Source organism: Diospyros lotus, chromosome 4, assembly GCF_014633365.1.
Source record: "Diospyros lotus cultivar Yz01 chromosome 4, ASM1463336v1, whole genome shotgun sequence".
NCBI lineage: Eukaryota > Viridiplantae > Streptophyta > Magnoliopsida > Ericales > Ebenaceae > Diospyros > Diospyros lotus.
The window spans coordinates 33,450,686-33,522,774 of record NC_068341.1 but is presented as its reverse complement, the minus strand read 5'-3'; the positions used below and the strand labels follow the sequence as shown (position 1 = coordinate 33,522,774).

At 36.5% G+C, this 72,089-nt stretch overlaps 2 protein-coding genes across 2 annotated transcripts; both read left to right on the top strand.

Moving 5' to 3' along the window:
- The first annotated feature begins 5,734 nt into the window (after positions 1–5,734).
- Positions 5,735–7,182, top strand: LOC127800140 (germin-like protein subfamily 1 member 16). The gene is made up of 2 exons (XM_052334588.1): positions 5,735–5,935; positions 6,487–7,182. Exons 1-2 carry the CDS (start codon positions 5,776–5,778, stop codon positions 7,041–7,043), a joined length of 717 nt encoding a protein of 238 aa, XP_052190548.1. The 5' UTR covers positions 5,735–5,775; the 3' UTR covers positions 7,044–7,182.
- Positions 7,183–46,930: 39,748 nt separating this feature from the next.
- On the top strand, positions 46,931–47,572 carry LOC127799785 (uncharacterized). Its single transcript, XM_052334010.1, has one exon. The coding sequence runs from the start codon at positions 46,931–46,933 to the stop codon at positions 47,570–47,572; it is 642 nt and encodes a 213-aa protein (XP_052189970.1).
- Positions 47,573–72,089: the final 24,517 nt, after the last annotated feature.

Sequence of the window (72,089 nt, the reverse complement as noted above, 5' to 3'; positions counted from 1 at the left end):
TTTAATCATAAGTGAAAGCAATATCAGAACCTGCATGAAACCTTGAAAACATAACCTGGGTTCATCAACATCATTTACCCAACACATTTATTTAAAATCTAAATAATATAGTTGAATGAAACATATGGTCTAGCCCCATATGGGACCTACAAAATTTTTGTCGCGATCAAGCCTCGATCACCTCCTTACCCTTCCAGTCGCTTGCCTCGCTTGGAATGTGGAATATTTCAGGGACATAGTCCAATATTAAAAGATGAAATCTTCTAAATGAGGGTTAGACAAGTATGAATGAATGAGTGATGCATGGATATTTATAAGTAGATACCCTTAGTGTAACTTCCCTGGCCTACCAGTCCAGCACGAAACTCTAGGCAAAATCCCGAACCTCTGTAGGATAACCCTAATGTTGTTCTATCAGTTGCCCTCGAGGAATTACGGCTACACTCTTAGGGTGACATCCCAACCCCATGCACGAGTTTCAATATGATGATAATATCATGCCGTACGAGTATCACAACTTTCCATGAAATAGTATATGAACAAATATGGCGAAATTGATCATAATATATGTAATTATCATGCATAGAAAGGTAATCATATCAAATATGGATTATGGGGGTAAAACCACTCACCTTTCACAATTATCGCGATACCTGGAAAAACGTGCAAATTGCCTCGATTTGCGTGCCAACTTTGAAATTTGCACCAAATGTTTTACCTCAAGTCCAAAAACACTCTAGGCAAGATATTTATTCAAATAATCAATAAACACTATTTTCGTCTTTTTTCTTGCATTTTTCTCTATTTTTCTTCAATTTTTCCTTACTAATATTCCAAAATAAATACCTACGTAACTTATTTTGCAAATATTTTTTCATGAAAAATCATAAAATAATTTTCCAAGATTTTTAAAAAAAATTACAAAAATTTCCAAGCCCGCACGCGTTTGGGCACGTGGTAGGGCGTGTGAGACTAACGCACAGAGCCCACGCGCCGATCGTCTTCTCCGGCCATGACTTGTCGGAAAATTGGATGTTTACACCACCAGAAAGCCTATGCCAAGTCAATCATGAGGGTACCTGAATTAGCTCGAAAGGAGGCTTGAAAGCCGGTCAACTAGAAGCTCGAAGTCTCGGCCGAACCGTCCGCCTTGCTTCTCCGATGAGCTTCAAAACATACTCGATTCGACTCCTTTACTCACCAAACTCTCCAGAATACTTCTACTACTCTCAAGGATCAAAAGCCCTCTATCCTTGCCCTTTGATTTGACCTAAAAAGCCTTCGATTTCAAGCTCAAAGTTTTAAAATTTCTGGCTAGAACATGCTCTATTTATAGGCGATGTTGAAGCCCGATTTGCCTTTAGCCGCTTTGCCCATTGCCTTTGGAGTCTCCCCTTCCCCTGGATGGACATGGAAGCACCCTCCCCTGATTGAAAAAAATGAGTTGCAAGTTGCCATTTTTGGCCAACTTTCTTGGCTAAATTTTTCAAAATTCAGTCCACTCTGGTGGCCATTGTCAGCTCATCATCATCCCTTGGCCCTCCCTGACCATTTCCCATACAACCCCAGAAGCTTTCAACACCCCTCGTGGCCTGGTCGGTTTCCCATTGTTGCCATCTTTGAGTTTTTTGTATTTTGGCCCCTCAAACTTTTGGCCTTTACCTTTTTGCCCCTTTTTACTTGGCACCTAAACTTTCCAATATTGCATTTAGAACCCTCAAGTCCTAAAACATCTGTTTGACCCCGAAGATTTTGAAAAAAAATCGATTTGACCTCCCTTTATCAAATTTAGGGAACTGTACTTAAACCCGAATCTTCGTTTTGGCCCTAAACCTCTTCGTTTCTTCCTAAAACTACAAATAGGCACCTTAAAATAACCCGTCACAGTTTTGCGACGGGACTGACACCCCGTCACAGTTCTGTGACGGGGACTGACGTCCCGTCACAATCGTTCCTTTAAAATAACCCCCGCCCCCCTTTCCCTCCCACTCTTCCTCCACACCTTTGAACGGCCCCCCCTCCATTTCTCTCACTGTCTCGATTTTTCTTCTTCTTCACAGTTTCCTTGGTTCTTCTTCTTCTTCACAGTCTCTTTGTCTCCTTGGTTCTTCACAGTCTTCTTGGTTCTTCTTCTTCTTCTTCAGTTATCTTCGGTGCTCTCAAGCTAAGTATTTTATGTTTTTTATTTTGTTTTAGTTTTAATTATATTCTGTTAGTTTAATTATAATTTATTTGTGTTAGTTTAGTTGTAGTTATTTTATTTTTGTGTTAGTTTATTTCTAGTTATTATTTTTGTGTTAGTTTAGCAGTTTATTTTTATATTAATTAGTTTAGTTTTAGTTTAATTATTTATATTATTTGTAATGCTTAATTAAATAATTAAACTACAACTAATTAATTATTTAGTTATTTTGATATGTAATAATTGGACTAGGAAACTCGTGCATGTGTAAATAATGTTTATTTTTTTATTTTTAAGTTTAGATATATTTTTAATGAAAAATATTGTAATTTTAAATAAAATACGTAAAAAATTATATACTAAAAATAAACTTACTATTTAAGAAAGCATATATTTTAAGAAACTTAATATTTTCTAAAAATATTAAGTTTATATACTAAAAATATTTTCTTAATATTTTAAGTTTATATACTAAAAATATATACTAAAAATAAACTTAATAAAATATTTTAAGTTTATATACTAAAAATAAACTTAACATTTTCTTATTGTCATAAGAAAATATTTATGTGTATACATTAAAAAATTAAAAAAATTCTATTAAAAATATAAAAGAATTCTATTTAAAATATAAAAAATAATAAATAATAAATAAAATTTTAATTAAAAATTTTAAAACTAACATATGAAATAAATTAGATAATTCTATTTAAAAAATTAATGTTAAATTTGTTTTATTTTTAATGTGAATGTGGGTAATATTAATTTTATTTAATGTTATTTTTAATATTTTATTTAAAATTTAAAATAAATTCTTGTTATTTTAAATTTTTTTATTCTTATAAAAGAAAATATTAATTTTAATAAATATAAATTTTAATTTTATAAATTTAAAAATTAAAAATATATTTTTTGAAATTAAAAATATATTTTTTGAAATTAAAAATATATTAATTTCATAAAAATATATTATTGATTTAAAATATTAATATTAATTTAATATTTTTTTCAGAATTATTATTTTTTATTTAAAAAATATCTGCGATGGCTGTCCCGTCGCAGATTGATCATATTAATTTTATTATTTTTAAATAAAATTTTTTATTTAATATTATTTTTTTTATATTTAAGAATATTTGTGACGGGTACTCCCGTCGCAGATCTGTGACAGGGGTACTACCCGTCACAGATTGTTTGTTTTTATTATTTTTTTTATTTTAAGAGTGTTTGTGACGGGTAGCGCCCGTCACAAATCTGTGACGGGGCAGTACTTCCCGTCACAGATCTGTGACGGCTTGTCATATCCGTCACAGATTTGTGACGGACATTTCCTCGTCACAGATTTGTGACGGGAATCCCCGTCACAAATCTGTGACGGGCACTATTTTCCCGTCACAGATTTGTGACGGGCAGCACTTCCCCCGTCACAGATCTGTGACGGGTGGAACTGCCCCGTCACAGATCTGTGACAGGTACTACTGCCCCGTCACAGATCTGTGACGGGTGTCCCGTCACAAATCTGTGACGGAATTGCTATCCCGTCACAGATCTGCGACGGGTAGCACTCACCCCGTCACTAAAATTCTGTCACGCCCCCTTTAGTGACGGATTTTACCCCGTCACTAAACCCGTCACAGAAAAATTTAGTGACGGATTTTATGTTTTTAGTGACGGATTTTTCCGTCACTAAAACTGATTTTTTTTGTAGTGTACTGAAGGGTTGTTCTTTATGAAAAATTGAAGCCCCCTCAAGTTTTCATTGACTTCTAGGAAGTCTCCTTTAAAGATTCAGTTTTTTATAGCCTAAATGACAGTTGCATTTTTGCTGTACCGAAAATCATTCTTGATTCGATTTCTTTTGGTCTTAAAAATCCTGTCTCGATATGCTCGGTAAAGGAATTCCTTTTTCCTTAGTCATTTAAGCTTCAGAGTTCTTCATTCGATTGATTCGATAAATTTTTTGGGTTTTTCAGATACCTATTTTCTCTGAATTTTCATTTTTCCTTTAAATAACAACCCAAAGTTCTTGGGTATTACAGCAGGGGGCATACACCCTTCAAAACTACAGTTACTAGGGGGAGGGGCACAACCACATATAAGGCGCCTATTTGTAGGTTGAACAGTCAATGTGGGATGATTCTCGTTTAACATCAAATTCTGTTGTCAAGTTGACAGCTTTCTGGGTAGGGGTGTCTGATGTTAGACGAGAATCATCCCACATTGACTGTTTAGCCTACAAATAGGCACCTTATATGTGGGTGTGCCCCTCCCTTTGGTAACTGTAGTTTTTAGGGGTGCATGCTCCTACATCACACATAAAGGTTGACTCATCATTGGACTGAGATGGGAAAAAATGCTTAGCTATAGGCGGGTCCAGAGGGGTTAGGGATGCTTATGGAAGGGATATCTTGATCCTCTTCCATGAGAGAACCGAAGCAATTTGCGACCTCAATAGGAGGAAGATGGATAGGGGCAGAACAAAGAGGAATACCCAGGGGGAAGGGGGAATTCCAGAGTCATGATGGGAATTCCATGAGTCCTCTGGTTGTCTGGAGGAGTAGACTGAGAAGGAGGAGAGGGGGACCGAAGCCTTCCGAGGGCAAGTACTATCTTGACGACCAAAAACTTTACATTGAGAACAAGTCGTAAGCACCCATTGATACTCCACTTGGATACGATCAATTTTTGGTTCACCGGTAACAACATCAATGCCCTAATATAACTCAATATAAGGAGGAAAAGAATAAGAGGCATGCATCTCAATGCAGATTCTTGCAAAACCTAGCCTCTTACGTTCTTTAGTCATAGCATCTGCATGAATGGGCTTACCCAATGAGCTCAGTAGCTCCAAGAATCCCTTTGAGGACCAGTACTCCAACAGCGCATCGAAAAACTTCACCCACATAGGAATAGAGGAATGAGCGTCTTTAGCAAGAACCATACCGAGTTCACAGGATCTAAGGAATAAAGGCCTTTGAGCAAAGTGCCAAGGACCTCCTTTAAAAACATGCATCATTGATCATGAGTATTAAAATGAAAAAAAAAAAAACCTGAATTTTATTGTCTAATGTTATGTTAATGTAATTACGATAACCGATTTTAGTTATCTATCCTTAATGAGTTAATTTATTATCTTATTTTTAATAAATTACTATGGTGAAAGTCTCAAGCCATGTAGCATACAAGATGCCCACGAATTAAAATGTTCTAATTTGAAAGTCTATTGCTATTATTAGTACATTTAAAGTTGAAGAGCATAAAAAAAACGTACTTATACTGTGGTGAGATTATATAATTATGTGGATATATTGTTACAAACACACGCAAACATATATACATATATATAAAAGAAGGGAAAAGGTGAAGTTGGGAAGTGAGCTGTTCCAGTTTTTGAACAATATTTCGTCCATGATATCTATATGCGTGTGAAGCAACTTAATTAATCATTGGACAATCAGTGATTAATTAATTAATTAATGAATAGTTAGAGAACTCAGTCCATATAAATTGACAACTCAAGATGCCCATACTCTCAGTTGAAACAAAGCGTAGTGTTGTGTAATTCCAATTTGATTCTACGTTCATTAATATTGATGATGACGACGACGACGATAACGAGGTCTCTTAATTTCCAGGTGGCTGTCGCTGCCATGGCCATCTTCATGGCCTTGGTTTCCAACCTAGCCTATGCTGCTGATCCCGGCCCTCTTCAGGACTTCTGTGTTGCCATCAATGACTCTGCACCTGCCGCCGGTATTAACCCCCCCCCCCCCCCCCCCCCCCTCCCCTTCTCTCTTTACACACACACACACACACACACATATATATATATGCATATTATAGTTGCTAAAATTGGACAAATTATTGAACTGGCATGAGTACTGGTTGAGTGGTTCATTGGTTCGATTCTCCGTCATTACAGGCGGTTTAGAAATTTATATGTAAAATAGTATTATGGAAGATATGAAAAGAACTAACTAAAGATTCAGGATATTTAAATCCTTTCTTGGTTTTCTATGATTTTTCCCACAAAAGACAAATTATCCTTCCTGTTAAAGAAAAGTGATCTTTAAAAATTATCATCAGAGGACTTGTTTTAATTTGATAAAATCAAATAAACTCTTAAAATCAACCTATTTTGATTTGTTTGATCTTTCTCGAATTGGACAAATTTGGCGACCAATCTCCGGTCCAACCGACTAGTTCAATCTTATTTTAGTAACAACGATGTATAAATTTTATGTTATATGAATGGACTGTAGAACATGCATGGCATTCTCATTATTTTGTTCCATTTCACGCAGTGTTTGTGAATGGGAAGTTCTGCAAGAACCCCGAGGTTGCCGAACCCGAGGATTTCTTCCTCTCTGGGCTGCTAACTCCAAGAAACACATCGAACCCACTTGGGGCAACTGTCACTGTTGTAAACGTCGACAAGATACCAGGCCTCAACACTCAGGGCATCTCCTTAGTTCGCGTCGACTACGCTCCTGATGGCGGCCTTAACCCGCCGCACGTGCACCCTCGCGCCAGCGAGATCTTTATCGTCTTAGAAGGCACTCTTTACGTAGGCTTTGTCACATCCAATCCCGACTTTCGTCTCTTCAGCAAGATTCTACGGCCGGGAGATGCGTTTGTGTTTCCAGTGGGTCTCATTCACTTCCAAATGAACGTAGGAAAGAGCAGCGCAGTGGCTATCGCCGCTCTCACCAGCCAGAATCCTGGGGTGGTCACCATTGCAAATGAGTTGTTTGGCTCAAATCCGAAGATTTATCCGAGTGTTCTTAGTAGGGCTTTCCAATTGGATAAGGAGGTGATTGACTATCTTCAAACTCGGACTTGGTACAACCACTTGATGTAATAGAGAGGATCATGGGACACTTCTTTAAGTGTTTTGCTTGTCGCCATGGGTGTTAGGCAGACATGTTGGTCTCATTTTCTGCTGCTATTTCTTTAAATAAATGGATTTTGCTTTGTGCGATCTCCTCCTCAAAAGCTAAGATATGTTCTTTAATTAACGTACCCGTTAATAATAACAGTTGTTTAAAAACAATGGTTACAAGGAATTCTTAATTGGGAATATTACAATAATGGAAATTATGAAGAAAAAGTAGAAAAATTAAAATGAAACAACATCAATAATAAATAAGAAAATTCTACAAGAAATCTCAACTCCCATTGGTATTTGGGTGGTTCGTAGTAAAGGCAAATCTAAGGTTTTAACATACAAGACAATTGTGTTGTCTCCAATCTAAATATTTGTAACTCAATTAAAGCTAATGACAAATCATAAATCCTCCTAGCCATATAATTTATCACTTGTGTCATATTTGGTAGATGTTCAAACTAACATCCACTCACATGTTTACTATTTTCATCTTATGGATTGTGACATGTGACTCATTATCTTTTATGATTAGTATATCATATTAATCAAAAGTAGTAACCCACGTGTCAGTTTGTAATTAATTAATTATAACTGTAACACCCCGTTTTTTTCAAGCGTGGCATTAACCCAGAATTTCAAGAATATTTTTTTCAACATACACTTAACATAAATTATTATCCAATAATTCCGACCTATCTTCTCACCATATCAAACTTAATAATCAATAAGCTAAGACATGTAATATCATCACATATGTGGAAGAAAGATCGAAAACTGAAATGATACATAACAACAAATCTTTTAGTCATAATATAGAAGTCATTCCATTGTTTGACATGATATCTTCAAAATAAAATGCATAGAGATTCATCTCTCAACAATAACGTTGTCCCAAATTAATATTATTATAATTTAGTAAACATTATAAGAAATCCTTAAAAATTTATTAAACATTCACCGAATTCAACCATTCATTAATGTCCCAAATCCTTAAAAAATTATTTTAAGAAATTAAGAATATGGGAAGCGAGAGAGAGAGAGACGGGGGAGAGGATCTTTGTTGGCTTGGCTTTTCTTTACCATTATTTTATGCTTACTTTTATTGGGCGATGAAAAGTGAGTTTTTCTTTATTGATTCCATGCACCACTTTCCCTGCCACGCGTCTGATGAAGGGTTAATATTTTCAAAATCTTAATGAATTATATCTCTATTTTGGTTTTATATTTATGCTTAAAATGAATAATTATTCACATTACATATTATTTTCAGGATGAAACAAAGAAGTTGACTTCTACAATTAATTAGGGGCATAAATTGAAGACGTTAGATGACCTATTATTGCTGCTCGAATTCAAGGGCCAGTTATGGAGTTTAGATAATGTTTCAAGTGCACTTGGGTCAACTATTAAATGGAGTTCAACACAAAGAAGGCCCAAGTATTTTAAATATAAGGAAGGCCCAAGCATTTTTCACATAGAAGGCCCAAAACCAACCAAAGGCCCAATAAAATTCAATTTGTAGAAGACTTTTTTTTGTTTTATATTTTTATGAGTGATTTACCACCTAAAGTCTTTTGTATTCTTATGAGTGTTCTACCACCTAAAATCTTTTGTATTCTTATGAGTGTTCCATCACCTAAAGTCTTTTGTATTTTGTATCTTTCCACTAGTAAAAGTCTTTTGTATTTTTTTTGGTAAATGCCCCATTAGCTTAGTTATGATTATGTTTTGTGATAATGGGGTAATTTTATTTGTGTGGTCCTTATTGCATTTTGTGGGCTATAAATAGCTCACTTGGGTGCATTTGTGAAGAGGTTATTATTGTTTGAATCAAAGTTTAGTTGTGTTATTAGAGTTTCTCTTACAGAATTGCTATTGTTATCTCTTCTTTTCTCTCTTGTATTCTCTTGTGATCTTACTTCTTTTCTTTCTTCTCTTGAATTCTCATGTCATTTATTGTTACTTTATTATCCATCGCTTGAATGGCCGGTTAATTTCTGCAATTAAATCTATATAATTTTAATTCACGTCTTTTTATTATCCACCGCCTAAATGGCGGGTTAATTTCTGTTGTTTTAATTCCTGTCATTTAAATTACGCCATTTAAATTTCTATCAATTAATTTTCAAATGAAGATGAGTAGCTAAATCCAATCTTGGGTTAAAGCAAAGACAGTGTCTAACGCCAATGATTCCCAAAAGAAGCTGCGTTTTAAATGAGTGACATTAATTTAAATTTTAGTATAAGTGTGTATTAATTATTAAGAAATCACTAGGTTTTGATTGGAGTGTAAGCCTAACTTAGAGCTTTCATGCCACGTATGAGAGTTACTAGAATTGGAAACGCTATCATACCCAAACTCAGATGATTAATTTAGTTATTTTGTGTATTAATTGTAATCAGATTTATGGTAATTGCTTAAACTAGAATCCTGCATATCATGTATGGGGATTGCTTAAACTAGAACTATTATCATCTCTAATTGCATTTAATAGAAGACCTTCATATCTGAAGTTAAATTAATGTTGCTAATTTTTTCTGCTAAAAATTAGAGATCAGCGGGTTGGTGTTGAATTTGTCTTAATTCAATTCTTATCTAATTCTATATTCTCAAATTCAGTGTCTATTTTAATTTTTGCCTTGTTTTATTTCCTAGCATCTGTTATCTAAAAATTCATAAAAAAAGGTCGTGTTGCCAATTCATCCAGATGCGTGTGTTTGTGTGTGACATTTTTTTTCTTTTACTATAAATAAATCTCTCAGTGGACGACCTGAACTCATCCAAAAAATATAAATTTAAATTTGGACTACAACTGTACTTGTACACTGGCGAGTATAAACCTCTCATCAAAATAAAAGAAAAAAAAATCTAATATAAATTTTGTTGTGTTTTAATTGCAATGTGAGAGTGCAGCCAGCGTCTCCCTTCCTTGCCATGCCACGCCAAAATCCCCCCTCCCCCACAAAAATTTCAATTCCCCGCCCACCTCCCCCCCAATGTGTCCCTTCCTTCCCCCCGCACGAAATTAAAATCCCCCCCCCCCCAAATTTCAATTCCCCGCCCACCTCCCCTTATTTAAATCCCCACCTCCCTTTCCCCTCCCCCTTATCTGCACTCCCTTTTTACGTCTCTCCATCCATTCTTTGCAATTGTTAGATAAATTTATATTTTGCAGTTTAGTTGAGCATCACTGCTTCTTATAAGGTATTTTTTTTTCTTTTGTCTATATATTTTATTTTTATCATTTTAATTGTTAGATATATTTTGGATGTTTTTAAAATAAAAAATATTTATGTTAGTTAGATTGTTTTCCTTTAATTGATATGTCAATTTCATTTTAATATCTATGTTATTTATATTTTTTGCATGTATGTTATTGTTTATTTTTTGTTTATATAGTTGTATAATTTATATATATTATTGTGTATTGTGTATATATTATTCATGATTTGTATGAAAAATTATAAAAAAATGTGTAAAAAAAATTATTATATCAATCAACATTAGTAAATGAAATATTAAGTAGTTATAAAAAATAAAATGAATATATATATTTTTTTAAAACAGTGTTGTACACAGTTATTTATTGAATATATTATAATAATTTTTTTATAAAATTTAATAAATATTTTTTTTTTGTAAAATAAAGATTAATTATATATAAAAACTAGTTAATTTATGGATTTGAATTTTGTGTCTATATTTGTCATCTCACATTTTTTTCTATTCAATTAATTAATTAAATTTTAATTATCAAATTTTGTATTTATATATATAAATATAAATATTAAAATTTTAATTTATATTTTTTATTAAAATATATCTTAACATAATTATAAAAATATAAAAATTAAAAATTTTAACCGTTAACATTCATAAATAGTAATATTTATGAAAATATTTATTTTTATTTAAAAATTAATTAATTTAATTTTATTTATATTTTCATTTGTATTTAATTAAATTTAATTAATGAAATTATATTTTTTAATTTTTACATTCTTACATGATTTAAAATAATTTAATTTAAATTTCATATATAATTTTAATTTTTTTATTATTATTTTTTAATTTTTAACTTCTTACTTGATTTAAAATAATTTAATTTTAATTAAATTATAATATATATTTTTAATTTTTTAAAAAAATTAGTGATAGGAAGCTTCGTCACTAATTTGTGACGCTGTCGTCGTTGCTAATTAGCGATGGGAGCCCCCATTATAGATTAGGGATTAAAATAATTTAATTTTAATTAAATTTTAATATATATTTTTTATTTTTTTATTTTTAAAAATAATTTAGTGACAGGAAGTCCCATTGCAGTTCTACGACGATTCTTGTCGCTAATTTGTGACGGGGTCCCATTGCTAATCAGCGATGGAAGCCCATGTCACAGATTAGGTATTAAAATAAATAAATTTTATTTAAATTTTAATATATATTTTATTTTTTTATTTTAAAAAATAATAATTTTATCACAAAAATATAGCATTTGTGAAGGCTAGACTTGTCACTAAAATCTACACTTTTAGTGACGGCCAAATATTTTGTCACAAAAATATAGCATTTGTGAACGTCAGAATTATCACTAAAATCTACACTTTTAGTGACAGGTGGATCATGTATCACAAATAATTTCATTTATGATAACCATTGTCATCACTAAGAGAAAGACTTTAGTGATGGCCAAGATTGGTTGTCACTAAAATAAAAGTTTTAGTGACAATAATTTAATGAGGGTCATCTTGTGTTGTCATTGATAATTTAAAATAATAGTGAGGACCTTATTGTGCTTGTAACTAAAAGTGGCATTTTTAGTGACGACCACCTTTAATCATCACTAATATGAATACTTTAATGATAACTAGAAACGCTACAAAAAAATCTTCTTTAGTGATGGCCACCTATGGCAGTCACTAATGGGTTAACTTTAGTGACGACCAACTTTATCATCACTAATTACATTAGTGATGAGGGCATTAGTGTCGACTTGTGACGGTCTGTTTGGCCATCACTAATACTTTTAGTGATGACTTTTTGGGCTTTTAGTAACGACCCTGGCCTTCACTAAAAATCTTGTTTCTTGTAGTGAACAACTAAACACCTCAAATATAATCAAAATATATGCTAAAGATCATCAGTGTAAATAATGACTACATCTCGATAACCTCTTTTCCTTGGTGCCGCTGCTTTTATCTAGAACGTTTGGATATTTTAGAGACATAGTCCAAATTAGATGTTGAATCATGTAAGTGAGAGTTCAAAATTTTTTCATGAATAAATGCAAGACCACGAACAAACTGATATATCCCAACATGTCCCACCCTAAGAGAATCTCATACCGCGCTTAACCCATACCACAGGGAAAAAGTAGTCTCTCTAAAGGCAACACAACCACATTTGACACATTAATATAACATAATCCTGCTTATGAGGGGCAACATCAACTCATAAACTCGGGTATCACCCTACTATCATGTCAGTCATTATGTTTTCACTTAAAAGCATTCCAGATCTCAACACAACCCTGGGCACAACAGGATCACATCAGTACTATCCCCAGAATCAACGTTCACCTCGACAATAATGCTATTTCTCAAAGGAATAACTACGGTGGTGTCCACTCTCAGTCCCGCCACTTGAGCTAACATCTGGGGTGGTGTCCACTCTCAGCCCTGCCACTTGAGTACCATAGGGTAAGTGTCTACCTCAGTCGCGTCACAAGTGGGTCACATAGCATTAATCCTTGGCACACGTCTCGAGTGCTATCACTCAAGGCTATACCCCAGGTTGACACCCCACATCCCACATGGACAACACATAAGCATGCCAATGCCACAACACATATCATGCACCATATAAAATCAACATTTCAATGCATGTATTTTAACGCACAAAATTCAATGCACATGTATAAATCATTTTGGGACAAACCTCCCACATGAAAACAACCATTTGTATAACACAATTCAAGTTTTGATAGTAAAATCACTCACAATAAACCAAGTTTTAGGTAAGAACACTCACCTTGAACGAAACTCAGAACACCTCGAATCTCGTGCCCAACCTTGATTCTCATGCCTAACCTTGATTCTCATGCTAAGCTACTAACAGTTCTCAAATTAAAGTCTTAACGAACCCTAGCCATCGTATATATTCAATCTTTCCCCTTTCTCCATTTCTTATCCCATTTCTCTAAATGGTGCCTCCTATTTATAGGCCTTGAAACTTGGCCACCAAGTATGTTATATTATGTTATAACATTTTGAATCTTTTCCAAATCTATTAAGATGTTCCAATCATTCCAAATATTCTAAAATCCTTTTTAATCATTTCAAATCTTTTAAGATTTTCTACAATCATTTCAAATCTTCTCAAGTGGATCTCAATTTAATCCAAAGCTATAATAAAATGCTTGAGTTCAAATCCACCCATGTCCTATTTATAAGTTTTTCTGGCCAATCACGTGTCGCCATCTCAGGGGGTCATTATAAAGCCTTATTTGCCACCCTAAGGGGTCATCATGAAGCCTTATCCTTATCTTCAAGTGGCCAATGGTTGCTTGGCACATGTCCTTAAAGATAAGATTTGAAATCCAAAGTGATCCAAAGTTAAAATGGAATGTTATTTGAAATCCAAAATGATCTAAAGTTGTATTGGAATGTAAACTAACATCTGCAACCTTATCTTGACTTCCAATGGTTAGTTGGTTCAGTTTGCTGCTCAGATGGTCTAGTTACGGGATTTCAAGAATTATACCTTGGCCCAAACTCTTTGGGTAATTACACTTAGATCCCTTGTGACTTGGTCCCCAGAACCATCCTAAAATTGACTTTATGCCCTTAGAGAAAGGGTTTATTACACTAATACCCCAAGAAGTTTTGTAAATTATACTTTTACCTGAACTTCAAAAATTATAATTTTACCCCTAGTTCAGAAACTTAACTTCTCCATCAAGACCATGATAACCCTATGAAATGTCATACTTCATCAAATATTTGAATCTAAAAATCTCGGGTATTATATCATATTTTAGTCTAAAAATCTCGAGTGTTACATTCTCCCCCCCTTAATTAAAATAATTTCGTCCTCGAAATTCTCACCTGACTGATCAAGTAACTAGAGGTGAACACAACCTATTACTTTATTTCAATTGATCCTGAATACCTTAATTACATACTATTTCAAATGTTTACACATGCACTGCTTACAAGGCTTGTCGTGCCTTTCACACAAATATGCACTTTCATACAAGAAGTAAGGTACTAACCAATCATAAGACCAGTCTCAATAACACACAAAGAAGGAAAAATACCTTGATTATCCGGACGCTTGACCTTTAAGCTTCGTAGGTGGTCAGGGCAGTTTAACTTCCAGTGCCCCTTCTTCTAGTAAAAGTAACAAGTACCTTTACCCATGACCTCTTTGCCCTTAGACTCTGTCTATCCTCCACCCTTTCTAGCCCCAAGAATATTTCTTTTCTTCTTCCTAGATGAAAGGTAAAGGCAAAGAATGAGTAAACCCTTGGAGGCGAGTATATGGTTATGGGCTCTCAATTCATGATCTTTCAAATTCTCCCAAGTGATTGTTTCATCCTCAGTCACACCCTTAAGGATATCCATACATGTAGTATAATATAGGACATCATCAATTTTTTTTCATACTGAGCACTATCTTAAGGTTACGGAACCAGTCAAAAACGTTTGTGCCAATACACCTATTGGTTTCTAGAATACGAGACAATAGATTTAAACTTGCCATTTTATTTGCAAAAAATAAATAGATATGTTAATATTATATCTTTGTAAAAACACCATTCAATTAAGGTTTTTAAATCAAAGGAGTACTCCCACTAAAATTTTTAAATCCTACACTTCCTAGGCAGAAAATGTGATCTTTCTGAAGGACCTAATAGTAGGTGGTAGAATTCTCTTTCATAAGAATACCCCTCATATTTTAGTTTTTAGAATACTTACATAATTGAGTAGGAAACACTTGTCACCAGATCATATGTGGAGCTCGACTTTTGGCTTCTAACTCACCATAAACCTCACATTTTAGTTTTTAGCCTGATGGACTAGTTAGATCCCACCCACTGTCTGGCTAAGTACAGTGAGTTGAACATTACCCTCCCTCACATTTTAGTTGTTGGCTAAATGAGACCAGTTGAAAATTGCCCCATCTTATGCTTTATAGGAGAATCAAATAATCTTTCATGAAATACACCCTCATATTTTAGTTATCGGATACACCCAATTAGACTAATGAACATCTACCACAATGGAAAGCCACAATATATCAAATTCACTACTTAAATCTAATATTGGTTTGCACATGGGAAGATTTTTAGAGCTTCAAATCTATAAGTCTCATTGTTAACATTCATTCCATCATACATCACATGCATAACAAAATGAACAACATACATAAGAATAAGCAATAAACAAACCAGAATGACCATGGGCTTGTGCACAAAATAAACCCAAGCCTCCAAGGTTTAAACCACGCCTAATATCATATCCAGCTTGATATGACAAACTCCTTAGCTTCACCACTTATTTCTTTAGAAAGCATAAACTCCTTGATGTCTTCATCATGACTCTTTTATATCGTCTTTATTTACAACAATTGCAAAACAAAGACTGAAAGTAGCTATTCGAGGCTTATGTCTCAGTACATTACTGAATGAATAAATAATTACATATTGACTAAATCAATACGAGGCTCTTGTAACTGTTCATTCATTCACATCAAGCCCATGTTCGTCTTGAAAATACATCCATTGCACTTTCACTACTTAAAAAACATTTAACTTTCATATGTTAAATAATAAATTAGGGCATTCATATACACATACTTAACACCCACATGTTGATGTGCAATGCGAGTTACCACACAACTATCAACATCTAGGCATGTAGAGCATGTTATTTAAATGTTACAATCAATGGGAGTCGACTGCACCATCATGAGAGTTGATTGTCGTTGGCTATATGCAAAGTTGACTTTGCTCTTGCTGGAGTTGACTCCTTTCACAGGGCAATCGACTCTCCTGCGACCCATAACCAAAATTAATTTTTCTATAGCCATGAAATGCCAACCAATTTGCTATTTTTGACACATACAACCATGTATATGCATTAAATACCAAGCTAAGACTTTGATACCACTGAAGGAATTCATGTATGGTGGTGTGGGTAAAAATTAAAAATTTTATGTGCATTAGATATACATAGCGAAAGTCATAAACACATACCATACACAACTTGGATATTTAAGCAACACGTAATTTCATCATATGAAATACAATAAATGATATACCTGGGGCCCAATGTAGGGATGGGGTACAGAAACTATTTATGTTTTGAGACCGAATCCACCTTAAGTTGTGATGGTCTTAATTCGTCCACACCTAGCCACCTAGCACTGTTTCGGTCACCTCTTCCCATGCTTGATCGAGGATTTCCTATCATCAGCATCCATGTGTCTCCCACATGACAGTCACACACTTGAAATTAATTAAAAGTAGAAACAAAAGAAAACAGGAAGTAGGAAAACGGAGAAGATAGAAGCAACCCAGAACTTCACAATTTCTTCTCCAATTTATTTGTTCAAATCTTCTGTCCAGCAACCCTCGCCACTTTCCCAATTTTGTTCCACGTGTAACAAACTCCAAATTGGCTGGGGTAGTCCAATTGTCGACTTTCAATTTTAGGAAAAGTCGACTCTAGTTTCAGGAGAGTTGATTTACAACTTTAGAAAGAGTCAACTCTCAATTTCAGGAGAGTCAACTTTCAGCTTCAAAGGGAGTCAACTCCTATAGCAATTAATAACTTGAACAAAATAGTCAAACCTGTGATATTTCGGCTCATTAACTATTAATGAACCGCCATCATTAACACTTAATGACACATCCAAAACCGTAATTAACTATTAATAATGCCTGAGACACAACAAATACACAATGCCAATACTAGGAACTGTACTATATGGTGTGTGATTTTCTAGGTTCACTACCCACTAGCAAATAAATAGAACCAAAACTCATTTGGCATTGGCCAACACCTTGACCCATCACGGGGATCTCTCCATATCCCAGAAATGATTTTAGAGTTCTGGAGAAGTACCTAACAGCTGTTCAAGATAGTATAGGTGATAGTGAAGTCTCACTTGAAGTGAACCTATTAAAATTGGTGATTATCATGTGCTATAGTCCTTCCATCACCTAAGGTCTTGACTAAGTAAGAGTCTTGGAATGATAAACTCACAAAATCAATAACTGTATGTTAGATCTTATCAAGGTGACTAGATGACACCTTAGGAAATACCTTTCCTGATAATCAATCTATCTTGGCCAGGGACTGTCCTATCACACTGACAATAGACCACATAGGATGTTCACCTCATCAATAAAGACAAAGTGATAGATCCTATCCCTAACACCTATTTCATATACAAGCAATACATAATCACAAAGATGAACCTTTTACCTCACAATTGGATGGTTTGGTTCATTAGCAAATCTCGCACACCAATACACAAGACAACTATGTTAGTTCATGTCTAAGGATCAACTACACTATTGCAACTTAGATAACATGACCATTATCCATAATGTCATGTGGTTAATCATCAGCGTCACATTCAGTGCGTTGTTCTCCAATAGCCACCCAAGAGTTTAATAGAGACATCCCCATATCATATGGCACGTGACACACCATCCTTTATCATTAGTAACTCATACTAATCAAGGGAAATAAGCTACATCAGAGTCCCCATTTGATTAATTGAAGGACCATGAATCATTTAAGAAGTTATGTCACTAAAGAACCTTGTCACATAGCCTTAACAACTTAAGAATAAGATTCTAAAAAAAAAGATCTAGGGACTCATTCATATAACAAACTTGAGAGTTTATGAATGATGATAAACTTGCCTTTAATTAATATATATTAAGATACAATAGTTATGTTACAAACATGCCCATTAGATGCCATCCATATCTAGCATTAAGGCATACCACACTAACAACAAGTAGGTAGCCCTTTGTCCTAAAATACACTCATGCCTGAATAAAGTGCGTATGTGAAATTGACAAGCCCGAGGTACTGTCCCTTGGTTCATAGTACCCTCCTACAAGCGTACCTCCATGGGGACTTTTACTTGGGGAAGAGGTCACTTTACTTTTACATGACCTTAGGGTGATGCTCTTCCCTAGGCCGACATGGGTGGGGAGAACTGCCTTCATCATCAAGTTCAAGCTCGGGAAGCGACAACCACTAGAACATGGTTTTTAGAGAATGTAACATGTGACATATTCTCCCAACCTTCCCACTTTCCTCAACTGGTTCTTCACTATGAATAATACTCATGAAACAAGATGGGAAGCTATTCTTTTCCCCCAAGGGTCGACATAATAGTGGGGGAAAAGCCTTGACATGCTCATAATAGTAGGAGAAAAGCCTCACAAAAGCTCCCTGGTGCCCCCTAGGAGGATTTTGAGATTGAGTCACTAGGAGGTGTTCCAGGCTAAGATGGGGGTGATAGAGTTGTAACCTGGGAACCAATAAAAAAAGTTGTAGGTTGTTTGCATCTATTATTAATCTCAGACATATTTTGATTAATAAATGTATTTTTTTTAATACTTGGTAATATGTTCATCTTTATGTTTTCATATTTAGATGAAGCCAAAAGAGTATAGCAATGTCAATCGGGGTTTTGATGAGATCATACTAATGTGTCTAGACCAGTACACAGTATGGATGATTGTAAAGAGGGTAGTTGATCTTATTGACTACTTGTGTGGTGACACTAATGTAAGTGTGTAGGTGCTCATTGGTGAATGAGATAACTGAATAACCTAACTTGAGAACATCCAAATGGTAACTCTCACTAAATGTCAATTGGGAGTTCTCTGTAGCAACAGGTGCTAGTAATCTCTATTCTTGAGGAATTATAGTTATCTTGTATGAAGAGCGTCATGCTTTGATGCTACTGTACGGGGTCCAGTAAGATAGGTCTTTAATAAGGTGGTTATTGAGTATGATCTGAATTATACGAAGGTAGATGAATATGGAAGATGGAATCTATTGACCTTACTAAGATTCTTAAAAGATATATACCTTATGTGAATGATGAAGTCACAACTCAAGATGTCGTTGGCCAATGCGGATAGTTAAGAATTAATGTAGCACTCGAGGTTTGTCATATTCAAGGAAATAGAATCATGGAAAGTCAAGGGCAATATTGTAAATTTAGAAGCTCGGGTAAAAGCACAATTTTTGAAAGTCCTCAGAATTGGTGGAATTCAAGAATAGCTTAGGGACCTAAATGTTATGGATTTAAAACTTCTATTAAATCTAGCTTTGGATTCCAAATTACGTTTCAATACAACTTTGGATTCCAAATACATTTCAATTTAGTTTTGGGACATGTGGCGCAAGGTGATTTGGCCACACATGAGGTCATGATGAAGCCTCATGATGATAAGGAAAGTGGCACAAAGTGATTAGCCACAATTTGGAAGGTAATTATGAGTCATGATGAGGGGATAAATGGCATAAAGTGATTAGCTGAAAGGTAATTATGAGTCATGATGAGGGGACGAGTGGCACAAAGTGATTAGTCACAATTTGGAAGGTAATTATGAGTCATAATGAGGGTGCTTGGGTGGTAAGATATGTGGTAAAGTATGACTGGCTGAAGGTGTTTATGAAATGAGACTTTGGGTTGTAGGATTGAATGTTCAAGAATTCAAGGGAAACTTTGGGAAACTTTTGGTTCATTTGAGAGGTAAGAGAGTGAGGATTTTTTTCTTTAGAAAGAGGGAGAAATTATGCAAAAAGAAAGAGAGGAATCAAAGAAGAAATGAGCTTCGCTAGAAAGTTTAAGGCTTTACTAGAATTTGAGCCAAACTACCAGTTAGGAAATAGCAAGGTAAGTTCTGATATAACTTGATATTCTTGTAGAGTAATGAAAGAGGAGTGTGTAGGAAAAAATAGGGGTTTAATCGAAGGTAAAACGAGAGAGTTATGGCCGAAAAACGAAAATTGTGCAAGGCTGGCCCAAAAATAAGGACGGCACGTGAACTTCACTAGCTAGGAAGGGACTATGCGTGAATGCACATGGGTCACACTCCCTTTTTACCTAAAATTTTTCATATCGATTCCCATTTTAATTCCCTACAATTATATATAAAAATAGTTGATGTTTGGTTTACAAGAACTAGTGTTTTCTGCAAAAAACCATCAAATCCACTATTAAGAGGCAAACTTCTACTCCTTTATTTCCTTTATGAAAGCTTCCATTTCTTTATTTCCTTTATGCAAGCTTGCACTCATTTATTTCCTTTGTGCAAGCTCCTAACCCTCTCTTTATGTTCTTCAATCTCTACACAAGTCTCCATGGGTTTTTCATATTTTATCCCCTCTCTTACCATGACTCGATTCCACGTAATAATAATGTAAATCTAGGTGGCAACCATCCTTTGATTTGTTCTTTATTGATGGGTTTATTGTTGATGGAATAATTCAAGCAAATGGTTCTTTGGTGTTGTTGCTTATGTCCATCACAGGGCTTTATATCGCTCCTCTTTCTTTGGGAATGATGTTGGACCTATTGGGGGTTAGATTCTTAAAAGAGCTAGCTATGATTTTATTGGGTTGTGTTAAGAGTCTTAATGAGAAAAGTGTAATGTTCAGTAATATGTATAACGGGACAGGTTCCTATGTTTGAGAATATACGAGAACAAGAACGATATGTTGATGTTATCAAGTGCACAAAGAGTCATGGGAAAAAGTTATGAGATGTTAAGTCTAAAGAATGAAAGTTTAATGTTGTCTATGTATGGCTAAGGGTATGGGGTACAAAGCCATTGATTGTCGATAGTGGGTTGTGGCAGCTGATGGCTGAATGTATAGGCGCTAGTTATCAATTGTTACGATAAGTAATAGACGAACCAGAAGAGCTGGTACTATCGAATTCCCACATTGACTTTGTGCATATCATGATATAGTGTAATGCATGGGGTTTGGGTTGCATTCATTGGGGGGGATATACTTTATGTGTGATGGGGTGTGTGAGCATTGGCATGACCCGATTGACTTAAGAGTCAGTTTGGGTGTTATAGGTGAGCATACGCATTTAGAGCATTTCGTATGGTGTGTTCCTATATGGGCATAGCATGGCCTGCTGCTTGGTTTATGGGGGCCTTGACATCATGTTTATGCTGCAGGTGTCCATTACATTTCTTATGTGTTGCATTACATGGTAACTAAGAATGGTTATGAGAGGTTGGTTAGGCACACTGCATAAGACCGTGGAATAAACCATGATAGTGATATGTTATAATATGCTATGTTAAGATGACATGTTATGTATGATGGCAAGATATGGTAGCCTATGTTGGGCTGCTAACAAGTTTGTATATGGGACTTGGGCGCCAATATGTGTATCCTATATGGGCCCCAAGGACCCTCTATGTGCAATTTACTTTATGTTTATGCATTTAGAGCTAAGGCACACATGGATCATGGCATGGTATGTTATTGTATTGACACGAATTTGCATGGGGTGCTGGGGAAGTTCTATCTTTAACTTATGGCCTTTCTTTCTTAAGCTTGCTAAGTCTTGTGACTCACCCTTGCTTTCCATTATTCTAGGCAAGGGATTCGCCTGAGTTGGCATGTACGTTTAGCGGGGTTTGGGTCTAGAAGTTGAGCCATGGTAGCAAGTGCAGAGTTCTCCCAAAACTAGGATCCTGGGTGTCATTTTGTTTGGTCATGCTTTTATGTATTTTAGGTCAATATATGTTATATAGTTTCGAAGGTCTCATGTTGTGTATGGTTATGTAAGAATGGTTGTGAATTGTCATGTGAATAGAAAGCTATTTTTTTTTTTTTTTAATAAAGAGAGTTTGGGCTGAGTGTTTGGTTTGCGTTATTATTCTATATCATACAAATAATGACCCTCTCATGGATCCTCTATGCTAATGAGGGCTCCGGGAGGTGGGCTATTGCAATTAATAAGAGTTATTAATTCAACTATAGGAGTTTTGGACTTAGAATTTGTGCACATAGTGTTAGTTATTAGAGGTTTGACATTTCACTATACTTCTAGATCATACTGGGGCATTATGAGAGAAGGATTGAATAGCACTGAAACTCATCACAAAAAGGTTCATCTAAAGTGCCATTTGCATTTCATTATAATATGGGGGCCATGATTGTTGCTAGGCGCTAATCTTAGTCTAAGGGTAAGATGATAATTTTTGTCATATGATGACATAAATTATGAATCTTAATCAAAGAATTTGATTATGAGCAGGATTCTTTAAATTTTCCTTTGACATCTTCATAGTGAACCTATAAGGTCACACACAAACAAAGAGAAGTTTTATGGAAAATTTAGTGTGACAGAAAAGTGTTTGGGCCCGGATGAATTGGTAGATTTTCGGGACGAGCTAGTACTCATGAAAAAGTCCACGTGATGTCAAAAGTTGAGCAAAAAATGAGAAACAAAGAGAAAAGTGGAAACGGACCTCGTTTGGCCTAGGCTGGCCATAGCCCCAGCACATTTAGAATGTGTTGGGATTTTTCAATAACCCTAGTTAGACTAAGGTTTGGCCTCTCCCCTATAAAAAGGCTCATATAGCCTTTACCTCTTCAGTAAAGAAAAAAATAACTTCTAAGAAAAGTTAGAGAAAAATGCCTGATTTTTATGAAAGATTGGGTTGGATCTTGCGTTCTTAGGTCCAAGAAGTTCAAAAAGTCTTGCTCGTTGACATTGATAAATCTTTTCTTTGGTATGGATCACTTGTAGAGGGTGGGTGAGACCTTGCGGCACAAAGATATAGGCTTTTACGAGTCAGGATAATCAAAAGGTTATTTTTTTACTTTTTTGTTCTTTATTCTTGAAAAGATTATATATATTTGCAAACGAGATCCGATCCTTTTGGGTTTTAATATTGGCCAAAGAGTTTGGTTGATCAAAAAATTTAAAATTTCCCTTGCATTTCTTTCATTGAAACCCAGCAGTGGTATCAAAGCCATGGTTTGCATCTGTATAATCTTTGATTGATTATGTGTTGTTATGGCTTGTTGATATATGATTTAAGTGTTAGATCATGCATGTATCAATCAGTTTTATTTTTGTTTTGAATGGCTGATTTGGTTCTTCAATCGAAAAGGAATTAAAATCTAAACAAAAATTGAAAGTCCAAATTCCAAGAAGAGTTCTTGATTTTTATGGATTTTAATTTTTCCGAATTTTTCTTGATTCTTCCAAGTTGAAAATTGTATTTTAAACTAGAATAGATGTTGGAATAAATTTATAGATGATTCAAACCATTCAAACCAATCAAATCTAGAGGTTAACTTTGTGAAAAGAGTTTTTTCGGAAAGCTGTTTTTCAGAAACAACAAAGTTTCGTCAACTTTGTTGATGTTTCTGGAAAAATATAGTCACATTTTTAAGGAATTGTTTTATGATTTGATTCCATATCAAGTAGTATTGGAAAAGGCCTCAATCCAAGCTATAATGAATTTTCTATGAATTTTTGAATGAACAATGTTACTTTTCAAAAATTGCACAGTTCCATCAACTTCATTGACGTTTCTGGAAAATTATTGTCATAGTTTTAAGGAATGGTTTTATCATTTGATTCCTTATCAAGTTAACATCAAAACGGTATATTGTATGCCTCAATTCAAGCTGTAATGAATTTTCTATGAATTTTTAAATGCACATTATGTGGTTTATGAAACTACATGTGCGGTTTTGATGTTTTCATCAATAAAAGTTGTTTTATGAAATTTCCAACTTTGAAATTTCCAACTTTTAGTGATGGGAACATCAAGATTGAATCATTTAAATTTCGGATGCCATAATTTGAACGATGATAATCTTTTAGCGCAATAGCAGTAAACATGAGATGTTTGTTTGTATTGATGTATGTCTTATGTGAGCATGCCTGATCCTAAACTTGGGCAACAAACGTTTTGCGATGTAATTAATTTTGGATAAAAGGGATATGTGAATCATACCTCATCCCTATTGATGTTGCACCTTTTTGTATATTAGTTTTGATGATGACAAACATATATTGGTTTAATCCCTAAGTCATGAGTCAAGCCTATGGTTTTCAACATATATCAATTTCAATATCAAATTCTATTTTTGTTCAAATGAAAACCAAAATAAGTTCATTCTTATACATATGGAGATTTGCAAAGTCATGTATTTAGTCTTAAAATAGTCTCCTAAAATGTTTTTCAAATTAGCTTTGAAGTTGTTGGTCAACATAGAGCTAAATTTGTTCTAAGGCAAAAGACCAACTAGAACATAAATGTGTTTGATGAAAAACCAATCTTAAGTATGAAAAATTATTTATGTTAATCTCATATTTCAAAATAAGCTTTTCATATTTTGAAGCATGCATGAAAGGTTCTGGCTTGAAATTTAAATGTATGAAAAAATCTTTTAGTTCATGCATCATGTTTTGAAACTCCTTTTGATAACGTTTCAATATTTTTCTAAGTCTGGAAGACTAGCACCTTATAAGGAGACATATAAGAAAATGATTTCATTTTGAAAAACTATCTCCCGGTATTTTGATATCTTCTATCCATTAGTGCTAAAATGATTTTTAACGAATTTTTCAAGAAATGGAAAGTGTATATCTTGGAGGTGGTAAAATCGCAAAATCCTAAGTTTATACTAAAACCCAAATTCTACTTTTTTATTCTTACGGATTTTGATTTTTTAGATATTTTTATTGAATCCAAATAGGGGATACTTTCTTATTTACATTTATGTATTAAAGTAAATGGAAGGTAAAATATAAATAAAACAAAATGAGGTGTATGTATATCCTGAAGGATGGCTTCATCTGTCAACAGATTTCTCTCCATCTGTCGACCGGCCTTATATTTTTTGTCCATTTGTCGACTGACAGAATGCCATTTCGTGGTGCTTCGATAGTGTGCACCATTTTTCGACCGATGCCTATGCATCCGTCGACCGACAGAATGCTTTCACAAGGAACTGTCGACCGGCTCATATGATATGTCGATCGATTTTTAAATATTTGCTAATCTGTCGACCGTTTGTGTCGCAAAAACCCCTAACGGCTAGTTTTTCCACTCACCCAAAGTGGCTTTCCCACTACCAACGGCAAGATTCGTGCATGGGCTTTCAAGAGACTATAAATACAAGTCAAATGGATGATTCAAGCAAACCAAGAGGATTGATTTCAAGCTTACAAAGGTTCATTCATTCAAGAGGTCAATTGTTTCAATTGTGCTTCATTTTTCTCTCTAAAGGCTTTGATTATTATTTATATTATCTTGTTCAAGCCTTGTATTTATATTAAGAGATCTTGTAACTAAGAGTGTTTACTCTTAGATCCTTTCTTTTGCATTATTCTTGGTTTTCCTAGCTTGTTGTGCTAGAGGACTTACTTATTAAAGCAAGGGGTTGAATATCTAGCTTGTTGTGCTAGAGGACTTGCTTGTTGAAGCAAGGGGTTGTATTTCTTAGCTTGTTGCTAGAGGGCCTATCCGGAGAGATAGAAGATTTTTAGTGGATTGATTGAAAAATCCTTAGTGAGGAGCTAAGGTAGTGGAGTAGTCTTGGTTTAAGCTGAACCACTATATATCGTTGTGTCTCTTATATGCTTGTGCTCTTTCTTTCATTTATTATTTTAAGCATTTCAATAATCCTCACTTGCTTTAAAATCTCGATTTTCATCAAAAGGATTTTCAAGTTCAATCAAACTTTTAAAACAACCCAATTCACCCCCCTCTTGGTGTTGGTGCCATTGCTATTCAAATCTAACACCTATTTCTTGTTGTACATTCTCTTCTCCTCTTTTATGTAATCCCCTTGTATTGGAAGAAAATGAAGAAGGATGCATGAGGACATGAATGAAGGTTCCATGAAGATTAGTTTACATAAATAGGTTTCAGTTTATGAGATAAGCTTGTAGTTGCACACCTAGGTGTGACCTAGGGAATTGCTAGGTAGGGCTCAACGATTCACAAGTCCATGATCGTGCATTCTCTTTGCTGCCTCTTATTGTTTTTATATATTCATGTGATGAATGTATGTCTGATAATATGCGATTTTCAAAATAAAAAGAAACCTAAAAGAAAATTGAGCTAAAGCAAGACCTACACACTAAATTAAGGTGTAAATCACTACAAGAATTTAAGGGATTTACCCACACACGTAAATGTTGATAAAAATTACCTTATGTGTTAACTATAATTTTTCTTCACACATAATGCAAATGTCAGTATGTGTGGGTAAAGGGGGTTAGAAAATAACTTCTACCAACACATATATTTATGTCTGGGTAAAGCTTAATATATTACCCATGCATATATGTGTAGGTAAATATTTCTGTATGTGTAAGTATTTTTGTGTCAGGAAGTTGTAATTATGACATGGCTGATGACGTGGCTGTTAATGTGATTGGTGATGTGGCTGATGACATGGCTTTAATTGGATGATGATATGGCATGACATGTGTATTTGTTTATGCGTAGGTAAAGTTAAGATTGTGTGTGGGTAATAATATAAAAAATAATTTTTATATGTGTGAAAAAAAACATTTTGTAGGTAAAAAAAATATTATGTGTGGGTAATAATATAAAAAGATTTTGAATATGTGTGGGTAAAAACAATATAATATGGGTAACAAACATATTATGTGTAGGCAATAATATAGAAAATAATTTTCGTATGAGAGGATAATTTCCATATATGGCTAAAAAACATATTATGTGTGGGCAAAACCAAAATTTTATATTTAAAATTTCAATTGTTACAACAGATATTACTGTAGAACTTTTGAATAAATTGTAAACGATATGTAAAATACTTAGATCGCAACTGAATAATCGAAACTGATTTGTCTAACGACCTCCGTGGAAGAAAACTATGAAAGTTTTCTTATACATCTACCCCTTGTCCGCCCAAGACTCGAATGGTGATGCCAGAGACAGTATATGAGCAATTAGAAACTAATTCTGATTGTTGTGTTTTCCATTGACTTCTATGTCTATTTATAGGTATCACACAAATATAGATAGGCATAGTTCTTTAAGGAATTTGAATCTAATTCAAATTCCAATTATTTATCCCATTATCTTGTTAAAATTCAAATACTAAGGAATTTGAAACAAATTCAAATTCATAATATTTATCTTATCATTAGGAAACTTATCCCAATGTAATCACAATTCTAACAATCTCCCACTCAGGTACATGGGATAATGCTCAACTCATTTTCTCATATAGGATGTCAAGGGGTTGCGACCTTGATGACAATGATAAGAGTATTATATCAAACAATCACCACTACCAACATAGTACTATTACAAAAAAAAAAATAAACGAGACCAATGTCATCTATGCCTTAGATAATAAATAACACATCTATCAAATACTTATAATCTCTCAAGAGTAACTCTGAACAACATTTGATCATCAATTGAAGTTCTTGCATTCAAAATCATCACAAAGATGATCATCCAGACTATGAGTTACAAAACTTACATGATGTGGTATAAATTATCTTTCCTAAAATTCGAATCAATCCATCTCTTGGTTCAACCACTTGCCCAGTCATGGCTAGCTTAGCTACTTTCTTGTTGGCCAATTGGGTGACATGCTAAAGTAATGTAATTGAACCTCAACTTCATGAAATAATTTTAGGTCAGAAGGCATATGTGAATAGGGTCCCACGAAGTGACAAAGAGAGAACAATCTTGTCACTTCCCTATAGCAGTCGTACAAGCGCATGCTATATGATGTGCATGCTACGGTGGAGCTCCCACTAAATAGGGATGTGACTCTCAAATCACCGTATAGATGTCAGCCTAGTCACCACATAGGCCCTAGCCTGAGTCACTCAACTCATGAGTGCTCACATCCTATTATTCTCAGGCTTAATATGGAATTCAGAATATATTCATATTTGACTTCTTCAAATAAGTCTCATCTTAGCAGTACTGAGGCGACGATAACAACCTTGAATACCCCTCATGTATCAAGGCACTTACACTGACCACATAAGTTCAACAGTAAGTTATCTCATCCTACACACCACACAGGTGTCAAGGGCGATTGTCCGCATGAGTGGATCGATCCAAGCCTGGTGACATTCACGAACATGTACAATTATTTTCATGTTTTCCATATCAACAATACAATGTCATATAATGAAAATAGAAATAAGATAACAAATATCCATCAAATAAGATAATAAATATCCATTAAATAAGATAACAAATATCCATCAATATGAATGTCATAAATAGTGATCAAATGTAGAACTCAAATTCTACATAATCCCATACGCCTCATATGGGATTGAAATACATTCCTGCTTAGTGGCTTTGTCAATGGGTCAGCCAACATTTCAGCATTAGGAATATAACTCAAAATCACTTCCTTGTCCTGATCAATCCTCGAATGTAGTGATATATTCTTCTTATGTTCTTTCCTTTATCGTGGAATTTGGAATCATGTGTAAACTACATCATAGCTGTGTTGTCGATATGAATTTCGACAAGTTCATCAGCCTGAGCTGTTACCCCAAGTTCTCGGAGGAAAACACTAAGCCAGGATGCATGTCTTCCAGTTTCTAAGCCAGCCACATACTCTGCTTCCATGGTCAACTAAACAACACAATCTTACTTCTTGCTTCGCCAAGAAATAAAGCCTCCACCAAGAGTGAAAACATATGCTGATGTGAAGACACTATCATCTATATCTCCACCAAAATCAGCATCAGTGTAACCACATACTTTCATATCTCCACCTTGGAAAGCTAGGGCATAATCATAAGTACCACGTAGATACCTCATGATTCTTTAGACAACTTTCCAATGTTTCTCACCAAGATTACTTTGGTATCTGCTTACTAACCCAACGACGAAACATATATCAGAACGAGTACACTTCATAAGGTACATGAGACTCCCAACAGCACTAACGTATGGTTTCTTTTCTATTAGTTTCCTTTCTTCCTCTATTTTAGGGCACTGACTAGTACTCAAGGTGCAATCCTTATCAATTGGAGTATCAACAGGCTTTGAGTTATCCATATTAAATTGTTCAAGGATCTTACATAGGTAAGTCTCTTGAGACAAACTCAAAAGTCTCCTTGAACGATTCATTGAGATCTTAACTATAAGGATATAAGTCGCTTCCCTAAACCCTTCATTTCAAAGACAGAGGATAGCCATTCCTTAATGGTGTTGATCATCTCCAAGTTGTTTCTAACCAATAAGATGTCATCTACATATAAGGACAAAATCAAGAACCCTTCTTTTGTCCATTGGACATACACACAATGGTCTTCCTCCATCATAGTCAAACCAATGGAGGTGACAACTTCATGAAACCATAGATACCATTATCTATACGACTGCTTGGGACCATATATGGATCGTTTGAGATGGCACACTTTGCCCACATGCCCTTTAGTAACAAAACAGATGGGTTGATCCGTATATATCTCCTCATTTAGTTCTCCATTGAGAAATGTTGTCTTGACATCCATCTAGTGTAGCTCAAGATTAAAATGAGCGATGATGGCTAGAATCACGCAAATAGAGTCAAATTTCACCATAGGAGAAAATGTCTCTAAGAAATCTACACCCTCTATTTGGGTGTAGCCCTTCGCAACCAATCGGGCTTTATACTTGTCGATTGATCCATCATCTTGTCTTTTGATTTTCAAGACCCACTTGTTACCAATTGATTTTCTATTTAGTGGAAGATCAACAAGTTTCCACACCTTATTCTTATCCATCGAGTCCATTTCCTTTTTCATAGCGATCAACCATTGATCTTGGTTTGGGGAGGTTAAAACTTTTTCATAAGAAGTTGGCTCAGTGTCATCCGACATGGCACACATAAGTACCCTTCCCTCAATATCATCGAAATGAAGACAAGGGGTAAGCCTACACTAGCAGCGTCGAATTGCTTAAGTCTCCAAAGTACTGTTTATGGGTTCACTCCCACTAATTGCAGGAATTCTCCCACGATGAAAGACACTTCCTTTTATAACTCATATAATTGGAAGTCCTTATATATCAACCTCACCAATTCTTGGCAACAAATCCTCAAGAAACTCTACATTCTAAGATTCTATCTCAGTCAAACCCCCACTAGGATGTTCACCATACATGACGTATCCTTTTGAACCCTTGGGATACCCAATGAACACCTTCTTGCTGGCTCTTGGTCCAAGTTTTCCATACTTGTGGGACGTGCTATGAACATATCCAACTGATCCCTAAGGCCGCAAGTGATCCAAGTTTGGACTTCTACCAGTCCATAACTCATAAGGGGTAGAAGGTATGGACTTACTTGGAACATGGTTAAGAATGTAGGTTGCAGTCAACAATGCATCTCCTTAAAAACTAATCAGGAGATTCGCCTACGCCAACATCAATCTAACCATTTCCAACAAAGTCCTATTTTGACATTCTGCAACACTATTTTGTTGAGAAGTGCTAGGAATTGTTAGGTGTCGAACTATACCTTTTTCCTCACATAGACTTCTAAACTGATCAGAAAGGTATTCACGGCCTTTATCGATCGAAGAGTTTTTAAGCTCTTATCCATCTGATTTTCAACCTTATGCACAAAGCGTTTGCAGCAATCTAAAGCTTCTGACTTGTGAGAAATCAGATACACGTAACCGAAATGTGAATAATCGTCTATGAAGGTAATAAAGTATGATGCACTATGAGGTGCCCTCACATTCATAGGACCGCATATGTCGGAGTATACTAACTCCAAAGGACAAGATGCACGAGAAGCCTTACTGAAAGGTCTCCTCTTGGCCTTACCGGCTAAGCAAGGCTCACACACAGTGAGTCTCACTTTATTGAGAGATCCCAATAGACCTTCTCTCGCCAGCCTTGCCAGCCTTTTGTGACCCACATTTATGATAAATCACAATCAACATTTATGGCCAAGTCTTTTGTGCCATAAATCACAATCAACATTTACGATAGAAGAAGTAGAAGAAACTAAAGCAATAGAATGGTTATCATAAACATGATCCAGATTAAGTTTGAAAAAATCATCCACTAAGAAACCACCACCAAAGAATATACCATCTAAATAGATGTTTACGCCAGTATCACGGAAAAGAAAAGAATAATCTTGTCCTAATAAACATGCTACTGATAATAACCTTGCCATCCTTTCTTGACCCACATGGCCAAGTCTTTTGTGCCATAAATCACAATCAACATTTAGGATAGAAGAAGTTGAAGAAACTAAAGCAATAGAATGGTTATCATAAACATGATCCAAATTAAGTTTGAAAAAACCATCCACTAAGAAACCATCACCAAAGAATGTATCATCCAAATAGATGTTCACACCGGTATCACAGAAAAGAAAAGAATAACCTTGTCCTAATAAACATGCTACTTATAATAGATTACACTGGACTCCAGCAGCATACATATCATCCTTCAGGAGTAGAATCTTGCCATTCTTCAACTTGAGCAAGAACGAACCAACTCCAAGAACTTCTTCTTGTGTGTCATTCCCAAGCATGACGTACTGAGTTCTTGCTGGCACCCAGTGGTAATCCATAAACCTCTTTTTCTCAAAACTTATGTGTTGTGTTGCTCTTGTATCCACAATCCACTTAGGATGTGAGTATGCAACTAATGCATGAGAGAAAACATGAATCAAAGGGGTATAAGAAGATAAATATACCTTCTTACAATTGTAGCATTTCAGTTTGGACAAGTCTTTCTTTCCACGTGCCCCTCTTTTGGCCTTTTTAATCTTGCCAATCTTAGGTGTAGGCCATGATGTCTTTGATCCTTATTTGTTGCGTTTGGGCCCGAAGCCTTCACGTCTGTCGACCTTGGCTACAAAAGCTAGCACACAGTTCGCTTCAATGCACTCCGCCTCAAGCTCCAAGTGATATGAAATATCATTAGAAGTTTTGATATTTTCATTGTGTGTCATAAGGAGCTTCATCTAAGACCACTCAGGGTTGGGCAAGGATTTGATCACCCTTAGGAGTTGCTGCTCATCAGTAAGCACTACTCTCGCACTCTAAAGATCTCTGATCAGTGAACCCATCAATCTCAAATGCTCATCCATGTTGTGCCTTAGGTCTTTAACATACTGTTGAAATTTTAATTGTAAAGCACGAAGCTTTGTTACAAATGTCTGATCAAAAGTGATCTTCAACTTTTGTCACATTTTCATGGCAGTCTGGTAAGACTCAAACTGGCCCATGAGATCAGCCCACATGCTAACAAGCATCGCAAGATGAGCATAATAGTCCCTCTCAAGCCATTTGTCATAGGCCCGCTGTGTCGCCAAGGAAACATTTTCCCCTTGCGGCATAAGATGTGAAGTCTCCAAAACGTCTGCTGTGTCGCCAAGGACCCATCCAACTTATCTATCCTGGTCATGCTTTCAGCAATTGAGCCATTGATCACTGAATCAGGGACAACAAAAAGACATTCAATGCAGATGTTTAAGACAAACAATTAAATCAAACATTTAACTATACACTTTGGGATCAACAGATCGCCAGGCTTCAAAGTCATCACCCTTAATGCACAACTAAAATGTTATGACTCAATTGTTTATGTGGAACTCATTCACAATATCCAACAATATATTAGGCCCAAGCTCGGTACTAAACAAAAATTAATAATTACTTATGAGCAAATAAAACTAAATATTTGCAAACAATACATAATTAATCAAGTTAACTTCTATTGAGAAAAAATATACCACATCACATCTATTTATAATTTTAGACTCAAAATTAAACTTATTAATTTATGGTCTAAAAGAATAATCAAAACAATTATCATAACAAAATTAAAATACATAATAAAAGTCATGAAAACAATATTACTAATTACAAAAATTAGTAATTCTAGAATTACATATTCCAAAAATAATTCTGATTTTTTTATTAATCTGACAATAGATTTATTATTTAATTTATAATTGTAGGCACAAAATTAAACTAATTAATTAATGGCCTAAAAGTATAATTTAAGTAATTAAATAAAAACCCAACAACATGCCCAATGCAAAATCAAGCCCAAATGATTTTAAATCAAAACTGATCTAATTTTTAAAACAAGTAGTCCGAGCCCAAGCCCAATTCAATAGAAACAAATCCAATTAACCAGATCTTATATTGGATCTTTAAATGGAGCGAGCCAACCATTCGGTTCTGTCCCAACACATAATGGGTCAAGACCCATCATCTTCCCCAAACACAATTAGGGTTTTCTGCCTTAAACCAATGTTGTCACTGCTGTTTTCTTCTCTGTCTTGCTTCGTCGTCAGCCGCCTCTCATCGCCACCGGCCGCCTCTTCTCCTTCTTCTCCCCTCATCGCCGTCTCTAATGGCAATCACAGAGGCTACCTATTGACAACAAGAAGAGGCTGCAACCATGGCAAACTGTCGATAATGGCTATGGTAAAATCTAACAGCCCACGGCCGAGAGGAAGGTGTCCATGGCGAGAAGAAACACCAGAAGCAGTTGGACACAGCAAACCCACGACGATGCAATTAACCCAACCCATGTCAAGCACCAAGCTTGAAATGTCAACCATGGCAAAAAGTAAAGGGTCTTGACCATGGTTGATCTCAGCCTCCAGCGATGGTTCTCCCATTGGCCATGACATACATGATCGTTGGGGTTGGCCTCAGCCACCAGTCTTGATGAACATGGCCGCCTTCAATGGTGCCTCAACCATCGCGAGGCTAACCAAGGAGCTGCAAGCCCAGCGACCATGACGAACATGGTCACCAGCGATTGCCTTAGTTATGTCTGGTTTACAGTGGGAAGACAGAAAATAACACATAAAAATAATAGGACGCATTACTGATTTCACACAGAAAATAATTTCACACTGAAAATATTTTTACTAGTAAAAATAATCACGAGTTATGATAAAGTTTAATTGTATATATATTTTTATCTATATTTATCTTAATTTTGTGTTAATTTTTCTATATAAATGTGTGTTTATATGAATTTTATATTATTTTAATATCTTTTTATAGAAACTCAACAAAGGACATTAATTGAAGATTTGGATAAAAAAAATGATATTACAAAGTTAATTTTAAAATTAATATTATAAATTAATATAATTAATAATATATTATATTATTTATATATATTATATTATATTACACTAATGTGGCGCGAACGTGTACTAAGGCATGTCATGGGCATATTTATATATAATATATTATAAGATATTGATTATATTATATATAGAATATTATATTATTATTATAAAATAAAAAAGTGATGTCCATGTTGAGGAAGAATTAAAGCAGCGCACGGAGTCCAAATTGGAAGCTTAGGGCCATGAGCATATATACAAAATTATATAAGAAATCAAAGGGGATGGAATTAGGAGGAGGAGGCTTTCTGCGGCACACAGTGAGAAATTGATAGGGCTTCTGGACGCGGCGCGCAAAAGGAAAAATTGGAGATTTGGAACAGAAGAGAGGAAGCGGCTGAGCACTGGAGGCACGCATGGTGACAAAGAAATTGAAGCCGCGGACACAGAAGAATTGAGCGCAGCCGTTTCAGATTTGGGACATGTAGCCTCTCTCTGTTTTATTTATTTAATTTCTATTTTATTTTTATTTTAATAATGTCTAGTTAATTTATTTTAACTAGGGTTTGGATAGATTTTAATTCTGAAATTATGTGAGTATTTGTTTGGTTCGATTCAAAATCGATTATTATTTGCGTGAGGAATTTATATTGTTGCGTTTAATGCTTTAAAAGATTGGCCACCTTTTAATGATTCAATGATTTATGCATGACTGACTAAAGGATTGTCATAAATTAGATCCATAGGCAATATAAATCACATGTTTGACTATGAGATTGAAAGATGATTAGCTCACGTGTGAGAATTGAGGAAGCTTAGTGAGTCAAATCCCCTTCCGAGATTAGAGGTTTCCAAAGAACTTAATGCTTATTTATTTCATTGATATCTGCTCAGAAATCTGACAATGAAATTGAATTAGTAAAAGATTAATATGACTTGAGAAAGTTTATTAATTAATTGAGGGAAATCCACCATCACATGTAAATAGTAATAAAATACTGTAAATGTATTTGTAGTTTTGAATCAAGTTGAATAGATAATTAGATAACCCAGATTAAATGAAATCTAAACCCTAGTGCATTTATTAATTAATTTTTCTCACAAGAATTCAGTTTTTCATTTATTTTTATTTTTATTCATCCGATTAATTAATTAGTTCAACTTAGATTAAGTTAAAATTGTTTTAGTATTGTGATCTAATTCTCGTGGGATCAACATCTTTTCATCACTATTTGCATATTTGACTAGGGTACACTTGCCCGAATTAATTGTGCATAAAATCACACATCAAGTTTTTGGCACCGTTGTCGGGGACTAGCTTATTGCATATCAGAACTTCATGAGTTAGCCTTAGATTGAACATGTAAATATTTTAGTTTAGGATTTAAATATTTTAATTTTTTTTTCAACTTTAATTTTTACTTCTTTTCTTTTTCTTTATAGGTTTTCCTTTTCGGATTAATTTTTTTATTTAATTTATTTATGATTGTTTTTATTTTTCTTTACCTTTATTGAATTTTTTTTTATTCTTAATTTTTAATTCTTAACTTTTTCAGGAGATGGCGCACAATGGTTATCAATGGGGCAATGAGAGAACAAATACAAAGGGAGTTGACATTTATAACTTTGATCCTATCACTGCCTTATCTATTCAAATAGCTACATTAAATAAGAAAGTGAAAATTTTGAAGGTTTCAACGATGAATGTTTCTCCTTCTGATTTTCTTTCTTGTGAGCTTTGTGGGCAAGGGGGACATATTAGTGTTGATTGTCAAGTAGGAAATCCTTTTTGTTCTTCCTCTGAACACACTGATTTTATTTCTTATGGTGGCAATAGGTCCGATTTGAATCCTTACTCCGACACTTACAATCCTGGATGGTGGAGCCATCCTAATTTTTTTGGGGGTAATGATCAACAATAAGAGCCTCCATGTTTTCAACAGCATCAAAATCCACAAGAAGAAAAGTCAAATTTGGAGGACATGATGGAAAAATTTATTAATAGTACGAAGGCAAGACTTCAAAGCATGGAAACTCAAATTGGACAACTTGCTCAAACAATTTTGGAAAAGCCACAAGGAGGAACGCTTAACAATATTGAGGAGAATCCAAGGGAACAAGTACAAGCCATCATTTTGCAAAGTGAAACAGAACTTGAAAAAGAAGAAAAAATTTGAAGAGCATACAAAAGAGGAAGAAAGCAAAGATCTTGAAACTAAAGAAGAAGACCATGGGTCATCAATGGAGAAAAATGGGAGTTCTTCTACTCTTAATTTAAAATCTTTTGAAACCCCTCTTCCTTTTTCAAAAATATTTCTTGCGACTAATTTGGTTCAACAATCTATTAAATTTTTAAAAAGATTTAAGAAGTTTCATATTAACATCCCTTTGTTTTATGCTATTTCTCTAATGCCCTATTATGACAAAGTATTGAAGGAAATAATGGCAAAGAAGAGAAAATTGGAGGAATTTCAGCTTCCTTGAAGAATGAGATATAATCAAGCTAATGACTATAAAGAAGCGCTTGATGGGAGGCAACCCATTCGAAATATTATTTAATTTTTTTTCTTTTATTTCTCTTAACTTTTAGAATATTCTTGAATTGATTTCTTATTTCAATTTTTTTCCCCTTCTTTTTAGGTCATGTTGAATAAAGAAATCCGGCCTCTCTTCTTCAAAAGAATAAGCCCAACCATCTTTAAGCATTTCAAGAAGGTCTACATCCGGGGAGTATTGCTTTTATTATTCTCTTTTCCTATTTTTAAACATTGGGGACAATGTTTAATTTAAGTGTGGGGGTGGGAAATTCAATAATTCTCAATTTTTTTTTTTGATTTCCAAAGAAAAAAAAGAAGAAGAAATATATAATGTGCATAAATGATGATTTTCTTTAAAAAAAATGTTTTATTTTCATGTTTAGGCCGATTTCATGTTTCCTATATTAATTTTGGTTCAATGCATAGTTAATTCAAAATTGGGAACTGTTATATTTGATTATTGATTCTAGATTTAATAGTGTTAAGGAAAAGGAATTGACTATGCTGGATTTTCATGATTGTTGAAATATATGTTTCTTGACAAAATTCATGGGATTTTGTGATTATGCATGATTGATTATGTGAGAATAATATTGTGATTATTTCTTGAAGCTAGGCCTAAACAGAGTTGAAGTAAAATGGGATGATGAAAAAAAAAAAAGAAAAAAAAAAGAGCAAAAAAAAAAAGTTGTTATTGATTTATCTACTCCTATGTTTTGAGCTGCTTAGTAGTAACTGGGGGTTGACAGTGTGCTCCTGCATCATCCTTCACGTCAAACGATAGTTCAAAATATGAGTATGCAAATGCATTCTAAGCAATTATTTAGTAGAATAACCGGGTGTCTTCATCATAAAATGTCGACATTCGCGTCAAAAGCCAAGTAATGCTTAGAAAAGAGTGATTCAAAAAAAAAAAAAAATCATTATCCCTGTTACTCCTTATGTTTGTAGTAGTGGAGAGAAGTGATTGCAAGAAAAATATTGCATGATTTAATTGTGTTAGTTGCAATGTTTCATGAATTAATTTTGAAGTATGCATCGCATCAAAAGTGATGATTTTGCATGACTAATTCTTTCAATTAATACTTTTGGATTTAGAGTTGATATGATATTATGGATGGCAACCAATTTTGTAATTAATTATGCGTTGATATGTTATTGGAATTATTGATTTTGGCCTAGTATGAAAATGAAATGTTTATTTTGTGTTTCTTCTCTATTTTGTTTGAGGACAAATAAAAGGTTAAGTGTGGGGGTATTTGATAGAGCTTAATTGTATATATATTTTTATCGATTTTCATCTTAACCTTGTGTTAATTTTTCTACATAAATGTGTGTTTATATGAATTTTATATTATTTTAATCTATTTTTGTAGGAATCCAGCAAAGGACATTAATTGAAGATTTGGATAAAAAAAAATGATATTACAAAGTTAATTTTAAAATTAATATTATAAATTAATATAATTAATAATATATTATATTATTTATATATATTATATTATATTACACTAATGCGGCGTGAACGTGTACTAAGGCATGTCATGTGCATATTTATATATAATATATTATAAGATATTGATTATATTATATATAGAATATTATATTATTATTATAAAATAAAAAAGTGATGTCCATGTTTAGGAAGAATTAAAGCAGCGCACGGAGTCCAAATTGGAAGCTTAGGGCCATGAGCATATATACAAAATTATATAAGAAATCAAAGGGGATGGAATTAGGAGGAGGAGGCTTTCTGCGGGACACAGTGAGAAATTGATAGGGCTTCTGGATGCGGCGCGCAAAAGGGAAAATTGGAGATTTGGAACAGAAGAGAGGAAGCGGCCAAGCACTGGAGGCATGCATAGTGACGAAGTAATTGAAGCCGCGGACACAGAAGAATTGAGCGCAGCCGTTTCAGATCTGGGACAGGGAGCCTCTCTCTGTTTCATTTATTTAATTTCTATTTTATTTTTATTTTAATAATGTCTAGTTAATTTATTTAACTAGGGTTTGGATAGATTTTAATTCTGGAATTATGTGAGTATTTGTTTGGTTCGATTCAAAACCGATTATTATTTGCGTGAGGAATTTATATTGTTGCGTTTAATGCTTTAAAAGATTGGCCACCTTTTAATGATTCAATAATTTATGCATGATTGACTAAAGGATTGTCATAAATTAGATCCATAGACAATATAAATCACATGCTTGACTATGAGATCTAAAGATGATTAGCCCATGTGTGGGAATCGAGAAAGCTTAGTGAGTCAAATCCCCTTCTGAGATTAGAGGTTTCCAAAGAACTTAATGCTTATTTATTTTATTGATATCTGTTCAGAAATCTGACAGTGAAATTGAATTAATAAAGGATTAATATGACTTGAGAAAGTTTATTAATTAATTGAGGGAAATCCACCATCACATGTAAATAATAATAAAATACTGTAAATGTATTTGTGGTTTTGAATCAAGTTGAATAGATAATTAGATAACCCAAATTAAATGAAATCTAAACCCTAGTGCATTTATTAATTAATTTTTCTCACAAGAATTCAATTTTTCATATATTTTTATTTTTATTCATCAGATTAATTAATTAGTTCAACTTAGGTTAAGTTAAAATTGTTTTGGTATTGTGATCTAGTCCTCGTGGGATCGACATCTTTTCATCACCATTTGTATATTTGACTAGGGTACACTTGCCCGAATTAATTATGCATAAAACCACACATCAAGTTACAAACAAAACATTACTGGATCATAGCAATTAGAGAGACCAAAAATTATTTCACACAGAAAAGTATCACGAGTTATTAAAATTGTGACTACAAATGGTCAACTACAACAGTTTAGACAAATAAACTTGGCTTTGATACCACTATAGAACTTTTGAATAAATTGCAAACAGTATATAAAATACCTGGATCGCAACTGAATAATCGAAACTGATTTGTCTAACGACCTCCGTGAAAGAAAACTATGAAAGCTTTCTTATACATCCACCTTTTGTTCGCCTGAGGCTCGAATGGTGATGCCAAAGACAGTATATGAGCGATCAAAAACTGATTCTGATTGTTGTGTTTTCCATTGACTTCTATGCCTATTTATAGGTATCACACAGATATAGATAGGCATAATTCTTTAAGAAAATTAATCTAATTCAAATTCCAATTATTTATCCCATTATCTTGTTAAAATTCAAATACTAATGAATTTGAAACAAATTCAAATTCATAATATTTATCTTATCATTAGGAAACTTATGTCAATGTAACAACAATTCTAACAATTACCATCTAGTTCAAACATATACTCACCTAAAAAGTCTTAAAGTCACAAAATAAGCATAAAATTATAAAGTCACCTAAAAAGTTCAAACATATATGAAAAAAAAAAGCATAAAATAAATTAATAAATCTCGTCGCCAAACTCCTATTTAGTAGAATTGAGGGAAAGGCTAGAGCTGGATGGGTCGAGGAGGGATGGGCTGATGTAGGATCATCCTGAACTATGATTCTATGGTACATGTGGAGTAGACAGAGAACGCATAATATTCTTCTCAATCAACACTTGTCGCAGCATGTTTATGTCTCCCTGGAGCTCTTAAAATAGAGACTTGTACTGGTTCAAATTTTCAACCAATTGTTTGTAGGTTGGACGACTGGACTTCTCACTAGTTCATGTTGTCTTGGAAGTACTAGGAGATCACCCCCAACCAAACAAATGGACAAATTGTCGTCTAAGGACCTTTTCTAAGATATCATTCTCAATCATTTTATTTAGAGGATTATCTCACCTCAGCTGCATCATTTGTTGCTGTAAAAAAAAGAATCATATTCTTAATCAACTATTTTTAAATTAAAAGTATAGTCTCAATTATGCCAATGTAAAGCAGTTGAATCATCAAAATCGGCCATGATTTTTCACAAGCAATGTTCTAGTAATCACCAAAAAAAAAAAAAAAGGTAGATGATGTGATGCTACTATGTCTAATAGTTATCCTTTAGATCTTGTCAGCACAAATGAAACGGAAATAAAACAAAAGAACAAACCTATAGAAGGAGAAATACAAGACTACAATGAATATGGTAACCACCTTAAGAGAACATGAACATTTAAGTTCTTTTCTAAAGTAATAGTCAAGCAAACACCACATGGCTTTTCCATCGACCATTGAAGTAAAATCAACATCCCTATAATCATAGCTTTCACATATTGCCTGTAAAAATAGTAAGCAAAGTTGTCATTTGCAGTTAAAAAATGGATGTTAAGTAAAGATAAAATCACATGGGAGAAACAAACGAATAAAAAAAATACGAGGATGAACAATCTACCCGGCACCTGGTTCATTGTTATAAAGAGATGTCCTTTAAAAAGAAGGTAAAGGCTACAGAGTTCAATTCCTTTTCCATTTTCTTTGTTCTTTTCTTCTTGCCAAATATTTCATAGCTCCAATTCGTAGAAAGAGTTCAACATAGGGCCCTCATCCAAGAGGTAAATAGGGCAAGGGTGGATTTAGATTAGAGTGGATCATGTATAATCTTGTGGCAGGCAAAGGTGGAATATTCCCAAGTGACAACTGAAAGAACATGGATAGATGTTTTCCAAATATGTCTATAAATAATAAAAACATGCACATTTTAGGTTGCATGCTACTCTCATTATTAATAATTGTTAGCAATTTGGTTAACAAATTAAGGCAGAATTTCCCTAGTACTGGGATAAGCTTATCTTTGCTTTCACTACCTCTTTCCAAGTCAAAGACACATGCACTTTCATGAGCACACATCTCTGTATCAGCCAATGATCTGGAAGGTCTTGCACAAAGTTATGTAACCTTTATTAGAATGTTATCTCATCACATGATTATTAGAAGGAGCAAGACAAAGAAGAAGTAGTAGTTTTTCAAAATAAACATAGGAAAGCCTTCTCAAACTCTTGGATTGTCTATCAAACAAAGATAGGTCATACTTTGTGTTCACAATATGGATTAAGCATACTAGGAAGGGGAAAATGATCATGTATATCACCATAAAATATAAACTTACATGCACATAGTCAACATTAATTAATAATTAAATCATAGCCTTCGACAAATTCAAAAACATGGAAAATTAATCCTCCCATTAGGAAGGACATTGATACCTAAATCCAATTAAAAAGCACATCCAAAAGAGTGGAATTATGTATATGCTCCCGTAGAACAATAAGAAATGTAAGAGCTCAACTATAAATTCTGGAAATGGACATCATGTGGAAAGAACAATATTAATTATTGCACAACAAAATTTATTTAAATTATGAGGCTACTTACATCCCTTAAGTAGATAGGGAAAGAATATACAAGTTGAAGCATACCATGTGCACTCCTCGAATTTTAGAAGTTTCCTCCAATGGAAACACTTTATTGACCAGAAGAGGCAACTGCAAATTAAATGAAAGGTGTTGATAAATAACTCGTACCAAAATTACTCTTGTTTTAGTTAGTATTGAGTCTAACTAGAATTACCTACTACAAGCGCAAAAAAGTTAAAGATCAATTGTATTACCATCATAAAAAAGGACTCGTAGTAATGGTTATTAAAAGCAAAAGGCATACATCACAACCTAAAATTGTGAATTTAAAATGCCAATCATCAATTACAGTTCAGGGTTTATTACAGTAGAAATTGCAGTCCTACTTGACATTTGAGGCATTAAGTGTCACACTACGAGACATACCTTGGGAATAATTTTTTATTGTGATTTCATGCATTCTGTTAGTATTATTTTGTTAATGTTATTTCAGTCATTTTAATTTTTGTAATGTTGTAGTTTGTTAGAGGTTGTTAGCTCAAAGGAATCCATGTGCAAGTGGAGCAAGCTGGCAGAGGCGGTTACAACAGCCAAGCTGTAAGGAATCTTCCTTGGCTGGTTGTATAAATTCCCCTTACCCATTTTCGAGACCTTTATGAGAAGAATATCAGATCATCAATTCTCTCACAGTTTGTTTCTTTCTCTGTTTCTCTTACTTCTCCCTATCTCCTTAATTTCTTCCTCATATCACTACTTAGTCATTAGAAGAAATCTTCCCATTCATAGCGAATAGGAAGAAAGAAGGCTTGTCAGGATCAAACCATGGCAAATTGGTATCAGAGCCTTGGTCCTCGGCGTCGCTAGCTGAAACCATGACAGAAGGTACTCGCACGAAGGCGCTGGAGTCACAACTACAAGGCTCAGTTATGGCCGATACCTAGAATCGGATTGAACAACAAGAACTATGAGAGACTCAGAATCATGAAGCGATTATGGCAATGGATCGCAAGGTATAAAGCTCCATAGAAGGTTTGGAGAGGAGATTGGAAGGTTCCATAGCAAGGGTGAGAAAGGAGTTGGGTGCCCAAATGCAACAATTTATGATGTTTGCTCGCCAAAATAGGGTAAGTTTATCTCCCAACTTTCCCCCTAGAGAAAGGAAAAAGCCAATCCTTTAGGAAAATAAGAGAGATAGGGGACAGGGCACCTCAGATATTGAGGGTGACCCAGAAGAAGAAATGGAAGGATTACTGGATAGGGGAAGGGATGGTCTAGTTAATCCCCACCAACTGGCGTTTCCCTTACCTCGGATGGACATTCCTACATTCGATGGTGTTTACCCCCGTTGGTGGCTGAGAAAATGTGAAATGATGTTTGATTGGTATAATATTCTAGAAGGGTAGAGGGTGTTATTAGCATCAGCTTACTTCAATGAAGCTGTGGATGCCTGGTTTCAGGGGTGTCTTAGGCTAAGGAGGAATGGTACATGGGAAGAGCTTTCAGAGAAATTGTGTGAAAGATTTGGGGAGATGAGTATGGTGGATATAATAGAAGAGTTTAATAAACTCAAACAGACTGGGAGTGTGGAGGCATACTAGATGCATTTTGAGGAGCTGAGATCGCTCATGATCCAGCATAACCCCCATCTATTAGAAACCTATTTCGTATCCAGCTATTTGAGTGGACTTAATGATGAACTTAGGCCCATGGTAAAGGTGCTAAAGCCTCAAACCATAGAATAGGCAGCCAAGAATGCCCGATTACAAGAATTGGTGGTGGAGGCTTTGTTAAAAAAATAGAGGCAATAGGCAAAAGGGATAATGGCAAGGGCCTCTAACTTATGAGGAGAGGATATGGTCGGGAACCGGCAAAGGTGAATGGTGGTGGTAAAGGTGGATCAGGCCTGAGCTCAATGCCTTTTGGGGAGCAATTAAGGGAACAAAGGAGACTAGTTGGACTTTGTTTCCGCTGTGGGGACAAATACCACATTGGCCATCAGTGTAAGAGGTAGATTTTGTTGTTGGAAGGAAGTGAAGAAAGGGAGCTAAGTAGGGTGGAAGAAGGAACCGCAGAGGAGGTCGAGGAGGAAGATAATGGGGAAATATCCCTTCATGCATTGAAGGGAGTTGCCAACAACAAGATTATTAAGGTAGACGGGCAGACCAAGGGGGGAAAGCTTATGATCCTGATAGATAGTGGGAGTACCCACAACTTTCTTGATGAAGGCATGACCCGAAGGTTGAAGTGTCCACTCTCGAGAACACCACCCTTGAGTGTAAGAGTGGTTAACGGTCATAGGGTATTAAGCAAATTGGCCTGCAATGGTTTTTGTTGGAAAATGCAAAGAGAGGAGTTCGAGGCAGATCTGAGGCTCTTGCGATTAGGAGGCTGTGATGTGGTTTTAGGTGTGGATTGGATGAAGGGAGTTAGTCCCATCAGTTTTGACTTAAACAAGATGGAGGTGTCTTTTGAAAGGGAAGGACGGAGACTGACTCTAACTGGGAAAGAGAGGCAAGAACCTGCAAATTGATCACTAGTAAGAGGTTGAAAAAGGTGTTCAAAATCCGGTGGGACCATCTAACCCAATTATTTTCCATTGTGACAAAGGAGGAAGATGAGAGCAGTACAGGGAACCAAGGAAAAATTCACTTCCAAGTCAGCACACCGGACGGAATGCTTAACCAGGTACACAATTCAGTTCTCCTTGATAAATTGTTGATTGAATTTAAGGATTTATTTATGGAACCAAAAACCCTTCCTCCTACTCGTGAATTAGACCATGTCATTAACCTCAAACCCAATTCAGAACCCATTAACATTAGATCCTACCACTACCCACCTATCTAGAAATCAATGATAGAAAAAATAGTGAGGGAAATGGTGCCATAGTCCTTCATAAAATCCAGCCATAGCCCGTTTGCATCCCTTGTCCTGCTAATAAAAAAAAAAAAAAAATGGGTCATGGCGATTTTGTGTGGATTATCGCCAACTTAACGCTATGACTATCAAGGACAAATTCCCTATACCACTAGTGGAGGATCTCTTGGATGAACTCCATCAAGCTAAGTTTTTTTCAAAGTTGGACCTACGCTCGGGTTATCATCAAATAAGGATGAGACCCGAGGATACCCATAAAACAGCCTTTAGGACACACCACGACCATTTTGAATTTTTGGTGATGCCATCTGGGCTTACCAATGCTTCAGCCACTTTTCAATCCCTTATGAACCAAATATTTGAGTCGTACTTAAGAAAATTTATACTAGTGTTCTTTGATGATATCCTCATTTATAGCCCTTCCTTTAATCAACAGTTGAGCCACTTGAGAACTACATTTGAAATCCTCAAATCCAATTAGCTCTTTATTAAAGAACCAAGTGTGCTTTTGTTCAAATTCAAGTGGAATACTTGGGGCATCTGATCTCAAAAGAAGGAGTTAGCATAGATCCTAAGAAGGTGGAAGCCATGGTGGCTTAGCCACGGCCAAGGACAGTCAAAGCATTGAGGGGATTCCTTGGATTGACCGATTATTATCACCGATTTTTTAAGAATTATGGGGTCATTAGCAAACCATTGACTGAGGTTTTGAAGAAGGAAGGATTTAATTAGGGGTCAGAGGCGAATACAGCCTTTGAAAGGCTGAAGGAGGCGATGAGTAGGGTACCTATCCTCGGGTTACTAGATTTCAACAAGCCTTTCATCCTAGAGATCAACGCTTGTGCAACAGGGGTTGGGGTAGTCCTAATGTAGGAGGAAAGGCCATTAGCCTTCCTCAACCAGGCTCTTGGTGCGAAACATGTGGGGCTTAGCATCTACGAAAAGGAGTTTTTGGTTGTGTTAATAGCTGTGGAAAAAGAAGTTTGTTATCAAGACAGACTATGAGAGCTTAAAGTTTCTTTTGCAATAGTAATTGCACACCCAGCTTCAAAAGAAAGGGATGTCCAAGCTTATGGGATTAGATTACATTATTCAGTATAAGAAAGGAAAGGAAAATGTGGCTGTGGACGCCCTCTCTAGATGTCATGAAGAAGGGAGTTTGGTCACCATTACTGCTTTAGTACCCGAGTGGTGTCAAGAGGTAATAGCTAGTTACAAAGGGGATGAGAAAGTAAAGGCTTTTTTGGAAAAGGCAGCTATCAGCCAAGATGGGGACGGAGATTACTCCTTGGTGGGAGGCTTGCTAAGATGCTAAGGAAGGCTGGTGGTAGGAAACAATGGTGAACTCAAGAGGAAGATAATATAGTCCTTACATGGGTCTGCTGTGGGGGGACACTCAGGGGTGCAGAATACCTACACACGAGTGAAGCAGTTGTTCTTTTGGCCAGGGCTCAAAATGGAAGTAAAGAAGTTCGTAGCAGGTTGTGACATCTATCAGAGGTGCAAGAGTGAAACCTTGGCCTACCAAGGGCCTTTTGCAGCCATTACCTTTCGGACCAAGTATGGGAGAGTGTATCTATGGATTTCATTGAGGGACTACCAAAATCGGAAGGTAGGGATAGGATTTTGGTGGTAGTCGACATGCTAACCAAGTTCACGCACTTTATAGGACTCACACACCCCTTTACAGCCTAAGATGTGGCTAGAGTTTTCATGAATCAAGTGGTAAAAATACATGGAGTTCCTAAGACAATAATATTAGACTGAGATAAAATTTTTACCAACCTTTTATGGAAGGAGTTGATGAGGGCGCTGGGCACAAGGTTGAATATGTCCACGGCTTATCATCCTCAAATGGACGACCAAACAGAGAGGGTTAATCAAGGGTTGGAAACATACTTAAGGTGTGTAAGCTTCCTACATCCTAAGAGCTGGTACAAGTGGTTATCCTTGGCCCAATGGTGATACAACTCTAACCACCACACATCCCTTAAGATGTCCCCATTAAAAGCCCTGTTTGGTTACAAACCGCCTATTTTACCAGTAGTGAGCAACTATTCAACGGTGCCCACTGTGGAGGAATATTTGCAGCAAAGAATGGAGGTTTTGCAGCAGCTAAAAAGGGAGTTAGCTTTAGCTCAAAATAGGATGAAGCAAATTTCGGACAAAAAGAGAAGTGAGAGGAATTTTGAGGTGGGAGAAGAAATGTATTTGCGGCTTTGGTACCCTTATTTGAAGTCTATATCCCATGGACAAGTGTCCAAGCTTAGCCCTAAATATTATGGGCCCTTTCCCATAATTGATAGGATCAGACAAGTAGCCTATCGACTGCAACTTTCGAAGAACTCCCACATCCACCTAGTGTTCCATGTGTCCCTCTTGAAGAAGTCAGTAGGAGCACAAAAGGTGAGTCCCTCCCTACCTACGCTGCCTAGGGAAAATCGTGAAGCTCTAAAACCAGAGGCCATAGTGGACAGGCGAGTCATTTACCAACAAGGGGCACCACTAATCCAGGTATTAGTCAAGTGGCGAGATAAGATGGCTGAGGACAGCACTTGGGAGTACCTTTTTTATTTGCTCAAGCAGTTCCCAAGATCAGCCAATCTTCTTAGCATTCTTGAGGACAAGAATTCTTGAACTAGGGGGGAAATGTCACGCTACGAGACATACCTTGGGAATAAATTTTTATTGTGATTTCTTGCATTCTATTAGTATTATTCTGTTAGTGTTATTTCAGCTATTTTAATTTATGTAATGCTGTAGTTTGTTAGAGGTTGTTAGCTCAAAGGAATCCACATGCAAGTGGAGTAAGCTGGCAAAGGCGGTTACAACAACTAGGCTGTAAGGAATCTTCCTTGGCTGGTTCAATTCTCTCACAGTCTCTTTCTCTCTCTGTTTCTCTTTGTTTCTCTTACTTCTCCCTATCTCCTTAATTTCTTCCTCATATCACTACTTAGTCGTTAGAAGAAATCTTCCCATTCACAGGGAATAGGAAGAAATAAGGATTGTCAGGATCAAACTATGACATTAAGCATAATGAATTTGCATATGTACCTATAGATGAACAAACACATTCCATAGCAAAGAAAGTGTCAATTCTTTATCTCCACTAGCAATGTCAATTCTATAATCATTGATCCATCTTCATCAAATAATGGCGTACCAGCCTACTTTAGATGTTGTAGGGGAATGCCACAATTAACCATATTCTTTTTATGAGCATCTGATGGGATCACCATTTTCTATCGATAAACGTAAGGCAACAAGACACCTATTACATGCAATATCCAACTAAGAATAATAGAACCATATTATAAAGATTAAGCTAACCATGAGTATGGAAGTGTCATGTTGCAAGAGCTGAATGGCTCTACAAAGCTGCACCCCATCTCGGAGATCTCCAAACAAGTCTGTCACCCTGAAGTCATACTCATTGAGAGGACTCTGGAGCAAAACAAAATTGTTGGAAAATTATTCTATTATGATATAGAAAATCTCTGTCATATATATATATATATATATTCCAAGTTGAGTTAATTGACTAATTTTCAAGCATCCAGTGTAAATGTGGAAATGAATGTGGTGCATTTCACAAAGTTAAGGAAAACATCCAGTATGAATGTCCTTCTTGTCCAAAATATGCTATTCATCTGTCAGCTACCCACACCACAAATGCATGTAAAACAGATGGGGGGTGGTAAACAAAAATGAAATAAAGAGGATATAACAGCTACAAACATGCACAGATATAAATTGATATAAAAACAATTACACAACTATTAAGCCATGTAACCTGGAAACGCGAATAAACGATTTCCACTTTTAATCATGAAGATAAATCGATGTAGAATCAATCAATATCAAAGTCAACAATAAACTAAATAGCAAATAACATACAAATTCAAAAAAGAAACCGATTAAGCCTTGTTTATCAAAAGAAAAAAAGAGAAAAAGAAATAGAGCCCTAAGATTGATAATCCGCACCCTGAGCTGGAACATTTTTCCTCAGTGAAGACGACGACATGGCGTGACAAAGAATTGCCCATCCTAGCATTGACAATATGGAGAGAATCCCAACCACATAAAAGAAAACATAACTAATCTAAGAACCCAAGGCATCAACATGAACCTAATAAAAAATGTAACTGATCCACAAAGCATCAGAGATAGCAAAATCTCCAAAAGCAACGACACAAAACCAGTGGGGCTAATTAGTGGCATCTCCTACGGTGGCCTAGATGAAAGCACTATCGGCGATGGACGCATTGCAAGAGAGCTATCCGCGAACTGAATTGGCGTAGGAGGGGATCAGAGGATGTTGAGAACCATAGCAGAGAGCTCGTAAAAAACCCTAGACTGTTGATCTCTACTTCTTATCATGCCTTCTGAAGCAAATAAAACTACGAAATCGTAGAAAATCGAACGAACAATTTTTGAAATGCTAAAATCGAGGATCCAGATAGACACGGATATATGAGGTTTAAGAGGAGTCAATAATTCAATATTATCCACCTCTCTCCCTCAGTCAAACTTTATCTATTCATTGGTTTGATTGGAGAGTGCTTTACGCAAATGACGAGTTCTAATAAGGGAAGGATTTGTTTATGGAATATGGAGGCGATGACGTTGAAGAGGCATTGAGGAGGCTACGGTGGCATTGAGGCAGCGAGGAGGTGGTAGCGATAAGGACGACAACCAATAGGTGTGCTTTGGAGGCGATAGGCAGGCAACGACGAGGTGGTGTAACACTCGGTGTTACCGGTGTTAAGAGAAGGAGAAAGGAAGTGAGAAACTTCCAAAAATGCCCTTGAGAATGAGAGAGATCTTAAGAATGATGGTGCCCTATGAGAGGGGCATTTTGGTAAATTAAAAATAATGCCTAAGTGGAATTAATTACGTAAGTGAATTAAATTCCCATTTTTGTATAAATGTGGAGATAAATGGGATTAATAATTCACAAAGGGTATTTGGGTAATTTTGGAGTAAATTCCATAAAGGAATTAAATTGTAGAAAATGGGAAAATAGTGGATATTAAATTATTTGAGAAAATAATTAATTTTCCCTAAATTGGTGAATAAATGTGGTGATGCCACATGGAGGGTTGAGATGGAAGCTTGGAGGCAAAGGCTTGTGTCTAGTGGTGACACATGACAAATTCTCCTTTAATGAGGAGGAGAAATTAAAGAAATGAGAAATTGGGAAATGGTGGGTGGTGACACATGACATAATCTTGTGGAGTAAGAATAAGCATTTAAAGGAAATTCAAAATGGGGAGATAATGGTCTTTCAAGCATTAAATGCAAGCCATGATGATGTTGCCTAAAAAAAGAAATTGAAAAATAAAAGAAATTAGTCATCCATTAATGGTGTGAGAATGGAGAGAATTTCTTAAATGGGAAATAGGTGATTTATGTCTTTCAAGACTTGTCTTTAAAATGGTCAAATTAATTTAATTAAAAAATAAAATAGAAATTTCCAAGTGATCCAATTGTTGTGCTTGAGTCTTGGAAGAAGAATGGATCCAATGGCTAGAAGTGGATCTTGGAGGATGGCATGGATTGCCAACTTATTAAGAGTGTGTTTTCTCTTAAGATTGGAGATTTATTCTTCCAAAATGGATGGATGAGATTAAACAAGGCAAAAGCACATGGATTGTGCTTTCTTGTGTGGTTAGGATTTTCTCTCAAAAAGCCAAGGGAAATCAAGGGCTAAGATGAAGTCTTGAAATTTAGATATCAAGACAAGAGAAGTATAAAAAGGGAAAGAGAGCTTTTGTCTCAAAGTTTTGCCATTTGAAGAGCCTTGATGAAGAAAGGAAAGATAAGAATGAAAGAAAGAAAGGTAAGATCGTTTTGTGTTTAAGCCACAAGAAGGTTAAATCTTTTCTCTCTATTTCTTCTCTTGTAATATGGATTTATTTTGTGTGTAAGGATCTCTTGGGTAGAAGGGATTGAATGAAGCTAAGAAGGGTTAAAAGCTTCAAAGAATGCTAAGGTAAGGGATAGCCCCATGGGATGGTGGCTTGCAAGTGGCAAAGTATGTACTTAAACATTTTAAATGTGTGCATTGACATGTTTTTCTCGTGTTCAAGGACCTATGGCCATGAGGTTGTGTGGGGTAGAGTAGTTTAAAGCCTCAAACCTAGGTGGTTGTGAGGATGTGGAAACCCTAACCATGTTGCATTCATGCATTTGGCATCACATGATATGTTTTTGTTCATACTTATTGTCATTGCACCCTTATTGAGCTTAATGGCTCATGAGGTTTTACCCTCAACTTGTAGGTTGTTCATGTGCCAAGAGAAAAAGGGAGTGTGCAAGCTTGAAGTTGGGAAGCTCATGGTGGGTTTATAAATTTATAGCTTAAAGAAACCTAGGCATGTGTTTATTTAAATTTGTGGGATCATGGCTTATGGAAGCCTATATGTTGTTTGTGCTTCATGTGATGTAATTTAATGGTTGGTAAGGGCTTATGAAGGCCTAAGTCCATGGATCTAATTTTATTTTGGAATAAATCTTAGGTGTTGGAGAAAATGATTTTGTGGGAAATGTGTAAATTTAAGATGCATTTTATGGGTATTTAATATCTAGAAAAATTTGGGAAAAAGGGGCCAAGAAAAATGTTTGAGACATGTAGGCATATCATGAGCGGTAGGCGGGAGACAGGCGAGTAGCGCACGGGCGCGCGTAAGGGCGCTCCGGGGCATGCGGACGCACTCTGGGGCCGTGCATTAGCGCTCGGGCTCGGGTACTGGGGCACGCTAGCAAGCCCTACTGGCCAATTTTTTTTTACAAAATTTGGAAATTTGGGGCATTTCTTAATTGATTTTGGGCCCGGAGGAATTTTCACAATAAAGGAATTTTTTGGGCTTTTTTTTTAGATAAATGTCGAATTTTTGAAAAATGGAAATTTTGAGTTTTTCCTAAAAAATTGGTCAAAATCAATGAGTTGATGAAAATGGTGATTTTTATGGAGCCCGGTGGAATTCTTGGGTAGAAGAAGAATTAAAATAAATAAAAAAATGGCAATTGGGGCAATCTTAATGATAATTAAATAGACAAGTGTGGTATGGTTAAAACCCAAATCTGCTAATGGATCCTGGGGATGAGTGAAGGGAATGACGAATCCTTGTTACCACTTAGGGCGTTTCGTGTTGAAACATAGTCTATCCTTCACATAAGGCCTGGCATGTGAGCAATTCGGTTGATTGTTCATGAGTGGCACTTGTGAGTGGGAATGAGGCATCACAAGTGGCAACAACGTTGAGGCAGCAGAGGCAATGGGCTAGAGAAGGTAGTGAGTTACAGTGAGAGGAGGAAAGCAGGGGAGGGGTTTAGAGCAATATGCGATTTAGGGATTTACTAAGAAAGAGGCGGGCTTCTTCCACCAATATTTTATTTTATTTTTTAAAATATTTAGGCTGCGTTCTCTTTACTTTTCAATTTTTAGTTTTGAGTTTTGAGTTCATTTTTAATTTTTTTATTTTGGTAGCCTGTTTTCAAAAAATTGAAAACACATTCTCTTTGTTATTTTGAAAAACATTTCTCAAAACAAAAACTAGAAAACATGTTCTCTTTGAAATTTTATAAATAATATTTTATTAAATGAATTTAATTATGTAAAAAATAAAATTATTTAAATTTAAATAAATAAATAAATTGACTTGAAAAAAATAGCAAGTGGGATCATAATGTGATTATAAATAGGAAGCATTAAAATAAAAATTAAAGACGTGAACTAGTATTACATAATGTAATTATAAATGATAAGATTGCATCAAACAATTCAATAACAAGCAAAATTCGATTACAAGTTTTCATACAAATATTAGAAATAAACATAGTTCAAAAATTAAAATAATAAAATAAAATTATAGACTTATGTACGAGTCATTTGATACTCATTCCACATTTGTGTAGCAATTTGATCCCTAACTTATCCCATTTGGGTTGTTTGACTAGTATCAAAATGTATGGTTTCCCGATCTTGACTTGACTCCAGCATATCATTAAATATCATATTATCTAATGAATATTTAGTGAATAACCTATCTAAAAAGTCCTCCTGACAAATAAAGTTATGTATTGTGCAACATGCAGTAGGAATTTGTCTTTGCCTACTAAGTGGATAATTAGTTATTAATTTCAAAATGCGAAATCTTGCCTTCAACACTCCAATGCAACGTTCAATTATGTGCCGACACAAGGAATGTTTATAGTTGAATAGCTTTTCCTTTCCAAGTGGTATTCCTCGTCCAACATAATCACGCAAATGATATCTTCGACCTCGATAAGGGGCAAGAAATCCAAGTATGTTTGGATAGCCAGAATTAACAAGATAAAATTTATCTGTAAAAACTATGATTTAAGATTGTAATACTATAAAAATATTTAGTAGATCATTTGAAGTATTAGAATATACCTCCCTGCGGCATTGGAAAGTTGTTCAAGGGTCTTGTAACTGTGTCAATGAATACTCGTGAATCATTAGTAGTACATTTCCATCCACCATCCACAAATATAAATTTCATATCAAAATCGCATGCCAACGTCACATTTTGTGTTACATTAGTCTTCCTTGTATGAAAAAAAGTTTGTCGTGATGCAGGTACCTAAGTTGCAACATGCGTTCCATCTATTAAACCTATACATTCCTTAAAGAAAGGATATTTGAACAAGAGACGCTCGTGAGATCCATTTTGATTTGTAGAGGAGATTATGTTTGTGCCCAATGAACAAACAACTCGTAAAACACGCTTAAACCATTTGTGGATTGTGTTGTTGGAATGCTGAAATCTATCACCAATAATACTATATCTTGTAGTGTGCCTTATAATCATTAGAAACATAGCAACACCCTCCTCGACGCTAACTTTTTTTCCATCTATCTCAGCCCTTTATGTTTCAAAGTATCACAAAAATTCATGAAAACATGCTTCTACGTCTGAAAATAACGATGACACACATCTGGATATCCATTTAAAATTTCAAGCATGTACTTTTTTCCAGTAAGAAATGATGTTCTACAAGGTGTCCTGTCAATAAATACTCATTTATTGGTAACAAAATAACTAAGCATCAGTATATCACCAATAGACGCATCCAAATCATCTTTTGTAAATAAAAAATCATCATCACTCAAATCTTCATCAGTTAAATTTTGAACCCAACTTGATTCAGTAGACATCCCTCTGCACACAAATATATTTTTAATCAACATCATTATCTACATCCATCATCATTTAATATATTGCTCAAACAACATTTACTGTAATACCCCATTTCGGGATAAGGTTGCCACACAATTTAGATGAGTTTAAAATACCGAAAAATTGTCTGATGGCAGTTATAAGTATCAAATCAACTGCAGGGAATGCCTCAGAATAGAATTGTTTAAAGAAAATGATATGGTCTCGATGAGCGTTCCAAGATAAGATTTAGGATATCGAAAGAAATCATATCGGGAACAGTTTTCGGTACAGCTAAAATACAACTGTCATTTTGGCTGCAAAATCGAATTATCGTAAGGGACTCTCAGGAAGTCAACGAAAGCTTGAGGGGGCTCTGATTTTTCGTAATGAGCAACATTTCAGTAGTTTCAGGATGAAACGATAGCCCAGTGAGGACACTGGGGAAAAATCGGCATCTTCGAATAACTTTGAAGTTATTAATTTTGCATTTTCGATATTAAAATGAAAATTAATTCAGTGTTTGAGGGCATGGTTGTAATAAGAAAATTACCCAGGTGATATTAGATGAATTATGGGATTAAAAGTGTAATTTTCCTTATATGTTGGGGTATTATATAATAGTTATATATATATATACATCTCGTGCGTGCGTGAGCCATCCCTCTGCAAATTACCCATGCCCTGCAACCTTCAACCCACACCCTGCAAGATTGAAGCCACGTCTCTGCAAGTTTTGGAAGGATTTACATGCCAAGAGGGATAGGCGACTCAATTGGGTGTTGGTGTGTTGCCTATAAATAGGCAGGGAGCTTGGCCGATTGAGAAGCAGTAAGAGAGATTGGATGAGAGTTACAGAGAGATCTTTGCCAAGAAAATGAGAGGAAATGGAAGAGAGATTGAGAGAAAAGATTGGGCTGAGCAAAGTTGAGAGAGAGAGAGAAGGAGATCGTGAGAGAGAGGGCCCGATCGGTGGTAGCCAAAGAAGTAAGCGGCCATAGCCACAAGCTTCAAGTAGCCATGACCGCGGGCAACAAGGTGGGTGTGTAGCTGGGCAGCTCGTGCGAAGGTGGATGGTGGGGTCGCAATGAGCTGAAGCAACTACAGGAAGCCATGGCTAACGCGAAGGGGAGTTGTAGTTTCTCATAGGAGGCTGCTCGGCGTGGTGCGGCCAACAGCGGAGGCGCGCAGTGGCGCTGGTAGTGATGGCAGCCAGCGGAAGGGCCAAGCGGCCTGTGGCTGTGTGCACGAGGGAGTTGAAGAGGAAGAAGAAGAAAAAGGAGGAGGGAGAAAGAGAGAAAAATGAGAAAAGAAAAGAAAAGAAAAGAATGAAAAAGAAAAAAGAAGAAAAGAAAAGAAAAAGAAGGAAAATAGAAAAAAATTGAGAAAATTCTCGAAAAAATCCTAAAAAATAGGATTTGGATATTTATTAATATTTTGAAGATTTTGAGCGAGAAAATTATTCAGGCATGCGTTTCGAGGATATGTCACGCATACCGAGGAAGCTAGAGGGGCTAAATTAAGGTAACTAAAATTCCTTAGAAAATTTCAGAAATTCAGGAATATTATTTTATGAATTTTCGTAGTGAAATATTTGAGAAAATATTTAGTTTGGATTTATTGAGAAAAAATAGGAAGAAATAGGGAGAAAAATAAAGAAAATACAAGAAATTATGGAATATGGGTTTTAATACTTATTTAATAAATGTGCTGATTAGGATGCTTTGAGGCTTAAAGTTGAAGTGACTCTTGCGAATATTGTGGTTGGCACGCAAATCAAGGCGAAGCACGAATATCGAGGTTACCCCGATAAGCTTGAGAAGGTAAGTGGTACTTCCCAACTTGATTTAACTTTATGAAAAATGCTTGGTTTATAGGTGATTTATGTTTCAAACCCCGATCCTCGGGAATGCTTTCATCATATTGACATGCTCTGATATGTATCTATCACGTAGACTGCATACATGACATGCTATGAAATGCATATGTACAAGGTCATATCATTAATCGCGCGCATTGTGGCCATAGGGAGTACGAACTGGCATCGCTGCTTTACTAAGGGTGCCCCCATACACCCCAGCTTCGAAAGAGGTGGCCGCAAAAATGATGAGTAGCATGAAAATCTGGAGTAGGCCTACGGCCATGCTTTGTCTGCAACTGTAAGTGAGTACCAGGGAGAGGGGGGCATTTAATGAGGAAATGGCCATTGGGATGGCCTGCAGGATGCGTGGCGCCCTTGATAAGACTGTTTCACGGCGAATTTTGGCTATAAATAGCCAAGATCGAGTGAAGCTTTCCATCCAAAAATTTCATTTCTTAGATCAGGCATTTGGGGCAGTGTTGGGAGGATTTGAGAGTGGGGTTTTGGTCCTTGCATCGTGGGCAAGCTTTCTGGAGCGTTTAGTGTCCAACGGAGCAGCGGAGAAGGAGAATCGAGCTCGTTGAAAAATCGCACAAGCCACCGGAGCCGAGACTTCATCGCACAAAATGAGGTATTTTGTTATGTTTTTTTTCTCAAATCTAAGGTCGTAATCGGGTTCGGGAGGTCAAAATTAGGGGGAGGGGAAGCTTCGTTTGAAGCTTGGAGGCCGGCAGCATTGCCGGCGGTGAAGCAGCCGCCGGAGATGGCAGGCCAGTTGGGCGCGTGCAACCACGCGCCTGCGAGTAGGAAGAAGGCGTGTGGATAGCACGTGCCCAACAGGAAAATAAAGTGTTGTTGCCAAAATACAACAATCTATTTTTATTTTTTTTTTACGTGGGAGAATGTAAAGTGCGTGGTTGACCACGAGAGTTTTTGGGGACTTGTGAGTCTTGAGGGTTCTGAGAGTCAAGTGTCCCGAGAGTCTTGTCGTCAAGGTGCGGTGTAGGTCTTGTCACCAAGGTGCGCTAAGGGTTTAATGATCACGTGGGTCTTGGCGATCACGTGGGTCTGGATGATCACGTGGGTCTTGGCGATCACGTGGGTCTTGATAATCATGTGGGTCTTGGCGATCATGTGGGTCTGGATGATCATGTGGCCTAATGATCTGATGGGTTGATGATCTGGTGGCCTAATGATCTGGTGGCCCAAAATAACCGAGTGACCTGAGGTGACGAGTGGCCTCGGATGACGGAGTGACCTGAGGCGACCGAGTGACCTGATGCGAACGGGTGACCTGAGGCGACCGAGTGACCTGAGGCAACCGAGTGACCTGAGGCGACCGATTGACTTGAGGCGAACGAGTGACCTGAGGCATTCGAGTGACCTGAGGCATTCGAGTGACCTGAGGCAACCGTGTGACTTGAGGCCAACGAGTGACCTACAAAACGAGAGCACCATTAGGACGCAGGTGGGGGTCCCCGTGCAAACCCTCTGATGCTTAAGTAAAAAATGAGAAATTGTACTTGAATAACTCAAGAGTGCGTACCTTGTGATGAAGGTATGGTCTCATATTTATAGCGGAGGAGAAAGAGAAGAAGTGCGAGAATCGGGGCGAGAATCTCGTGGCCCATTTTGATGATTTCGCGACCCATCCGAGAGGGAAAAGAGGAGAGATTGGCCCAAGCCCACTCAACCATGACCGAGTGGAGGGCCACTCTATCATGACCGAGTGGGGGCCCACTCGATCATGCCCTCTTTTGCCCTTTTCCTTGGCTCGATTTTGAGTGGCTCTTGTACCTCAACTTCATGCCCAATTTTCACATTTATTGAGCTCGAATCTCTCAAAACTAAAAACATAAAAGCTGTAGCTAATTCTTTTAGATTTCCATAGGAATTTGAATCAGCTCAATCAGAGTTCATACGAGAAAGTTATGGCCAAAAAACCAAAGCAGTGTCGTACCCACTCGGCATAACCGAGTGGGTTATGAAAAGTGAGGGAAAATTGGTCTCCCCTGTTAGTGTAGATGCTCTAGACCCAATCAGATTGGGCATGTTGTACACTGACAATTGTAATCATGTTATTATTTGAATAAGGAGTTGTTCAAATTCACAAGAAGTCATTCTATTAGTTTCTTATTATTATTGTAATAACAATGAAACTAGATAAAAGTCCATATGATGTATACTGTGATTAATCTATAAAGATGTGAGATGATGCATCACAGTTTCTAGACATCATTAAACGTCCCAAGTCGTAGCAATGTCAAGTATGGATATTAACAATTGCGGTAAGACTTGTATGTGCTATGTTTTTGCTATGTGATAGTAATGGGGGTCTCACACCCATAGACATGGGGATGTCTAGACAAGTACATAGGTGACCAATGTTGGAGAACATGTCACTGGACATGACTCACCATGAGAATCCATTTTGATTATATGTTGATGGAATTCTCATACGAGATGGGTGTAACTAATCCTTGGACCTGAGGTTGTCACGGTCATCTCATAAGAAGACCGGTATGATTTGACATCGTTTCGATGGGCCTAGACAAAGGCTGCACGTGGGCGATCGTTGGGTATATCGTGAGGCTTATGGAGATGGGTGCATAGCCAAGATGGAACTCGTCTGTCCCTTGATAGAGGATGATGTATCTAAGGCACCTCCAGTGGATATTCACTTTAAATCCATGGCGATGGTGAAAGAGATCAATAAAGAGTTATTGATTACTTTCTACTAAGTGAAGATATCCGGAAGACTGAATAAAACTCATGTGATCGTTATCAAGCAACACATTACCATATTTGAGATCACATAAGATACATTGACGAGAGGATCGAATTACACGGTAACCATACTCATGAAAGGTTATTTGCGGATTATGAATCCTTCTGAATAATTGGGTAGGCATGATGCCTTGCTAGAGGCCAATCTTGTCTTATGTGTTCGTACTGACACATTGCCAACATATTTGGAAGCCTAATGAGTCATACGCAATAGGCACGGTCCTTGGTTTAAACCAGAAGAGTGGACGTATGGTTAAGTGGGACATTTCGGCAAGAAGTTGTGCCGTCGTAGGTTCTCACGAAAAAAAAAACAAATAGACATAATGACGTCGATATGGCGAGGGGTCGTCATAATGGAAAGAGTTTCCTAAAATGACAATTAATTAAATTATGAAGGAGTTTCTAATTTAATAATTTTCTATTTGTTGGAGTAGCAAATAGGAAATAAAACATATTTGGACTTAAGTTAATATTTGGACTAAATTGGATTTGGGCCAAATATTAAATTAAATATTATATTTGGACTAAATTGGATTTGGGCCAAATATTAAAATAAATATTGTATTTGGACTAAATTAGATTTGGACCAAATATTAAATATTATATTTGGACCAAATTAGATTTGGGCTAAATATTAAATATTATATTTGGGCTTGAATTAGATTTAGGCCAAAATATTTTATTTAAACCTATAAAAGAATTTGGGCTATTTAATTATATTTCTAGTTGGACTAGAATAAGTCCACTTAATATTCTAATTAAATTAGAATTAATGGGCTAGCCCAATCCATTAGGGTTTTAGAAACCCTAGGATATTTCACTATAAATATCCCTTTATAGGTTGCCCAAAATTAAGGGGTTTTTGGTGTCGTTTTTCAAGAGTTGAAAAATGTATTACCGCCCACTCTTCTCCGTTTCTTTTGGCATCAATCGAAACGAGGGCGTTCTTTTTTCGTCCATACACAAACCGTGCAAAGGAGAAGGAGCTAGCACTCCTATTCCTCTCTCCTTGCCAACGGACGCATGTCGCGTATCACGAGTTAGAGGCCGGATGCTTGGACGGCTCGAATCCACGAACGACTCAATAATATAAAGGTTAGATTTGTTTATTTGTTTGTGAATGATTTGATTTCGACATTAATCTAATCGTCGGGATCGGGGTAAGTTCAAAAATTTTTGAACTACGCTGTTTGCCCCGTAGCAATCATGCTTTACTTTCAGTGGTATCAGAGCCATCGTCGAAATATTTCAATTCCTTACATGCGGATTCGTTTATGTTGTTATTTGTGAAAAAATTAAATAATTGTTGCGTTTTTATTTTTTGGATTGCAAAACGTTTTTGGGTGAAGGGCGAAACGGGGTTCGGGGTGCATACGGATGCACCGGGGCGTCGAAAGACGCGGCCAAGTGGGGCCCGTGTGCACTGGGAACGGCCTGGGATGGCCTGGGCGTGCGCAGGGCCTAGCCAAGCGCGGCCTTGCGCGCTAGGGTGCGGCCGCGCGCGGGCATGGAGGGCACAGGCGGCCCCAGGCGCAGCCGCGCAAGTGCAAGGTGTGGCCGGCGCTGCCCCTGCCGCCCTCATGGGCCACGGCCGCGTGCGCCAAGAGCGCCCAGCGCGGCCCAAGCGCGCCCAACGCGTGCCAGGCGTGCCCCATGCGGCCCCAGCCACGCCCCTTGCCTTTTTGGGCTGCCCAACAGCCTCCCGCCCCCCCCCCCCCGCTCTCTCGGGCTTCGGTTTGACCCTTTCTCGGGGTACACGTGAAGTACCCGGGCCAACCCTTCGGTGGTCCAGTGCATTCCGTTCCCTTAGGTGGGGCCCGGCCAAATTATTTGGCTATTTTTTATTATTTTTATCCAATCCATAAGTGTATGACACCTATGGGTCGTGATTAAAAATGGGTCAGGGCCGTTAATTGGGTTATTTATTAATTATTGGGCTGCTAATGTATGTTTGACATGCATTAGTTGATCCAAAGCCTGTTGAGCCTTGTTAGTTAGACTAATGGATGGAGCCCAAGCCCAACACAATTAAAACAATTTTGTTTTTTTTCAAAATTATACAAATTTTCAATTTATTGAAAGCGTTTCATTAAGTTTGAAATAGATGCGACAATTAATTAACATAATTATGAATGAATCAATTAGATTGATTGCATGGGTGTATGGTATGGATCGAGTCGACCATTTATTTTATGTTGGGAATGAATGGTTGTAAATTTAGTTTTTGAAATAGGGCCTGCGTGTCCTGCCTCTCTTATACTCTGATGTACATTCTCTTCTCATCTCACTCCCCCCGAATGAAACTCGGGGTTTCTGATTCTATGTAATGTATGTAGAATAAAATAGAGTAGTGATAGTTGTAGTTTGTATGAAAAGAAAGAGATGGAGCTAAATTGAAGACAAGATTTGAAGACCAACTAAGGCTTGGAGAATGTGCTTGAGAAGCAAGATGTGATTCTTCACCTAGGTTTGACCCGCTAACTTCCCTTTTATGGCTCGAGGGGGCTAGCCGTAGTTTTCCATACCATACACCGGTTTGAGTCGTTTATTATGCATTATTAATTTGATTAATTGCATGTGATGAGACCTGAATAAATAAATAATAAATCCCTCATTAATATTAAGCCAACTTGCCTTCCATCATTATGATGCATTAGGATTCTAGCTGGCACTTGATTTGTTGAGTCACTCAAGGTCATGTGTCACCTATGATTCCTATCTTTCATGGGCCATGAGATGTCCCTGAATGATGGGTCTGACTTAACTAGAAAGGTGGGGTTTGTTGAGTCACTCAAGGCTTCACTGAGTATAGAGGCGAAGATTGGGAGTCACATAAGATGTGCTTAACAAGGAGTTGTCAACCCAATGAATCTAGGAGTTGCATGGAGATGCAATTGGTAGCAAGTACCTACCTAATCGATCCTATCACAATTTGTTAAGTCACTCAAAGTTGTGCGAGGGGAGATGGGATTCTAGCCTACTAGGAAATCTTCCAACGGGATTTCCCGAGTTATGTCTTGACGGTGGCGAACTCGTAGAAAATAGTGAGAGCAATCATAAAATGTTACTTCTTGCAATTTATGATTTCGTAATTCAATATGATTATAATATCTCTATTCAGTTGTTGATCCAGAATGACTAGAAACATGTCGATAAGATCGATACTCGAGGCCGGGCAATAATACTTTCAACGAGACTAATTTCTATAACTGGGAGATCATCTTGAGGATAGTCCTCACGTATGATAAGATTCTCTATGCAATAGAGAGATCTCTTCTTACAAAGCCACCAGTTAAAGAAATAGTAGCACATTAGGGCTGGATGATGCACGAGGGTGATATGATCATTGCTTGGTGTATCATTTTGGCTGCCATGACCCCGAAACATAGGTCGCAACATAAGAGTTATGATGCTTATGAGATCATGGCTAGGCTTAAAGATCATCTATTGAGAAGCATATCGTGGAGATGATACGTTTTATCAATAGGTTGGTAGAGCTGAACTTGGGTATGGATGCCGAAACTTACCCTAGATTTGGTGCTATAGTCCATCCCTAACGGCTATGGAAAAGACTTTTGGAGAGTGGTTGTTCATACTTAGGGAGACCAAGCCTAAAATTGATTATAGGCCAAGGGAAGTGTTCTCTTAGTTGAAGGGCCTAAGGCACACAGGGGCAAGCCCAAGAGTAAGAAAGCCAAAAGGAAGAAGAGTTCTTCCATAGCGCAATCTGAAAAAGTCCAGAAGACCAAAACCCGAAAGGGCAAAGAGGATGCAATTTATCTCCACTGTGATAAACCAAGAGGTGTAGAGTAAGAAGAGTTCTACTCATGACACTTCAGGTATTTATGTTATTGGAATTAATCTATCTACTTCTGATCTGTCCACATGAGTACAAGATACTGGATCTAATGCTCATATTTACACTTTCGTGTATGGGCTTAGGAGTACGAGAAGATTAACAATAGGAGAAGTGTACCTACACATGGGAAATGGATCAAAAGTTGTTTCATTAGTTGTAGGGACTTATTTATTGACATTGCCCATAGGGCTTGTATTGGAGTTACATAACTGTTACTACAATCCTAGTTTAACTAGGAATATAATTTCTAATTCTTGTTTGACAAGGATGGATTTTCATTTTTATTTAAAGATAATAGTTGTTCATTTTATAAAAATGAGTTATTTTATGGTAAAGCAACAGTACGTAATGGTTTGTATGTCCTTAATGTTGATACTCCTATCAATAACATAAATATTTAGCGACTTAAATCGGTGATTTATATAGCACTTATTTATGGCATTATCGTCTTGGCCATATAAATGAGATTCACACATCCAACTTATATAAAGATGGATATCTCGGCACATTTGATTATGAATCATATGGTGCTTGCGAATCTTGTTTACTTGGTAAAAATTGTTGAGTTCTAACCTAGTCAAGAGGGGGGGTGAATTGACACCTTTTAAAAACTTTAATGCAAAACTTATGCACGTATATGTATGAGAAAACAAATTTAATATAAACCAAAATTGTAGTTGAGAGTACGGGAGCACTTAAATACTAGATGGATAATATGATATCCGCCAGCTGTGCTAGTATGTGCTTAGATCCAATATACTCTTCAAATTACAACTTGGTGAAAAACATGTGATTTGAATGCACACAATAACAAGACTTTAAATAAACCAAATGGAATATTGAATGAGTACAAAGAATGATCAATTAAAGCAAATCAGAATATAATAGCCAACAAGAATGTAGGCCTTAGGATTTGGCCACACAAAAACAAAAACAAATAAGTATAATCAAGCAAGAATAAGTAAAAAGTGAAGAGAAGAAGGACACAGCGATTTATAGTGGTTCGGCCCTTATGGCTTACATCTACTACCTAAGGATTCCCTTCCTTAGGATTTTCAATCAAATCCACTATATGAAACTTTTCTTACAACCACCAAAGCCTTCACTTGGCTTCACCACCACCAAACTATTTATGGAGTCTCACACTCACTAGTTTGGATTTTGTACGCTCTTTACAAGATAGTAGAGATTGAAAAATAGGGTTCTCTCAAAAATAATACAATGAAGTGTAGAGAACTCTCTTAGTTTTCTCTCAAGAAGATAGAGGAAAAGAAAGACTTGGAGAGAATGAGAATCTTGGCTAATGATGTAGAGAATGATAGGGCTTCCAAAAGTTATTCCAAAGCCTTCAAGAGACCCTTTTATATAGTGCTAGAGAAGGCTTTCCTTGATCAATCTCAGCCCTCCATGTGTCAAGTCTTCAAGCCAATCTCAGCCCTTCATTTGAATTCTTGATTTACCTTCTATAATCAGCTAACTTGATTGATCATCAAGATCTTTGACTTTTGTTGATCTCCAATCAGCCTTGAATGAGCAAATCAATTCCAATAATGCATGGTTGACTTTAAGGATTAAAATATCAACAAAATCCTTCATAATTCTTGCAAAATCGACCATAAATAAGAACTAATCAATTCTGACTTCTAGTTGAATCTTCAATCACCTTTGATTGTGCAATTCGCCCCTTAGCTTCCATAACAAGTATAGCTAATTTCAAATTTGAATTTAAACCTCCAAATGGTGTAAAATCCATCCAGATATTCTCAAATAATGAAGCAAATTTGTCCAATAATGAAGATATCAATTATAACTTCAAAAGCCCTTAATTGATCAAGTTTCCATACTAAAAATGTTGACAACAAGAAGAGAATCAATTTGTGTAGCTGAATATATGCAAGATATCCTTTGAATATTCTCCCATAATGAAGATATCAATTAGTCATAATGAGTAGGATAATTGATTCCATGATTTGAGTAGAGGATCCTTTTAATGAGATAGAATCAACAATAAAGGAAAGTAATATCAATCAAGGTTTAACTTTCAAACCTTAATTTCCTCCATTAAAGATGAACAATAATGCTGAATCTTTAACTTCTCCATTTGAATGCAATTCAAAAATTCTTCCATATTTAACTAAGTAAAGAAGCTTCTAAGAACCTTTAAATTTACTCCATGATTCTCTTACCATATTTAGACCAACGAGAAGATGTAACCTTGATGAGTGTGCTCCATGTGGCTGCCATGTCATCAAAATGCCACATTAACAATGCCATGTCGCCAAGTTACATATATGGCAACTCCATATAGTGGACTACTCCAATCTCCTCAAAAACTTCCATATATATCTTTTGAACTTCCCATATATGAACAAGGATTCAATATATCTTCTAGACTTTCCATTCTAAGAAGAACTTTCCATTCATAGCTCAAATACTCAAATTTCTAAAAAGCTCTCTAAAAACTTGTTTCCATATATAATGAAATCTCTATATAGGTATAAGAAGTTTCCATATATAACCTGTGTCATGAAATCACTAAAGAATAGCTTTGTAAGCCTTATGAAGGCTTCATGCTTTGTTAGAACATAAAATATAAATTCACATTCACACATGCCAATCATCAATCATCAAAATCTACACTCAACAAAAATGACTTAGTCTCTTTTTAAAGTAAAGGGAGGCTACATAAGTGCTAGGGTTTGTGCACATTGATGTGTGTGGACCCATGTCCACCCAAGCTAGAGGTGGATATGTCTACTTCATAACCTTTACTGATAATAGATCATGTTTTGGTTATGTGTATCTTATGAGACACAAATCTGAGGCTTTTAAAAAGTTCAAAATAATTTAGATTTGAAGTAGAGAAACAAACTGGGAAAAGTATCAAAGTACTTCGATCAGATCGAGATGGTGAATACTTGAACAGTGAGTTTCTAGATCATCTGAAGCAGAATGTGATTCTATCACAATGGACTCCACCTGGAACACCAGAGATGAATGGTGTGTCTGAAACGGGGATAGGACCTTATTGGACATGGTCTGGTCCATAATGAGTCACACTAAACTCCCCATTTCATTTTGGGGATACGCACTCCTCACCGCGATCTTTGTTTTGAATAGGGTGTCAAGTAAATCATTTACTCAGACTCCATATTAGATATGGAAAGGAAAGAAGCCAAATCTATCTTTCCTTAAGATTTGGGGTTGTCAAATTTATGTCAAACGTGTTGACAATAATAAGTTAAAACCCAAATCAATGAGATGTTTGTTTGTGGGATATCCAAATGGATATTACTTTTACCACCCATATGAACAAAAAGTGTTTTGTTGCCAAGCATGTGGTATTCCTTGAGAAGGAATTCTTAGATGTTGTGGCTAATGGGAGGAATGTTAAGCTCGAATAGATTCAAGACGAACCACAAACAAATACTCCCCTCCAGGAACCTGAGAAAGATCAGACACAAGATGTTGTGTCAACTCCCCAACCTTTTACACATGAACCTCGTAGGTCGATGAGGGTTCATCGCGAGCAAGAGAGATGCAGATTTCTCATCTCGGCACATGGAGATGTGCTTTTAGCTGAGAACGATGAGCCTACTACCTATGATGAGGCAATGTCTGACATTGACTCTGGGTTATGGCAGATGGATGACAAAATAGCTTTCCTTAAATGAAACCTGGTTGAGGATGTGTATATGACACAGCCTGACGGTTTTGTTACTCATAAACATGCAAATAAGATTTGTAACTTGCAAAGATCCATTTATGGACTAAAACAAGCATCCCAGAGTTAGAATCAATGTTTTGATGAAAAGATCAAAAGGTTTTATTTTTCACAAAAGGGAAATTGATCCTTGTGTTTACAAGAAGGTTAGTGGGAGCGCGGTTACCATTTTTAGTCCTATATGTGGACAATATATTGCTCATTAGGAATGTTGTTCCTATGTTGCAATCGGTTAAAAGATGGCTTTCAAATATTCTCTCCATGAAGAATTTGGGAGAAGCAACCTATATTCTGGGAATAAGGATCTATAGAGATAGATTCAAGAGGTTGCTAGCACTCTCCCAAAGCGCGTACATTGACAAAGTGCTAAAGAGGTTTAGCATGGAAGATTCTAGGAGGAAAATCTTCCCATGTCACATGGAATACATCTCTCTAAGGCTCTGTGTCTGAGGACACAAGATGAGAGAGATAGGATGAGTCGAGCACCATATGCCTTGGCTATTGGCTCGATCATGTATGCTATGTCATGTACGAGGCCTGATATTGCATATACTTTGAGCATATGTAGCAAATATCAAGCTGATCCAAGTGAGAAACACTGGATTGCTGTGAAAAACATTCTTAAGTACTTATGAAGCACTAAAGAGATATTTTTACCATATGGAGAATGAGAGCATACCATGAAGGGGTTCATGGATGCAAGTTTCCAATTCAACCATGATGATTTTAAATCACGTATAGTCAAAATTCATATTCTGCCTATATGGCTGGGCCATGAGTTGGAAGAGTTCCAACAAGAGATAGTGGCATATTCAACAACTGAAGTCGAATACATAACAACCTTCGAAGCAGCTAAGGAGATTGTATGGATCCATAAGTTCATTGATGAACTTAAAGTGGTATCCAGCATTGTTGATCCAATAATAGTTACTGGGACAACAATGGAGCCATCGCGTAAGCGAAGGAACCATGGTCTCATCAACGGACCAAATTTGTATTGCGACATCACCATATGATAATGGAGATTATCAGCTGAGGTGACATATATAGAAAAAGTATCGATGGATGACAACGTCGTAAATCCCTTGACTAAAGCTCTGTCCCAGGAGAAACATGAAAGTCATGTTCCATCATCAAGTATAAGATACATGAATGATTGGCTCTAGTGCAAGTGGGAGATTGTTAGTGTAGGTGCTCTAGACCCAATCAGATTGGGCATGTTGTACACTGACAATTATAATCATGTTATTATTTGAATAAGGAGTTGTTCAAATTCACAAGAAGTCATTCTATTAGTTTCTTATTATTATTGTAATAACAATGAAACTAGATAGAAGTCCATATGATGTATACTGTGATTAATCTATAAAGATGTGAGATGATGCATCACAGTTTCTAGACATCATTAAACGTCCCAAGTCGTAGCAATGTCAAGAATGGACATTGACAATTGCGGTAAGACTTGTATGTGTTATGTTTTTTCTATGTGATAGCAATGGGGGTCTCACACCCATAGACATGGGGATGTCTAAACAAGTACATAGGTGACCAATGTTGGAGAACATGTCACTGGACATGACTCACCATGAGAATCCATTTTGATTATATGTTGATGGAATTCTCATACGAGATGGGTGTAACTAATCCTTGGACCTGAGGTAGTCACGGTCATCTCATAAGAAGACTGGTATGCTTTGACATCGTTTCGATGAGCCTAGACAAAGGCTGCACGTGGGCGATCGTTGGGTATATCGTGAGGCTTATGGAGATGGGTGCATAGCCAAGATGGAACTCGTCTGTCCTTTGATAGAGGATGATGTATCTAAGGCGCCTTCGGTGGATATTCACTTTAAATCCATGGCGATGGTGAAAGAGATCAATAAAGAGTTATTGATTACTTTCTACTAAGTGAAGATATCCGGAAGACTGAAGAAAACTCATGTGATCGTTATCAAGCAACACATCGCCATACTTGAGATCACATAAGATATATTGACGAGAGGATCGAATTACACGGTAACCATGCTCGTGAAAGGTTATTTGCGGATTATGAATCCTTCTGAATAATTGGGTAGGCATGATGCCTTACTAGAGGCCAATCTTGTCTTATGTGTTCGTACTGACACATTGCCAACATATTTGGAAGCCTAATGAGTCATACGCAATAGGCACTGTCCCTGGCTTAAACCAGGAGAGTGGACGTATGGTTAAGTGGTTAAGTAAGACACTTCGATAAGAAGTTGTGCCGTCGTAGGTTCTCACAGAAAAAGAACAAATAGACATAATGACGTCGATATGACGAGGGGTCGTCATAATGGAAAGAGTTTCCTAAAATGACAATTAATTAAATTAGGAAGGAGTTTCTAATTTAATAATTTTCTATTTGTTGGAGTAGCAAATAGGAAATAAAATATATTTGGGGTTAAGTTAATATTTGGACTAAATTGGATTTGGGCCAAATATTAAATTAAATATTATATTTGGACTAAATTGGATTTGGGCCAAATATTAAAATAAATATTATATTTGGACTAAATTAGATTTGGGCCAAATATTAAATATTATATTTGGACCAAATTAGATTTGGGCTAAATATTAAATATTATATTTGGGCTTGAATTAGATTTGGGCTAAAATATTTTATTTAAACCTATAAAAGGATTTGGGCCATTTAATTATATTTCTAGTTGGACTATAATAAGCCCACTTAATATTCTAATTAAATTAGAATTAATGGGCTAGCCCAATCCATTAGCGTTTTTAGGAACCCTAGGATATTTCATTATAAATATTCCTTTATGGGTTGCCGAAAATTAAGGAGTTTTTGGTGTCATTTTTCAAGAGTTGAAAAATATATTGCCGCTCACTCTTCCCCGTTTCTTTTGGCATCAATACGAAACGAGGCGTTCTTTTTTCGTCCATACACAAGCCGCGTAAAGGAGAAGGAGCTAGCACTCCTATTCCGCTCTCCTTGCCAACGGACGCGTGCCGCGTATCACGAGTTAGAGGTTAGATGCTTGGACAGCTCGAATCCGTGAACAACTCGATAATCTAAAGGTTAGATTTATTTATTTGTTTGTGAATGATTTGATTTCGACGTTGATCCAATCGTCGGGATCGGGGTAAGTTCAAAAATTTTTGAACTACGCTGTTTGCCCCATAGCGATCATGCTTTACTTTCATCCCCATGACCAAGTGAGGGGCCACTTAGTCATGATCGAGTGGGGGGCCACTCGGTCATGCCCTCCTTTTGACTTTTGTCTTGGTTCAGATCCATCTTCCTTCAATACATGACTCTGAGCCTTAATAATACAGGTGCATCAACTTTATACCTGATTTACACCTTGATTCATCTCGAATCTCTTAAAACTCAAAACACAAAAGTTGTAGATAATTATTTTATCTTTCCATATGACTTTGAATCAGCTCAATCTAAGTTCATATGAGAAAGTTATAGCTAAAAAACCAAAGTAGTATCGTACCCACTCGGCATACCCGAGTGGGTCATGAAAAGTGAGGGAAAATTGGTCTACCCATGATCGAGTGAGGGGCCACTCGGTCATGATCAAGTGGGGAGCCACTCGTTCATCCCCTCCTTTTGCCTTTTGTCTTGGTTCGGATCCATCTTCCTTTAATACTTGACTCTGAGCCTTAATAGTGCAGGTGCATCAACTTCATACCTGATTTACATCTTGATTTAGCTCGAATCTCTTAAAACTCAAAACAAGAAAGTTGTAGATAATTACTTTATCTTTCCATAAGACTTTGAATCAGATCAATCGGAGCTCATATGAGACACTTATGTCCCAAAAACCAAACCAGTGTCGTACCCACGTGGCATAACTGAGTAGGTCCTCCCCACTTGGTCTCGGCTCGACCTCTTGCTCCATCGGCTTGTTTCCTTGATCTCCTACAACCCGTTGGGCCTTTGGGCTTAATGTCCATATCTCGAGACTCTTTTAGGTCTTATGATTCTCCAAGTTTGCAGGGTATATTAATTGCTCCCTACTCTTTTAGCTGGGAGCTCTGGGTGAAAGAGTATCTTGTCCTGTAAACTTTTGAACATTACTTTTCTTTCAGCTGCTTCATCTTCTACACATCCTCTAGAGCTTGTTTTCACACCATGCTTTTAAATTTCTAGGCTCTAGTGATTTTCAATTCCTTTGCAGAAGTATGAGGTAGATATAATAGTAAGTTCGCTTTCCATAGATGTCGAACTGTGCACCGAACAATGAGTTTGATTCTGCTCCCAGTTATTGCGTTATGTGTAGGATAATAGGCTTGCATTTACTTTTCCCTTGTTGTTGGGCTTTAAGCGGGATAACGAGCTTGCATTTGTTTTTTCTCCCGTTGTCGGGCCATAAGCAGGACAATGGGCTTGAATGTACTTTTACCTCATTGCTGGGCTATGAGCGAGGCAACGGGCTTGAATGTATTTTTACCTCGATGCCGAGCTACAAGCAGGGCAACGGGCTAGATTACACTACTACCTCATTATCGGGCTATGAGCAGGACAATGAGCTTGAATGTACTTTTACCTCATTGTCGGGCCATGAGCGGGGCAATGGGTTTGAATGTACTTTTACCTCGTTATTGGGCTATAAGCGGGACAATGGGCTTGAATATACTTTTACCTCGTTGCCGAGCTATGAGCGGGGTAACGGGCTAGATTGTACTTTTACCTCATTGCTGGGTTATGAGCGGGACAATGGGCTTGAATGTACTTTTACCTCATTGCCGGGCTGTGAGCGGGGCAATGGGTTTGAATGTACTTTAATCTCGTTGTCGGGCTATAAGCGGGACAACAGGCTTGAATGTACTTTTACCTCGTTGCCAAGCTATGAGCGAGGCAACGGGCTAGATTATACTTTTACCTCATTGTCGGGCTATGAGCGGGATAATGGGTTTGAATGTACTTTTACCTCGTTATTGGGCTATAAGCGGGACAATGGGCTTGAATATACTTTTACCTCGTTGCCGAGCTATGAGCGGGGTAACGGGCTAGATTGTACTTTTACCTCATTGCTGGGTTATGAGCGGGACAATGGGCTTGAATGTACTTTTACCTCATTGCCGGGCTATGAGCGGGGCAATGGGTTTGAATGTACTTTAATCTCGTTGTCGGGCTATAAGCGGGACAACAGGCTTGAATGTACTTTTACCTCGTTGCCAAGCTATGAGCGAGGCAACGGGCTAGATTATACTTTTACCTCATTGTCGGGCTATGAGCGGGATAATGGGCTTGAATATACTTTTACCTCATTACCGAGTCGTGAGCGGGGTAATGGGTTTGAATTTATTTTTATGTCGTTGTTGAGCTATGAGCGGGACAATGGGCTTGAGTTTATTTTTCCCTCATTGCTGGGCTATAAGCGGGACAACGGGTTTAAGTTTATTTTTCCCTCGTTACCGGGCTATAAGCGGGACAACGGGCTTGAGTTTATTTTTCCCTCGTTGCCGGGCTATAAGCGGGACAACGGGCTTGAGTTTATTTTTTCCTCGTTGCCGGGCTATAAGCGGGATAACGGGTTTGAGTTTATTTTTATTTCCTAGAAGCAAAACATAGCAAACAAACTTTCATAAAGCAATATGCAATGAAAATGCTTAATGGTTTAGTAAATACGTGAGTACATCCACTGTTTAATTTTGGGGTCTTATTGTTGCCTCTGATCCCAAAATACACAGGTCATGCAAAATTTCGAGCAGTTTAGTTTTTCGATCTTCAACATAGGCTC

Bases quoted from the DNA above. Each gene is read 5' to 3' on its own strand.
- LOC127800140 (XM_052334588.1), top strand. From the start codon at position 5,776: ATGATGACGACGACGACGATAACGAGGTCTCTTAATTTCCAGGTGGCT. The intron at 5,936-6,486 runs GTATTAACCCCC...CATTTCACGCAG, and splicing joins TGACTCTGCACCTGCCGCCG to TGTTTGTGAATGGGAAGTTC.
- LOC127799785 (XM_052334010.1), top strand. From the start codon at position 46,931: ATGTCCCCATTAAAAGCCCTGTTTGGTTACAAACCGCCTATTTTACCA.